At 45.5% G+C, this 64,589-nt stretch overlaps 1 protein-coding gene across 4 annotated transcripts; it reads right to left on the minus strand.

Annotated features, from left to right (window-relative positions):
- Nucleotides 1-6,843: 6,843 nt before the first annotated feature.
- Bcl2l1 (BCL2 like 1) lies at nt 6,844-57,574 on the minus strand. 4 transcript variants are annotated; one of them, XM_074074515.1, is made up of 3 exons: nt 57,358-57,574; nt 55,277-55,970; nt 6,844-8,474 (listed from the first exon to the last, which is right to left on the minus strand). In XM_074074515.1, exons 2-3 carry the CDS (start codon nt 55,838-55,840, stop codon nt 8,337-8,339), a joined length of 702 nt encoding a protein of 233 aa, XP_073930616.1. In that variant the 5' UTR covers nt 55,841-55,970; nt 57,358-57,574; the 3' UTR covers nt 6,844-8,336. The 4 variants fall into 4 exon arrangements, with proteins under 4 accessions (XP_073930616.1, XP_073930617.1, XP_020027555.1 ...); XM_074074516.1 differs by lacking the exon at nt 57,358-57,574 and adding an exon at nt 57,093-57,173; XM_020171966.2 differs by lacking the exon at nt 57,358-57,574 and adding an exon at nt 56,242-57,084 and having other exon boundaries at nt 55,466-55,970.
- Nucleotides 57,575-64,589: the final 7,015 nt, after the last annotated feature.

Genomic DNA, 64,589 nt, shown 5'->3' on the forward strand with positions numbered 1-64,589 from the left:
CCAAAAATAATGAAAGCAAGAAAGGATAGGGGTGCGGCTTAAGCGGTAGAGCACATGCCTAGCAAGTGTAAGGACCTGAGTTCAAACCTCAGTACCACACACAAAAAAAAGTTGAGAACTACCAAACTGCTTCTCCCTGAAGTTGAGCTCCCCAGTTGGTATGTTACAAAGTTATCACAGGTGTGGCAGACATGATGGTGACCCTTGTCACACCCGAGGAGGTCACAGGTCTCTTTCAAGGGCACAGCACCGGTGTCTTTGACACAGTTCTGTTTCACTCAAGCATGGGGCAGTAATTACACCTTCTTGGTGTAATACCACCAAGAAGTCAGAGCAGCCCTCAGCCAAAGGGAGGTGGTGCACAAATACCTTGGTATCTTTGGCCCTCAATGCAGAAGACTGAGCCTTCCGTGGGTCTTTCCAAAGACACCCTGAGGTGAGCCCCGTTGCCTGAAGTAGAGACTTACTTATCACTGCATTCTATATCATGTGTTAGCCAGCTTTCTATCACTGTAACAAAATACCCGAGATAATTATCTTGATGAGAAAAGGTTTATTTTGGCTCATAGCTTTGAAGGTACAGTCTATGATTGACTGGCCCCATTGCTTCGGGCCTACGACAAAGCAAGACCACGTGGCAGAATATAACTGTTCACATCATCGGTCAGGAAGCAAAAAAAGAAGAGGAAGGGGCTGGAGTCCCACAGTCCCTTTCAAGGGCATGTCCCCAAAGACCTAAGAACCTCCCATTAAACCCCACCTTCTAAAGGTCCAACCATTTCTCCACAGCACCAGCATAGGGACAAGCCGTTAACACATGGGCCTTTGGGGAACATTCACCCTCCAAGCCACAGCAATCTGATATGTTCTTCCCTGCCTCACTTCACCACTTAAACCTTTTGCAAGGGCCAGGGACATAGCTCAGTGGTTGAGTGTTTGCCTAGCATGCCTGAGGCCCTGGGTTCAATTCTCAGTACTGCAAAAATAAATAAATAAATCACTGGCTCCTGAATCTTTACTTGGGGCTTTGTTTTTTGGGGGAGAACCATATTAAGGAAGAACTAGGTGGTGGTTTGACAGCTCAGCTTGAGTCATTCCTCCTGCGCTGTCTTCACTCTACAAGTTGAGTAACACCTCCACAGTCCATTTTGGTTATTTTGGAGATGGGGGTTTCTCAAACCTTTTCCCCTGGCTGGCCTTGAACCTCACTCCTGATCTCAGCTTCCCAAGTAGCCAGGATTACAGGTGTGAGCACTGGCATCCAGCTTATTTTCTACTTTATTTTCAAGAAATTTTTCTTACACTTTGTCCGTATTCTTGGTACCTTAGTGTACTAAGAATGACTTCTTCAAATTTTAAGATTATCTTCTTGAAACTTGTAATAGGGCCTTTTAAATTCCTTAAGAAATCAAAAAGCCCTTTATAGTAAAATTATTCAAGCTAATCACTCATGTGTGAACCTACTGATACGAGATGGCTTAAATAATTTAGGAGAGAATAAATAGATACTCTATATGCCTAGAATGCTAACAATAGTGCATGGATAGTTATTAAAAAATCAAAGAGGACACAGACGTATATGGGTCAAATATGCTCATTTCTGTTTTCTGTGCATTAATAAGAAGTTCCTGTTATTTTTGCCTCATGAAAAAAAGGCTTGTGATGGGTGGAGATAGAAAAGTAAAGGGCTGGGTGTTATGTAATACACTTGAGCATGATTCAAATTGCTGGCTTTTCTGCATGACTTGTTACTTTTTAAAAATTGCACAACTAGGGCAAGGACGTGGCTTGGTGGCTCAAGTGGTTCAGCACTTGCCTACATGCAGGAGGCCTGGAGTTTGGTTTCCAGAACCAAAAAAGAAAGAAAAAAAGGAAGGAAGGAAGGAAGGAAGGAATTGCAATGTGTGCAATCGCAATCACAGGTCTTGCTCTGCGTCTTGGCAGTAGAGGTGTGCTATGGGTGCGATGTCCCAGGCTGCTGGAGCTGTGGATAGGAAGGGGAGCATTTGGAGGAGCACTGTCTTGCAATTGTTTCCACTGAAACTAAGCAATGGCTGGGGGAGGGGCTCAGGTGGTAGAACACCTGCCTAGCAAGTGCAAAACCCTGAGTTCAAACTCCATTACTGCCAAAGAGAGAAGGAGAGGGAAAAGGAGAGGGAGAGAGAGAGGGAGACCATGCAAGGAGTAGAGGAGGGAGAGGTGGCCCTGGCACGAAGGTCCCAGTCACAGTTATTACTAGGCATTTAGCTAATTAAGCACCCAGTTCAGAAAATACCCTGAACTCTGGTCTCCCGGGATTTAAGGACTGGGAAAGCCAATGTCTTTGAGGAGGGGGCTAGGTCACTTGCTCCTTGTAGATATTGCCTGTCCACTTGTCCATTTCTCAAGTGACATTGAAAATTAGTCTTTGAAACTTTTTTTTTTTTTCCGATGACAGGGATGGAATCCAGGGCCTCCTTCATGCTACGCAAGTGCTCTACCACTGAGCCACACCCCTGCCCCTGAAATAGGTGTTAAAACCTGGAGATGCCCCCTAATTATCCACGTGACCTCTAACAAATCATCTCACCTTTCTGAAGCTCAGAGTCCACCTCACCTGAAAGTGAAATGATACCTGTCGCCTGTCTGAACTTTTTTTCTCACCTGTAAAATAAGGCAGGCAATAGACTGATGTCTACTAGGATGAGAGGTGTTCCTGAGTCAACCCCTCCATGAGCCAAACAAGCCAAACACGTCCAGGCATTAGTAGGAATTCCTCCTATCTCTAACTTTTTCTCTTTTTGGAAGTCCGTTTGCAAAGTTCTGTGGGAAAAGAGGGAGGAGTAAAAATCTCAAACTGAGGACGTGCCAAAGTCCACAGAGAGGTATGAAACCACGGGTTTGTGAATGTGGTCACTTCCTGAAGGCAAGTCTATGTGGTCACACTAGAGGTCCTGCAGTGCAAACGTCTGAGACATATTACAGCCTCACAGTTAAGGACTGGGGGTGCGACTCAGTGGTAGGGTGATTGTCTAGCATGTCTGAGGCCCTGGGTTCCATCTCCAGCATCCATAAATAAATAAAACAATTATCTGAGTCTTTTAATATGTTGTTAGATTTGATTGCTAGTAGTATATTTGAACTTTCACGTGCACAATTAAATAATATTGGCCTAAGATTTCCTTCCCTTCTTTCCTCTTTCTTCTTTTGTGCTCTACAACTTGGCCTTGCTAGATTTTAATAACTGTTATAATTCCCTCCAAAAAGAAAAGAAAGCTTTACATCTTTTCTGTGTTCTGAACTCATTATTTTAAAATACTTTAATGAAAAAGCAAATATGGGTTTGAAATTCACTTGATTGAAGAAATATCATTATATTTGTTAATTAAAGAAGGGAAAGAGCTATTTGCATATTTAAATCTATTTAAATGATAAGCTTTGGGATGGCTGAAGTTCTTCTTTATCCCTTACTTGAAGTTACAATGACTCCTGATGCTGACTACAAAGAGCTGGAAGAGACCATTATTAAGAAGCCTCCATCAGGAATTGTGCACACCATTTTAATTGTAAAACCTCATAGAAGAAGTTGCATTTATAGAACCAAAATCAGGTTTCTTTCTTTCTTTTTGATGCTGGGAGTTGAAACCAGGGTCCAGCACATGCTGTGATCCACATTGAGCTATACTCCCAGCCCAAAATCAAGTTGGTTTTTTTTGTTTTTGTTTTTTAAATTTAAATTGTTGTTCTGGGGGTACATTTACAAAAATTCTTACAATATATCATAGTTTAATTCATCATTCTCCTTTATCTCCCCCCACCCAAGTTTTTTTTCTTTTTTTGGCAGTGTTGGTCATGTTGTTTTTTGGTTTTTGGGTTTTTTTTTGGCGGTACTGGGGTTTGAACTCAGGGTTTCACTCTTGTTAGGCAGGTGCTCTACCACTTGAGCCACTCCATCAGCACTTTTTCAGGCTGGGTATTTTCAGGATAGGGTCTTATGAAATATTTACCCAGGCTGGCTTCAAACCGCGATTCTCCTGTCTCAAAATCAACTTTCTTAAGAAACAATTTTACAAATATTTTATTGATTTTTTTTTTTTTTGGCAGCACTGGAGTTTGAACTCAGGGCCTCATGCTTGATAAGCAGGTGCTCTACTACTTGAGTCACTCTGCCAGCTCTTCTTTGATGATGGCTTTTTTCCTGATAGGGTCTCGGGAACTATTTGCCAGGGCCTGCCTTAGAACAGTGATCTTCCTGATTTCCACCTCCTGAGTAGCTACAATTACAGGTGTGAGCCACAGGCGTCTGGCATCTTATGAAATGTTTTATTCATTTCTTTCACCATCATATGTAATATGTAGAAATGGAATGAGTTTTTCCCCAAGGCCCACATAGACAGTCCCAAACCCCTTCCAGCTTTTTCTGTGTGCAATTTCAATAATTTATGTATGTGTGATGTGTGTGATGATAGGTATAAGGTTGGGCTCAGCTAGAGGTCTGGTTAAAAATTTTGTGGAAAACTGGGCACCGGTGGCTCACGCCTGTAATCCTAGCTACTCAGGAGGCAGAGATCAGGAGGTTCACAGTTCAAAGCCAGCCCAGGCAAATAGTACTTGAGAAAAAAAACCCATCAAAACAAAAAAGGGCTGGTTGAGTGTTTCAAGGTGTGGGCCATGAGTTCAAACCCCAGTACCGCAAAAAAAAAAATTTGCTGTGGAATACTACAGAGCTAGAAAAAAAGAATGGAGCTGTTACAAGGGGATAGTGGCTGAAGCTGCCCAATGAGTACATAGAAATTTATGTATTACGGAAACTTCTACAAGGTTCATTATATATACGTGGAAATAGCACAGCAAAGTGTGTTAACTATTCGTGTTAAATCAGGCATCCTGCCATATACTTGTAATCCCACCAGGAGGCTGATGGAGGATGGAAGATTGAAGCCAGCCTGGGTTGTTTCAACAACAAAACCATTTGTGTTATAAAAAAAAAAAAAAAAGTAGATGGAGGATCAAATCTATTTTGTGTTTACCTTGTTTGTGAAAAGATGTTTCTGAAAGAGGGGACTTGAACGGGCTATGGTAGAGGGCAGGAGACAGGTGGGTGGCAAAGCTGGAGGCTTTGCTCTTGAACCGAGAACGGTGACTGATCGCAGGAGAGCGGGAGAAAGCTTTGAACCCGGTACCCAAGGGCTGGAAGTGTAGATGTCTTTCTGGTGAGCGAGTCTGGAGGACACTGGGCGGGAGACAGAGGTCGTGGGCACTGAGGTACAGCGCTTTGGTTTGCGGCTTTCAGGTCGCACCATGTGGCCACCAGGGGGCAGTCAGGCCCGCGCCTGAAAGCGGGTGGGGCGATCTGCGCGGCAGCCACGTGTCACTCGGAGCAACGCCTGCGCGGGCGGGGTGGGCCGGGCCCCCCACCTCCACTGGGTCGCGGTATTCAATCCCGACCACTCTCCGGAGAGGTGCCACCATCATGCCCCGCCACTTTTTTTTTTTTTTTTTTTGGTTCTGAGGTTTGAACACAGGCCTTCACTTTGAGCCACTCCACTAGCCCTTTTTTGTGATTTTTTTGTTTTTTCTGAGATAGGGTCCGAACCGCGATCCTCCTGATCTCTGCCTACTGGGTAGCTAGGCATACAGGCGTGAGCCACCGTCGCCTGGGTTATCATGCCCATTTTGTAGAGGAGAAGGCTGGGGCACGGGTGGAGTGAGTTGTCTAACGTCACAGGACTCATGGTGACCCTGCACACCTTGCCTGCCCACCCTCAGATCCAGCTTTCTCACTGGTCTTGGCGGCTCCACTCTCCTGCCCTCCAGAACGTTCCCTCTGAAGGGCCATCTCTCCCTCACTGCCCTCATGTCACACCTCTCTGGCATTTAAGTCCAGGCTTCCTTGGTGCCAGACACGCCAGCTTTCCTTCAGCCTGGAGCTGGGGAATCCAGCATCGCATGGGTGTCACTGTTGCTCTTTATTAGTGCCTGGTATTGAACCCAGGCCCTTGGCCATGCTGACACATCAACATTTATTTTTGGTGGCATTGGGACTTAACTCTGGGTCTTGTGCTTGCTAGCTTGCTAGGCAGACACTACCACTTGAGCCAGACTCTTGAGCCCTGAATTCCCTTCCTTCACTCATGAATCCTTCAGGCCCTCCTTCCTGTGTTGCTTCATTCAGGGAGCCCTCCCTGCTTCCTGCCTTCCAGACAAGCTCAGAACCCAAGTTAAATGGTGGAGTACTCCCTATGAGCATCTTGGGCTGCATGGCTTCAGATACATGCTTCATCTCGTATTTAGTTCCTGTACTTATGATGCTTCACCATTCCAAAACTCTTTGTTTTTTCTCTAGAGCTATCTCTAATTCATTTGATTTCTGACGACTGAGTTACCTCAAGAACCACTGCTTCTTACTTCCTCCCTGAAGTCCTTCATGTCTTGCCAGAAAACTGCAACAGGTCCTCATGGAAGGCCTATTAGCAGCTAGGGCTGTGTCTGTCTCTCCCTCCCCTCAATAGAATGGATGCTCCAAAAATGCAATGGCTTTGTTTGCTGCAGGACCCTCAGTGCCTAGGGCTCTGCACAGGCAGCAGAGCCCAGTAAACATTTGCAAAGGGCTATTTGACCATCTCTAGACAGTCTAGAATGTCATTCTAGCCTGTCAGTTCTAGTCTAGATGTCACCGCTGAGGGCCAGCCGGTATCCAGTACACAGTAGGTGTTCAACTCAAACTCCTGCCCATGTGCAGATGAAGAAATTAGGGGGAAGGGGGAGACAGGATTTGGTGAGGCCCCCAGATGCCATCCCCTGCCCCTCCCCCACCCACAAGCAGCTTCTCCCTTCCCATCATGGAGCACACAGAACCCAGGCTTGCTGTTCACTGAGTCAACACAGTTTATTACCGAACTGCACTTTCACCTTCACACAGACTATTTCAAAGAGCTGGAACAAGTGTGTGGGGGGGAAGGGGCAGGGGAGGGACAGGTGCCCCTCAGGAGCCAGGACCCCCCCTGGCCAGCCCGGGCCAGAGTAGGGGAGGGAGCATTAGGCCATCAGTCTCCGGGCACCAGCTCTCCACGTGCACGCGCACAGCAAGCCAGCAGCTCCTCACACATAAATACAGACACGCTTAACAAAAATAGTATATCATCTTCACAAGGAATAAAAACTAGTCTTGAATATGTACAGCAGAGAGCCCGGGGCGGCCAGAGCTGGGCTAGAACCCCCAGGGATGAGACAGGCCAAGGGTAGAGCAAAGGAGAGAGGGAGGCCTGAAGGTCTCCTGGCCAGGCCACTCTGACCTTGGCAGCCTGGCTGTCCAGGCTGATCAGGGGTACAGCACAAGTCTGCCTGGCTGGAGAGGACAGGCCCCTCCACCATGTGCACCAGGCTCTCCTACCTGCCCTTCCTGCCTGAGGTAGGGAAGACCCCAGGGTTCCCACAGCTGCTCCCTATAGCTCCCCTTCACTTCTGGGCTGGATCCTCTGCTCCTGGGCCCCATGAGTCCAAGGCAAAGATGCCACAGGCTCATTTCCTTGCAGAAAGTGAGGCAGCTGAGGCCATAAACAGCTCTGGGGCACCTGTCTTGGGCCCTGTTGGTCCTTCAGTCATGGTCATAGGAGCCAGGGGAGAGGCGGGGAAGGGACTAGGGTGGTGCTAAACTGTAAGGGCCACCCTAGTTTTAGCATTGGGTGCTTCCTGCAGCTATGGCCCCCTCCCTCCTGGGGCTGGCCTCTAGCCAGAGGCCTCTGGAGAACATTCAGACTAGGAGTGAGGACTGTAGCCAGGCTAGAGGTGGGGAAGAAGTCCTGGTCCTTGCTTCTCTATCCCAAGCACCTGAATGCCTAATTAGTCAAAAGTGGCCTTTAAATGGCTCTTGGGGGTTGAAATGGAAGGAGGTGGGGCCCAGGTCCAGAAGGGGATGGGAAATGATCAATTCTGAGGCCACAAACATCAAAACAAAGGCAATCTAGTCTCTTTCTGGGGAAAAGGTTCCACAAACTTCAGCCCCCTGGCAGGAAAACATTCTCAGGAGGTTCGGGGGTAATACCAATTCTACCAATCAGGCAGGGTCCTCCTGCCCCACCCCCCCATCCCTGCCAACCTCTATGGGCCAGATTTGGGGGAAACTTTGTTAATTTTGAGGCCAAGAGAACTGAGGTGTGGGGAATGTGGCTCTCACAGAAGCATGGTAGATTCTAGGAAACTAATTGCAGGGGACCAGGTCAAAGCCCAACCCTGTGATGGGGTGGGGGGTGGGCATGGGTTGCATGTAGTGATTCTCCTGGTAGCAATGGTGGCTGGATGGAGAGATGTGGGGGCAGAGTAGGAGGTGGGAGGGTGAGTGGGTGGTCAGTGTCTGGTCATTTCCGACTGAAGAGCGAGCCCAGCAGAACCACGCCAGCCACAGTCATGCCTGTCAGGAACCAGCGGTTGAAGCGCTCCTGGCCCTTCCGGCTCTCGGCTGCTGCATTGTTTCCATAGAGTTCCACAAAAGTGTCCTGCAGGGAGAAACAAGGGAAGACACCATGTAAATCCTCTTGACAATTACAGGTCTGGGTAGGAGAAAAGGAGCATATGATGACAGTCCTGGTGTTTTGGAAAACTATAGTCATCAGTGCCCACTCTGGGCTAGAAAAAAGGTTAAGGGTTGCCCTTCTTGACTGTCAATTGAGAACAATCAACTCAGCTTACTACTAAATACACAGGACCTGGATCAGACAGCCAGGAGTGGGACTCACTCTAGAACCCAATAAGGGAAAAGACAGGAACTGACAGAAGCCCAGGTGGCTGGGTGGACTTCAGGAGAAGAGGGATGGGGGAGATGAGGGAGCAGGGGAGAGCATGAAACAGACCATGTGCAGCCTCCTGCCAGCCTTTCCACTGCTATGCTAGAGGGAGGGAGGAGTGGTTCAGGGTAGTGGGTCTTGGAACTTTTAGGCAGAGGCTGGTTTTCCCTCTAGTGGGGTCTCTGGCCAGGGCAGCCTGCCTGGTGAATGGGAAGAGCAGGGCAGAGCTGAAGTAATAAGAATGAAGATTTGGGACACAGGATTGAGAAGACCCATTGCTGCTCCCCACCCCAGAGTTGTCTGGGCCGAGGAAGAGGTGAGCAACAGCCCGCAGCCTTGAAGCTCAGTCAGGAGGGAAGCATATGACATGGGAAAGGAGGGGCTGTGGGCTCAATTACTCAGCCCAGGGCAGCCAGCCTGTGGGACCAGAAGCAGGAGGCTAGGAGCACCCTTCTGTGAGTAAGCTTCCAGTCTACTTCATCCTCTAATCCTCCCAGCAGGGCCGCAATGGGCTCTTTCTCCATGTACAGATCAGAAAGCTGAAGCTCTCAGGGCCAAGGAAATGGATCAAAGTCACCTCATCTGGGCACCAAGCTTGGTCAGCAGAGGAACCAGAACCCAAACCTGGTGTCTGGCCACTAGAAATAAGTGCTCAGTGTGTCTGTAAAGTGAATGGATCACTGGCTGGCTCCAGAGCCCATGCTCTTGCCTCTGTAGGGTCTATGTCTCCAACTGGCTGAATGGCAGCAGCACACTCAGACAGGGTCTGCCCTCTCCAGGTCCCACCCATTGGTGTGCTCACTTAGGATACCTGCCTGGTCCACTTCCAGTCTGATGACCCTCTCAGGCCACGCACCACCCAGAGATTTCTAAAATTAGACATCAGCTCATGGCACACCTGTGCTTACAGTCCTCCATCAGCTCTCCCTGCACTTAGAAAGCAGTGTCATTTATTTTTGTATTCTTGCTACCTAGCAGAGTGACATGTACCCTGAACTGAGACTGGATCAAAAGAATCTTCAACATTTATTAAGTCATTAGGGATATAGCATTGAGCCATGAACCATGGCACTTTCTGTAGAGTTCACTATCTAGTTGGGGAAAAGGAGCTGTAACAGGCAAGCAGATAGGGAAAGCCCCTCCATGCACACACATCTAATCCAGTCTCTCCAAGCTCTCAACCTTCTCAAGGCTTCCCTCACATCTGGAATAAAGTCCCCACTCCTTCCCATAGCCAGCAGACTATCGAGCCTAGTTCTCTCTGCCCACACTTTCAGTCACGAGGCCTCTGGTGATCCTCCTGACACAATATCTAAAACTGTACTCATCTCTCTGCCTACCCCCTAACCTTGTCTTATTTTTCTTCTTAGCACTTTTCTCCCCCCCACCCTCACCCCTTTTTTTAAGACTGGGTCTTATTATATTGATCAGGCTGGCCTTGAATTCTCTATATAGCCCAGGCTGCCCTAGAACTTGTGATTCTCCTGCCTCAGTCTCCTGAGTGCTGGGATTATAGACATATATCATTCTGCCTGGCTCTTCATACCCAGACTGTGTACTTTGTTTTGTTGGGATTTGTCTCCTTTACTAGGTGTGTCTGGATGATAGCAAAAATTCTGTCTTATTCCTACATACCCAATATCCAGAGAACTAGGTCTGGCACAGGCTTGGTGCTCAATGGGCTTGTGTTGCCTAACAACATTTCAGTCAACACACAGATACAACAGTGCTCCCATAACATTGAAATGGAGCGGAAAACTTCCTATCCCCTAGCCTAGTGAAACTGTAGCTCTTGTAATGTTCCAGTGCGATGCACTCTCACGAGTTTGTGATGATGATGGTGTAAACAAACCTACTGGGCTGCCAGCTGTATGGAAGTGAAGCACAGGCCATCCTCTTCCTGTAAGTGGCCTGAGGAAACCTGTGAAAATGGCTCACTACTCTCTTGACTGAAAACCCCACAAAATCATGCAAATCATGAGGTTCAAATCTTCATGTTCACTTTTAAGAATTTCCATGAAACTTCCCAAGCCATCAAAGGTACATATATTTGGTGTACATTATGAAAAGTCGTTAAGTATCTGAAAGATGTCACTTTAAAGAAGCAATGTAGGGCTGGGCCCGATGATTCACACCTGTAATCCTAGCTCCTTGGGAGGCTGAGATCAAAAGGATCAAAGTTCGAGGCCAGCCTGGCAAATAGTTAGCAAGACCCCCATCTCCAAAATAATCAGAGCAAAATGGACTAGAGACATGGCTCAAGAGGTAGATGGCCTGCTTTCTAAGTGCAAAGCCCTGAGTTTAAACCCCAGTCCTAATAAAAAACAAAAAAAACAAAAAACAGTGGAGTTGATAGATGTGCCCAGGCCAAACAGTGGGACTCGACACAGGGTCGATGGCCCAAAAAGACAGCTAAATTTTTGCTGCACAAGCTTGAACATGCAGAGTAATGCTGAACTTAAGAGTTTAGATGAAGATTCTCTGATCACCAAACATATCCAGGGGAACAGAGTACCCAGGATGCTCTGCTGTACTTACAGAGTTCAGTTATACGGAGATGATCCTCTCTGAAAAGGAACAAATTGCTCCTACCAGAAGAGAAGGTTGCACAGAGGAAAAAGATATCCCAGAAGAAACAAAAATTTATGGCACGGGAATAAATTCAGCATAAAATAAATGCAAATATAAGCAAATAAAACCCCAAAGCACACACAATTGCATACAGTACGTAACAATTAATGATAATGAACATCTATGTTACTGGTTTATATATTTGCATACCATACTTTTTAATCGTTATTTTAGCGTGTACTTCTTCTCACGTAAAAAATACTCACCATACACTGGCTGTGTTGGACTGGTAGCAGCCTCAGATGCCAAGTGTTTACTGCCTCTTTGGATTGCATCAGTTTCTCTTGTGCTACCCTGTTTGTCAAGTACACTCTGTGATGTTCATGAAACAACAAAATGGCTGAATGACACATCTCTGTTTGTGTCCTAGTTGTTAAGCAACACATGATGGTACACACAGCTCAAATGTATTGCAAGTCCACTAAGCAACAGTGCAGGCACTGTTACTGCACGTCCCCTCCGTCAGAGTCCTCAGAGATAGAGGTGTGTGCCCCCACTTCACAGATAAGATGTCTGAGGCTTACTGTAGCTAACAGACAGCAGTGACAGGACTGGACAGCAGACCTGCAGAGTTTCACAGTGAGTGCAGGTGCTGGGGCTGTGGTTCAGCATGGAACCACATGTACTGGGTTCCACCCTGAGCAGATCACAGAGAACACTACTTCAGCAGTGCTGAAAGGGTTTTACAGAAAATGAATGTGGAAGCAGGGGTGAAGTGGAGCCATGGTTCTGGGTAGAGGAGGCCAATGGCTGGCTGTGCCTCCCTGTCTCCCTTTCTTCCTGGCTGGTCTCTGTCAGTCTTGGCAGATTAAAAAAACTTTTTGTGTGTGATGAGTATTTTCAAGATAGTGTCTTGCAATTGGGACTGGCCTCAAACTGTGATCCTCCTGATCTCTGCCTCCTGGCTAAATGATTTTTTTTTTTTTTTTGCAGGGGTGGTACTACTAAAGATTCAACTCAGGGCCTCTGGCTTGCTTGAGCCACTCTGCCAGCCCCAAAGTGTTTTCTTTTTTGGCTGTACTAAATCTTGAACTTGGGGCCTCATACTTGCCAGGCAGGCATTCTGCCACTTGAGTCACTGTACCAACTAAAAAAACTCTTAAGAGAGGTTTAATTTTTCTACTCTCAAGTGAAGTAAGTCGAGGTGGCGTTACAGAAAGACTTACTATGTGTGATAGGGGATAGCTCTGGACTGTGGGGAGCACAGGAGAAGTCAAGCCATGGCCAGAGGCCCTGATTATCCCAAAGGGTCAAACGTCCCACAAGGAAGCAGGGACACGGGTTGTAGCCAAAGTGGGACAGGCTGGGCTCCCACAGGAAACTTTCAGCTCTGGGGCTGAGCTGGAGTAAACAGGCCCTGTCTCGGCAAGGGCACAAAGCATTCACTGTCCCGGAGCATCACTCCAGGGTGGAGGGAGTGTTCTCATTTTGGTGCCACAGAGAACAAGGTACTGACCAGCTCTATACCCCACATGTGGTGTGTTCCTGCCAGGACAATCTCTACTTCAGAGCTCCTTCTCCTGGGAGGGGAGAAGGGATTGGACTGGATTCTGGGACTGCTTTTGCAGAGAGGGAGATTAGGGCATGCTGTTCCAGGGTGGGGGCTGGAGAGGCAGTGGTGTGGGTATATTTAGCCCCTGGTTCACACGACACACTTGGAAACAAACACAGCCATTTTCTCAGCGGGCGGCTGCTCTGGATAAATAAACAGGATTGCAGAGCAGCCCTAGTCTGGAAAAGCAGAGATAAACCCTTGCTGCTCTCCGGGTGGCTTCTACTGATTTCAGCTAGACCCATCATAATGGGCAGGGGACAAGGTGAGGGTAGGGTTCAAGGAGGTCTCTGAAGTCACGGAGGCTCTGAGGAGACCCAGGGTGGATGGCCTATCTGTATCCTCAACTTGGGTTACAGTAAAGTGGGAGTTTTTGGAGCTGACTACTGCCCTGGGGTTTTAGGAACACTGGGGACAAGCGATAGCTAATGACCACTAGAAGAGCGATGACTCCTAGCTAGGCAAATTCCACAAGTCAGCAACCCACTTGCCCATTCTGAAGTTTCCCACAGCAGGTTTGTGGCAGAGCCTACATTAAGACCCTGGGTCTCCTGACCAGGTCCCCAGGAGAGGTCCAGGCTGGAACCACTTTTATGGTCCTTCCTCCAACACTTCAGAACCTCCAATAGTCCTGGCCACACACATGGAAGGGCCCCACACACACAGTCTAGACTGCTTGTGCCTTTGCCCACAGTGTCCTCTAACTGTTCACTCTTCCCACATCTCTCTTCCTCAGTCACTAACAAGACTCCACTATAGAATGTTCTCTTCTCCACTTGCCTCTCCTCTAACTCTGGGATGAATGTCTCCTCTGTACTCCCCAAAGCCCTAGACTTTCATTCATAACACAAATATTTATTGAGTACCCACGAAGCTCCCAATCCAGCATTGGAGATACAGCAGTGAATAGGCTTCCAATGGAGTCTCTTAGTTCTGGTTCACTCTCATGGCGGTGAGAGAGGCTCAGTGCAGTGAAGTAAAACGTCGTAGACATTACAGTCATCTGTGGCTCTCCACAGGGCCACAGCACATAAGATATGCTGTGCTATTCCAATTTCATGGGAGGGCAATTAGTACAAAAAGTCTAAAAAGCCTCCTGAGGGGATACTGATAAGAAAAAAAAAAAAAAAGGTCGAGAAACACTGTTCTAGCAGGAAGCAGAGAAAAGATCACAAGAAAAAACAAGATAATTTGGGATGATGGAATTCTGAAGAAAGTCAGTAGAGGTAATAGAATATCTGGGGGCCTGGTAGAGGTGGAACAGTCAAGAAAGTCTCTGATGACTAAGAGAGCTGTGAGCTGAGACCTGAATGACAAAGTGGCAGAGGACATTCAAGGATGACAATATCAAGCCAGGTGCCGGTGGCTCACGCCCATAAACCTAGCTACTCAGGAGGCAGACATTGGGAGGACTGCAGTTCGAAACCAGCTGGGTGAGCAGTTTGCGAGACCCTATCTCAAAAAATCCTCCACAAAAATAGGGCTGGTGGAGTGGCTCAAGATGAAGGCCCTAAGTTCAAACCCCAGTACTGCCCAAAAAAGAAAAAAAAAAAAAAAGGCTGAAAATATCTTAGGTAAAAAAGAACATGCTCCAAGGGCTTGGGGGTGTAGCTCAGTGGTAGAGTACCTGCCTAGCATGTGTGAGGCCCTTGGTTCCATTCCCAACACTGCCCCCCCCGACACAAACAAACAAATAAACAAAAAACACCCCAAAACAACAAAACCAGCCTCTGCTAAACCTGGTCCATCTTCCAATTTTCATCCTTTTTCTCTCTCACCTCCACACCTTTATGCTTCTTCCTTGCAGTGTGACTTTGAGCAAGTTACTTTACCTCTCTAGTCTATAGTATCCTCACTTGATAAACAATAAGAATAAAATAACTGTTAAATAACTGTTATGATCTTTTTTTAATATTTAAATATTTACCTGTGTCAGGCACTAATCTAATTCACTTTATGACATGTACAGTCATACTAACTTGACATTACTGTGTGTCCTGTCTTCCCCACTAGAATGTGTGTCTTTGTTACCTGTACCTGTAGAACTTGAACATAGCAGGTATTATTCTAAAAAAATCTGTTGTGGACACACACATGAATACTTTGATGGAATCCTCATAGCATTTCTTAACAGTCCATTTTACAAATGTGGAAGTGGAGGTCCCAGTTTACTTAAGATCCCTACCTAGGCAGTGATGTGCTGGGATTTGTCTGAGTTCTAGCTGTTACTCATTCTGATGTCCTATCTTGCAATCTCAGTCCCTACTACCTGTTCCCACAGCAATCCTGACCTCTCCAGTGGTGGCTGTCAATGCCTGAGTACCGACCTGAGAGACCCTCTGCTCTTTCTGAAGGTCAGCTCATCAAGTGCCCCATGTGCCTCAGTGGGTAGCACCACAGCTGATGGTGGTACCATCATACTCAGCTGATGGCTCTGAGGCCACATCTGTGGGCTCAAGGTCACATAGCAAGCTGGTGGCCTGGCTGGGATGTCCACACCAATAGTCTGGCTCAGTGCCCTTCCTAAATTTCAAAGAACAGAACTTTTCCAGCTCCCATCCTGAGCCAAGTGCCAGCACTTTGGTGATTAAAGAAGGTTCTCATTTTGTGAGCTCAGGTAAATGGAGGCTAAGGGCAACCAAGAGACCTGGCCAAACAGGTTAAGTGGGGAAGCCAGTTTTAAGTCCCAGTATGTTTGGCAGCAATCCCCATATTCTGGACCAACACCATGGCCCTCAGCCCTTCTAGGAGGGTAAAGTGGCTAGAGGCTAGGCTAGGAGCTGAATGAATGAGCTCTGCCCAGGTTGAGAGGTGTCACAGGGAAAGGATATGACGAAAACCAGGAGGGAAAGTGAAACCTTCTGTTCCTGGCTTCAGTGGGGAACAAGTTCTTGTGCCAGACAGCTCTTCCTTCCTCTTGGTTGACTGGGGCCCACCAGGTCTGGGCCCACTGCTTCCTTCCTGCTTGGTTATTTCAGGAAAGAGGTAGGTGGAGGAGAGGAAGGGGCTCCTTGTAGCCAGGGAAAGTGCTAGTGACATCAGGTCTGTACCTTACTCTGGCTTTGTCATGGCCTGAATGAGTCACTTGCAGAGTCACTTTCTGCTCCTGGCCTCAGTTTCTCTGAGGGCAAAGCTGATCAATGCCTATTGAGTAGACAAACAAGGCTTTGTTTGGAGAGCCATAGGAGATGGCAGGGACGGGGTGGAGCAACCAGAGGCTTTATCGCTCCCTTGGAAGGGAGTTGCAGGGAAGTGAGGTTTGTGGTTGGAATACACTTCCCTTGGCTTTCCTAGGGCAGATGTTGGCCTCCTTGATGTGAAAGGAACAAGCCTTTCTCCTCTGCCCTGGGGAACATAAGCCAGGAGTTCAGAGAAATAGCTCATTGGGCAGGGACAAGGAGATGAGTGGCCAGTCTGTGCTGGGGCCCACGCCTCAGTCCAGCTGGGCCTGCTGTGGGCACCATAGCAAGCCTTTTAACTTTGGAGCCTCAGTTTCTCCTGCCTTGACCTCATAGGGCAGTGGTGGTGAAATGGGGGGGGGGAAGAAGTGGCAAAAGCACTTGGTAAAGGAAGCAACCTGACCTTGGGGTTATTGGCTAAAGGGGGAAGGGGTTCTTGAGGGGCCGAGGCCATCATCTGGGATTCAGTGAATCTTTCAAGGCACTCTCAGAGTACACTTCATGTTCCTCTTCCTTCAACTCTGCCTGTCAGCTGCCAGCCTCCACCACCCACCCCCACGGCCCCATTAGTTCTAAGAAGCAGGCTGACAGATGTGCTCATTTCTCAGAAGGAGGAAGTGGTTGTGCTCGGAGGAGATAACACCTCCACCGGGGAACTGAGAGAGCTATCAGGCCCAGCAGTGAGAGAAAGGCCCTCATCTCCCTAGCTCAGAACTAGGCCGCCAGGCTTGGGCCCAGGAAGAGGACACACAGGCACTTACTGGGCAGAGATGCTCGATGGGGCTTGTGACTACCTGCCCTGAGAGTGCTGGCAACATGATGTAGCAGTCCCATAACATAAATCAACCCCATGACATCTTAGGAATGTGGAAGCCCCCACAACCTGGCAGAAGTGGAGAAACCAGCTCGGCCAGAGGACCAAGAGGTACAGGAGGCCCAGGCATGACCTATGGGATTCCACTACGAACTGTTCTTTAAGTTAGGGCAGAAGTCATATATATATATGTATATATATATATATATATATATCCCCATTCCAGCACTCAGCCTTTCTCTATCAATAAAGTTTCTTTCCTTGCCTGTAACTCTGGTGCTCCAGTCTTCTATTCTTGAGAGTGTTCTGGGAGCAAGAACCCTCTAGCATGTCTGTGGATTCCCCCATGACATCTCGCACCCGTGACAATGACAGCTGGTATTCACTAAGCAAGTGCTTCATGTGTGTGTGTGTGAAGGGGGGGAGGTGTGGTGGCCCAAACAATGTATATACACGTATACATTGTAAAGACGATAAAATTAATTAAGTCCTCATAACAACAAAACATGCTTCATGTGTGAGCACACATAGTGCTCACAACAACCTGATGAGTAAGTGCTGCACTCACTTTCCATGTTACAAACAAGGATACAGAAGCAGAGGTAAGGTTCCCCCAAGGTCACACTGTGCATCAGTGGTGGCATTAGAATTCCAACAGCCTGGCTCCACAGCCTATCCATTAGATACTGACCCTAATACTCCCATTTCACACATGGAGTTCAGAAAGGCAGAGTGCCAAAGGCAGCCTGCTAACACTGCAACTGTCTCCCTGCAGGTGGCCACATTGGTGGGAGTTCAGAGCCATCTCTAGAGCGTTCCATGCGGAGCTCCCTCCTCCTGATGGAGCATCCTACCTCTGGACAGCTCCACTGGGAAATGGGTCCCAGTTAGGGAACCTCTTTCTCTCTCCCTCTTGCTGGCATCAGCTCTGGTCCTCTCTCCTTTGCTGCTCTCCTGCAAGTCTGTCAAGAGCTGCCCAAGAAGGCAACACAGATGGGTAGAAGCAACTTTGTCAGCCTTGCCCAGGCCAGGTCCTGCTCCTCTCCACGTGTCAGTTTCTTCCCTTGTAAGATGGAGGTGCTATCTGGATGAGGACAGGTGCTCTACCACTTGAACCAGCGCAGGACAGGCTGACTTATGTCCCCACAAAGCTGGGTGCCAGAGCACAGTAGGAAGGTAATGAGTAAGTCTGGCGACTGGACTAAGATGTTTAGCATTGGATTTCACCTGCAAAATGGGACAAAAATGACCTAAATTCAAAAGAATACTTGAGGAGTCAACAGTAATCCATATAAAGCTCTTGGAACTGTGCAAGCACTTTAGGAAACTTAATAAATGTCAGCTACTACAACTGTTCTTACTAGGCCAGGTTCATTTGGAGTCTTACCCTTCCCTGCCAGGTTTCCTCAGCTTCACCTAGGACCACCTAGGCTGCTTCACCCCTCAAATGTCATGTTCTGTTCAGCGCCAGGACACTTGCCCATGCTGGTCCCTCTACCCAGTTATCTCTTATTTCTCTCTTAGGGCTCAATCCACAGGTCACTTTGTTAAGGAGACCAGCTGCTCACTTTGCCCCATTTGCTCATGTGCTCTTTCCCCCAGAGAAGGTGCTGAAGAAAAAAAAGGCATTCTTCATCCCATCCTCATTGCCTAACAAAACTACCAGGAGGCTAAGACACCAGGCAATTGGGAAAGGAAATCTGCTTTCCCACATACCAAGTCCTTCTGAAGCAGGATAGACAGATGAGGAGATAGGGAAATTAAAACTAATAAATACTAAAAGGGTCAGAGTCTCAGACTCTGACATTACAACCAGGAAGAAGAAACCAAAAAATTAAAAAGATAACAACAACAACAAAAAAAAATCGAACAAACAAAAAATCCAAGAGTAGTTATCTCCCTCCCACCACCTTTTAGATGTTAAGTTATAAGAATAGGGAGACATAAAGGGGCTGTCTGCATCTGCCTTCCCCCTTGAGATGTTAAGAAGCTGCAAGGCTCCTTGACTGGGTAGAGACACAAATATGGAAGGGATGTCTTGCAAAAGAAAGTCCTAAAACTCACCTATTGTCCCTGTGTTTGGGCGGGCCTAGATCACATGTCCATGTTTTAAAATAATAAACAGCTCCCATCTTGGGCACCCAGATCCATTGTCTAATGACTAGGGGTTGATAGATAACATCACCACACGCATTCTCCTACCTCAAAGTAAAAGAACCACCATTTTGAGTCTTCTGTCCCATTTCCTGGTGGAGAGTAGTTGGTGTTTCTCTATCCCCCGCCCCACTTTCCCTACTATATCCTGATATAATAAAATAAATCCTTGCTAAAACTTCCACCTTGTGAGACTCCTTGAAATGCTTTCACTTGTGGATCTCAAGTACTTGTGACTACACAAAACTAGGAAGCAAAGGGAACCCCCTCATCCCTCATCTAGTGACACTTCCAGCCCAGGCTCAGGAAGGGAGACAGGAAGCTTATGAGAAAGCTCTGGAAAAGATATCTTCTATACTGTGCTGAGGCAATGGGCATGAGGGACTTGGGTAACAACCTTCAAAGACTAGGGTCAATCCTCTCCCTAAGATTCTGTTTTTTTCTGGAGTTTTTGTCTCCAAGTGTGCCATGGTTCAAAGCAGCTTCTTCCTCCCCTTTCCGCCAAAGCCAGGCAGACTCATTCTTCTGGGGCTGCTCAGTGCTGGCTACTGGGGAGGAAGAGCATGGGCCTACAGTCTGTGGGTGTGGGTTTCATTTCTCAGCTCCATCACTAGTTTGCCTGGAACAGGCAACAGTTTAGAGGAACATCTCTAAAATGAAGATCAACTCACAGGGCTCCCATCAAGGATACAGCTAGAGGAGGAGTAAGATGAAAGTTAACACACATGGGAACAAATGTGTGATACCTGAGTTTTCTCTCAGCAGTACTCAGAAAATTCAGTAATCACTGTGTAAGTAATCAGACTACAAAAGGGTCTGATCTTCCTCTACCTCAAAGCCCACTGCACTTTGTCTTTAAGACTGCAGGAATGGGGAGGGGGGAGGACAGAGGGCACATGTTCTCAGAGTGGTTAGGCACATGTCCTTAGAGTGGTCAGGTCTTTGTGAAGTGAGGAACTGTGATCTCTTCATCCCAGCACTGCCTCCAACTAGTTCAGACAAGTCCTGGGTATTTTCAGCTACCTTTATCTGATCGGAAATGTTTGGAATTCCACAGCAGAAGCCAAGCTCTGGAGGATTTGGGGATGGGTGCAAATCCCTGCAATACCCTTCCCTCCTGCTCTCCTCCTCCTACAAGGTATGAATGCTCATCGGTCCCATCCCCAAGTCACCAAAAACTCACACAGACCTAAGTCCGAGACTGGGGCTTGCATTACCCACATTCCAGTTCCTTTAGTCTTCCTTTCTTTCCCTCCTTGTTTTGGTCTTATCCACACTACAATTTTCTATTATACTCACTCAATTGATTTAATTGAGTATGTTGAAAGCTGGGTTGCTGGTACCTCATGCCTGTAATACTAGCTACTTGAGAGGCTGAGATCAGGAGGATCAAGGTTTAAGGCTAGCCCAGGCAAATGGGAGAGCCAATCTTCAAAACAACCAGGGCAAAATAGACTAGAGTTTTGATTAAAGTAGTAGAGTGCCTGCTTTGTAAGTGCAAAACCCTGAGTTCAAATACCCTTAGTCTCACCAAAAAAAGAAAAATAGAACATACTGAAAAATCTCTGATGCCAGTGATGGTGCTAAGAGGGTAGGGCCACCTCAGGTGAGCTGTTCACAGACACTGAATGTCAGAGTACAGACTGGTGTACTGCACTACACCACCACTATCACAAGGCCCAGCTCACAAAACTTCAGTGTTGTGTCATGCATGTGTCTAGTTTAATCCTCTCCCTGAAATTATGGGACACAAGACCCAAAGAAGGTAAAGGGACACCCCTAAAAGCCTCACAAAGACCAAGCTTGGCCTCAGGTTCCTGAATCCTGGAGCTGGAATGGCTTCCAAACCCAGTTCTAGGGGGACCATGCTGCTGGACCTGCAGCAAGACCCTTTACCCCTGAACCTAGTGTTCTGGACATACAATGAGAACAGCTGTACCTACTTCACAGGCATAGTAGCAGAATTAAATGGTGCATGGTGAATGATCAATAAATGTTATCTGTTATTTTTTCATAGCGAAAGAGCTCCATTTGGGCTTCATGAGAAGTGCCTCTGTTATTTGTAGCCATAAACAAAAACAACAGCTAATATTTGCATAGCTAATATTTACTGCTTGATTTCTCAAAATCTTCCAAGTAGGTGTTGTCTCCATGTTACCAATGAGGAAACTAAGACTCATAGAAGTGATGAGACTCTGCCTGAGGGTGGGAAGAATGACTGGGGAGGGTGTGTCTGCAAAGCATATTAAATTTGCCAGTGCAATGGGGTAAATGAAGAGGAACTTTACTAAATCCTTCTTCCCATCACCTTTCTCCCACCCAGTATTTACTGAGGATCTGCTGCTCTTAGGACCTGGAAGTCAGAGATGACTTTGAGGACAGGGACACTGCATGTTCTTTGTTCCTGAGTGACCAAGAGATAGGAAAAGGAAGGGTAGGCTGACAGCTGCTCTGTGCTTAGACACTTCCTGCCCCAGCCCAGCTCTGGAAGGCCAGCACTTGCAGAGAGAGAGAGAGCTCCTCCCTCTATCTGGTCAGTATCTTTGAAACAAGTGATGTCAAGTAGCTTTAGTGGCACTGTTCTCTTGAGTTTTCTAAGGTGGAACATGACTTTTTGTGAAGCAGGCTGACCTGTGGAGCTTCAGGAAGGCACGGACACACTGCCCTGCTTAGCTCTGGACCCTCATTCATTCACTAAATCTTTATGAAGTGCTATGTGCTAGGCGCTGTGTGATAAAGCAATCACTGTAGCAGATGAAAATTCTAACCTATATGGGCTTCTGCCCATATAGGCAATAATCAAATGTGTCAGATGGTCATAAATGTTAAAAGAATTATTGTGAGAAAGGGGTAGAGAGAAACATGGAAGAGGGCAAGATTAGAACCCGTGATCAGGGAAAACTTCTTGAGGAAGTACCATTTGATTAGAGACCTGCAATGAAGTGAGGGAATAGGCATTGCAAGAATCTGAGCAAAGACCCTGAGGCAGGAACATGTTTTAGGTGCTACAGAGACAGGATGAGGCATTCAGGTAAAAGAATGAACTGGATGTAGACTGTGGGAGTTACCTGCTTCTCTGGCCCTGTTTAAATCTACAAAAAGCAAAGGAAGAAGAACTTGAGGGATTTCTTTCAGTTGATAAATATGGGGACCTAGAACAAGAAAGAGGCAAAACCATTTCTGCTGCTCTCATCCCCACTCACCCTTTGCTGACCAGGCCCCAAAGGGTGGGTGGCAAGAAGAGAAAGGCAGGTGCTGGATACAGACAGTGGGACAAAGGAGGGTAGGTGTCTGCCTAGGCTATGGCTGCCCCACTTTCAGCACACACACCTGCCACCAGGCATGTGCAGGGCCACAGAGTAGACAGGCATGGGTGGGGATGGGAAGTGCCTTGCTCTGAACTAGGAGAGAAGGGGCATCAGAGCTGTGTAGGGCCTTTGTGACAGAAGGCACACAGTGACTGGTCAACTGAATGAATGAATGAATGAATGGAGTGAATGAGGCAAACCAGGAAGCCAGATGTGCACAAGAACTTTCCAAGTCCTTCTAAATTAACAAGTGAGTCTGGTTGAAGGGATTCCTCTCCTATTATTCCTGCTGTATCCATGACGTACTAGGCTGAGCCTCAAGTGCCCGATCTATGTGAACAGGAGACCAGGGGGTCTGATACCACTAAAGCAGAATTTTAGTGCTGGAAGGAGGCATGGACACTTTATCTGGTCCACTTCATTTACAACTTTAGCCCTCATTGTTTTGGTCTTATCCACACTACAATTTTCTATTATACTCACTCAATTGATTTAATTGAGTATGTTGAAAGCTGGGTTGCTGGTACCTCATGCCTGTAATACTAGCTACTTGAGAGGCTGAGATCAGGAGGATCAAGGTTTAAGGCTAGCCCAGGCAAATGGGAGAGCCAATCTTCAAAACAACCAGGGCAAAATAGACTAGAGTTTTGATTAAAGTAGTAGAGTGCCTGCTTTGTAAGTGCAAAACCCTGAGTTCAAATACCCTTAGTCTCACCAAAAAAAGAAAAATAGAACATACTGAAAAATCTCTCATTTTAACCTTCAGTCCTCTCAAAATCTTTTTCCTTTTTAGTAAATGGTAGCTGAAACCCAAAGCCTGGAGTCACCCTTAAATCCTCTATCTCTCCTTTGTCGGTATGAACCAGTGGATCTATGTCCAAATGTATTCAGAAGCCATCACTGCTCACCACCTCCACTGCTGTCACTGGGTCCAAGTCAACATCATTTCTTGCCAGTATTCTTATAGCAGCCTCCTTACTGGGCTCCAGCTTCTTACCTAGTCCACAGTCCCTTCACCACACAGTAGCCAGGATCAGCAAAGAAAGTTCCTGTCTGCTCAGAACTCCCACTATCTACCCACCTCACCCAGAGGAGGAGTCAAAGCATCACAACATGGCTCGCACAAACCATTTGTACCACTTTCTCGCCTGCTCACTGTTCTAGGCGGGGTCATCTTATGTGCTCTTCATCAAACATACCAAGCATATCCTTCTCACTTTGGTTACCTCTGTCTGGACTGTCCTTTCCAGACTGTTTTATAGTTTGCTTCCTAAGGCTATGCAGAACTCTCATATGCCCTACCTCAGAGGCCTTTAAGGCAAATGCCAGGGTCAGGCACTGGTCACTTATAATCTTAGCTACTTGGGAGCTAAGATTGGGAGGCTGAGATCGGATGGTGGTTGGAGGCCAGCCCAAGCAAATAGTTTGTGAGACCCCCATCTCCAAAATAACCAGAGCAAAATGAACTGGAGGCGTTGCTCCAGCAAGCAATAGAATGCTTGCTTTGTGAGTACAAAGTCCTGAGTTCAAACCCCAGTCCCACCAAAAAAAAAAAAAAAAAAAGACAAACACCAGGGCTAGGGGTCAGTGGTACAGCACTTTCCTAGCATGTGGGAGGTCCTGTGTTCAATCTCCAGTGAAAGAAAGAAAGAAAAGAAAACAAAAAGGTAAATGCCAAAGGCTGCTTAGCCCTCCACCCATCACCCTCTACCTTCTTGGCATGTGAACCCCAGGAAGACAGGTGTCCCCAGTCGCTGGAATGGCACTTAGCATACAGTAGAAACTTAGGATTAGGTAAGTGAATAAATTAAATGAAAAGGCAACTTATTACTACTATAAATAGAAAACGAGTATCATTTGCAACAGAAATCAACATAGAATAAATACATTACACTGACTATTAAAATAAAAGCTGTCCATTTGTAAATCACCTATAAGTTATCTTGAAGAGCACAACTGATCTTGATCAATACCTTTCCAGAGGAGACAGGTGAGGTCCGGGGAAGGAGAAAGCTCAGGCTGTGCTGGACTTTCATTGGCTCACTGACCTGAGCTTTTGTCTTTCATGGGCCTCATGTACCTCCTCTGGAAAGGTGTTGGACCAAGATCAGTTGTGCTCTTCAAGGTAACTTTTAGGTGATATATAAGTGGACAGCCTTGAGCACAAAGCCCTGAGTTCAAACTCAGTAGCACCAACAAAACAAACAAACAAACAAACCAACCAACAACAAAACAAACGTACAGCCTTGGAACCATAGCCCTGCCGCCTCCCCCCCCCCCCCCGACCCCCAGAGTGCAAAGAGACTGAGTCTTAGGGAAGCTGTGGCTGAGCTGGGCCCATAGCACCTGCCTGAGGACCAGAAAAGCCTTCCCTTGTGCCAGGCACAGAGCTGGCATTTCTGCTAAAGAGAACAAAGGCAAAAGAGGAGTGTGCCAGGCTGGAGGGGCCTCGAGGGGCTCTGCAAATTGTGGGAGACAGGCATGCACAAACCTGTAGGTGAGGTCCATGGAGACCAGCCAGCTGAGAGCTGAAATGAAAACAGGCTAAGTCCCAAAGGGGAGCAGCTTTAATCCCGTAAACACCAGACAGGCAAGGAGGTTCAGGTGCAGGTCTGGGGACCCAGCTGAGCCTAGAGGGAGGATGGGACCTCCCCAGTCTCCTCTATCAGTGATGATGGATCTAAGCTGAACAGAAGCACTGACAATCTAGCTACCAGTCTAGCCAGGGCAGAGGTACCCTCCCAGTTCCCAGATTCCAGACGGTCTCTTCCAACACCCTCCTGGTTCTAGCCAGTTCCACCCACAGTGGCCCTTGAAAATGTGATCCTTCTTTAGAGGAGACCATCCCTTTCCTGTCCCCATGGAGCTCAGCAAACATGACTACAGGTGCAGGGGGTGAAGTCAGAGCTGCTCTAACTGTCAGGCCAGTAGTGCTTGACCTAAATCTCCACGGTTGGTTGCATGAAAGAAAAATACCAGGGATTTCTGTTGGTGTTCACCAGATGCAGCTGGTTCAGGGAAGTCTGTGCCTTCTGAAGGCCTGCTGAGAGTAGGGCAGGACAGTGAGAAGCTGGCTGGGACCAGCCAGAGGGTTGGCCTCCAAAGTATTTTCTGGTTTTGGGAACCTCTCCAGACTTGAGACTATAATCCTTTTTTCTACCAAGGTCCTCCACTACAGCTTTTTTCTTCTTCTAGTATATTATTTCTTATCCAGAATGAGAGAGGGAGAGGGAGGAAGGAAGGGGAGAGAAGGAAAGAAAGGACAGAGAAGACAGAGGAGAGAGGAGGGAGGGAAAGAGAGAGAGAGAGAGAGAGAGAGAGAGAGAGAGAGAGAGAGAGAGAGAGAGAGAGAGAGAGAGACAAGAGAAGAGAAACGATTCATTTGGAAACAAGCTCCCCTAATTAAAACAGTTGGTCTTCTTGTAAACCACTGGCACTTGAAGTAAGGGTTTAGTTTCTGACAGGAAAAAAACCTGCAACTTGAAAGTTCTTCGTAGTGTTGTGAAAGAACCTGGGTCAGGAGATAGGGGTTTTCTACTGCTCCGTGTCGAGTACCTAGCTGTGGTTGTCTCGGTTAAGCACTGAGGGCCTCACTTTTGTAATCTGCAAGTGTGGAGGATGGTCCAATGATCTCTAAAACCCCATCTCCAGTTCCAAAGCCCTGTAATCCTTCCCTGGGCCTTTTGTTCTCCTTAAGGGAGCAGTGGAGTGTAAGGGAAAAGGAAGCTTTCTTGGTTCATTAGAGACAGTTTTAATACCTGCAGTGCCTCCCCCACCTCACTCTCTTTCCAGTGTTAGGAATCAAACCCAGGACCTTGTACATGCTAGGCAAGTGCTCTTGTACTGAGGTACATCCTCAGCCCCAGCACTGCCAATTATTAATTAACTGTGGCCCTAGGAAAGTCCCTTCTCCTCTAGGAGGCACCTCACTTTCTATATAAACTGAAGACCCAAAGTACATGGACACAAGGACTGCAGGAAGCCTCTGGCACTGTTATGCCTCCGTCATGTTGTTCACCTGATATGACAGCATAGCCCTGGCCTCCCAAAGGGCCTATTCCTTACGCTGTGGTCTTTCCCATGTACTCTGGCACTTCCAGTCTCATGATCAAAGCTGTTGAGAGCTACACCTATAATTTACATTTCTCTTCCACTGAGTAGTGAGCACACGACAGGTACCCACAGAGGCAGTTGCATGCCTCAGAAATGGGTCTTTGCTGCAGTAGTACTAGTACAGGCCAAATGTGACAATCACCCACACCAATCCTCAGGCAGCCCATTCTTTGGCTACCCTGGTACAAGTACCAAGTCCCTCTTAATCAGGGATTAAGAGGTGCCTCTGCCGCCAAGAGCAAGGGGCAGAAAGAGCCAAGGGAAGCCCACAGACACCACTGTGAGTGATGAGGGTTTCTGAGTCCAACACATTGAATAGGAACTGTCCTTATTAATACTTGACTTTAGGACTACTATTTAACTGGTTTGACTTTCAGCTTTCTAGTCTAGACAAGGAGGACAATAACACATTTTCCAGGTTGAGGTGGATGGAGCTCAGTGGTATGTATGCTCACCTAGCACGGGCAAGGACCAGGGTTCAATCCCAGCACCATAAACAACTACTAAAAAATAAACTTGCTTCCCAAGTAGGATTGTAGTGCAGATTAAAAATACTACACAGTATACCTACAGTATCATGAACATGGCAGGCAGGCATTAGCCATTATATACTAATTGTCATTAATTACTAATTGTCATTAGTGTATTAATCATAGATGGTCATCCCTAGAGACCCCTGATGGCCAAGAGAGGCTCCCCATAGCAACCAGAGCTCTGGATGGAAAAAAAAATCCTCGACAGAACGCTAATTAGACTTGGAAACTTTCTGTAAGAAGAAGGCAGACAATTCAGTACAAACCACAGTTCTGACATATGTGGGTTCCTCCCAGGAACTCCCTGGCTGTGTGTTTTTGTGGTCAGTTACCTTCTCTTGAGCCTGACATCTGTATGGAGCTCTAAGACCACATGCTTGTTATTCTTCCTGAGAGGAGTCTAGGGTGCTTTTTAAGAGCACAGGTATTAAGAGGATTAATCTGGGTTTAATCCTAGCTCTCTGCCCCTTATTAGCAGGACCAGTGACCATGGCACACTATTTAACCCTTCTGAGCTTTAGTTTCTTAGTCTAAAAGTCTTCCTTGTTGGGTGGCTGTATGCCTGTGGTTGGCATACAGTAGCAATTTCACTTGATAATAATTTAACTTGAAAGCGTTATTTTGTGTACAGGGCCTGGTACTAGAAAACACTCAATAAATTGTACCAAACCTCACCAGGAAGGGGTAGAGAGAAAAAGATGCTCCTGTAAACTGGTGCCACTGTTACAGGCTGGCAATGCTTGATAAAATCATCTTTTGACTTAGCAATTCCATTTACAGTGATCTATATCCTCCATAGTCATACTGTATTCACACACAGGCCAAATGACAAACACACAGGGCTGTCGTTGAGTATCACTTATATAACTAGCACCTACCAATAGGAACCGGTTAAATAAAGTTATAGGACAGTACTCTGCATGGAATATTATGCAGCTATTAAAAAAATAACAGAGCTGGGGATGTAGCTCAGTGGTAAAGCACTTGTCTAGCATGCAAAAGCCCTTGGGTTCAATCTCTAGCACTGATAAAATAAAAAGAATGAGAATGCTCTTTACAGACTCATACAGAATGATCTCAAGAGATACTTTCAAGTGAGAAAATGAAGTTACAGCACACAACCATTTGTGTAAAAAGAGGGGGAATGGGCTGGTGGAATGGCTCAAGTGGTAAGAGCACCTGCCTAGCGAGTATGAGGCCCTGAGTTCAAACCCCAGTGCCTCCAAAAAAATAAAAAAAAGAAAGAAAGAAAATATATATATGTTTGAGAGTCTTAAGTTCCCAGGAAGGGAAATGGGTGGCTGGAGATAGGGTAAGAGGAAGATATTTGTTCTTTTTGAATTTTTTTTGGCAGCACTGGAGTTTGAACTCAGGGCCTCACACTTGCTAGGCAGGTACTCTATTTTTTGAATTTTGAATCACATGAATATAAAATTCCCACTACTGTTCCAAGAAAATAAAAAGTTAAAATGTGTGTGTGTGTAGTAGTGGTGGTGGGAAATCCTCCCATAAGAAGTAGTTGGGACTCTCCCAAAGTCTCTTTGGCCAGTTATTATACTATGAGAGAAAAATGACAACACAGCATCAGCACTACCTTGTAGCAACTGCACTAGGGTTGCTAACCATCTCTGACTTTGTCCGTTAAGCTGGAGAGGACCAGGATCAAAAGCATATGGAGACAGAACTGGCTGTGGAAGAAATACAAGTGGCCAATAAAACATATTGGCCGGGTACCGGTGGCTTATGCCTATAATCCTACCTTGGGAGGCTGAGATCAGGAGGATCTCAGTTCAAGGTCAGTCCAGGCAAATAATTCCTAAGACTCTGTCTCTCCAAAAGTTCAAGCAGTAGCACCTGCCTTATACATGCGAAGTCCTGAGTTCAAACCCTAGTCCCACAAAAAAAAAAAAAGGTAGACAGATGAGGGGTACTGTAGTATACACCTGTAATCACAGTACTTAGTACTTAGAAGACTGAGTTTCCAGAGTTTGAGACCAGCTGGGCTCAACTTAGCAAGACTCCCCTTTTCAAAAAGAAAAAGTAGACAGGATGATAAAATGAAACCATCACTCAGCTTCTACAATCAGTTCTCTGCCAATCTGATTTCAATTCAGTATGTATCTCTCTAAAAAAGCAAGAAAGCTTAAAGACAAAACTTCCACTAACCACAATACTAAAAATTTTTTAAAAACAACAAAAATCTTGGAAGGGTTTTAAATGTGATCAAAACTCTTTCTCAAAGAGGGCACCTTTGTTCAACATAAAATATCAATGTAGTGTATAAAACAGGCTCTAGGTATAACTCAAGTCATAAAGTAATTCAGATTTGTAGTTATCAAAGATTTAATGTGAAAGCAAAACTTAAAACTTTTCAAAGAAAATATATACAAATGTCTTTAGGGATCATAAGTGAAGGAAGGATTTATTCAACAAGACATAAAAGTTGTAAATCATAGAAGAAAAGACACCTATATTAAAAGTAATTCTAAGTATCAAAAGATATCAAGAAAATGAAAAAGACAAACCACAAACAGAGATATTTGTAACATGTACAGACAAAATATTATTTTACAATGTATAAAGAATTCCTACAAGTCCATAAGAAGAAGCCAACCCAAAAGAAAATGGCTCAAAGACCTGAATAGGTATTTTACAAAGAGGAAACATGAATGGCCAACAGATGTAAGAAGATTCTCAGCTCCACTGGTAATGAGAAATGCAAATTTAAACCACAAGGTACCATCTCATACCTACTAGATCCATAAAAATTTAAAAGTCTGACCATATCAAGTACTAACAGAGATGTAAAGCAATGGAAACTCATTTACGGCCAGTGGCAATGTAAATTCATATAAGCCCTAGGAAAACACCTCGGCATTACCTAAAGAAACTCTTGAACATGTGCAAGTGCAGGAGACACACAGGGATCACAACAGCATTGTCTGAAATAGAAAAACTAGGCAAGGACCCAAATAACCACTGACAGTAGAATGGACACAAAAACCAATGAGCTACATCTATTACATGTAACACAGATGGAACTCATAGCATTGAATGAAAAAAGCAACCTGCAGAGGAACACACACAATATGGTATTAAAATGAAGTTTAAAGGCATGAAAAGGACTTATATGTAAGGAGTTCAGGAAATACCATCCCAAAATATGCTTCAGGGTATGCTCATTACTTACTTCAAACAGGTTTCTGGGAGAACAGCAAATAAATGCAGGGAGAAGCTTTCTCTGAACTTCCCTTATTTGCCTAAAGACAGACTTTCTAAAAGGAACACAATGGTCCTGAGCCCCCTCCCTGGGAATCTCATCAACCAGGAAAGATTAACTCGGAGGAGATGGAGGCCAATATCATGCCTAGACACATTTTGTTATCAGCTACTATTCTTGTGAGGGCCCATGTATTTTCTCAGAAATCATTTAGTCTCCCCTCCGTTACCTACATCCTCCCCTGCTCCTCTGATGATGGGGTTTTAGATCTCACTGGGTATTTGGGTATTCACTGTTCTTTCATGTCATGCCCCTGCCCATAAAATAAACTTCTAAAATTTGTGTATCTTTTCTCCTGTTAATCTGTCTATTGTCAGTTTATTTCATAGACTCAGTTATCAAATCCTCAGAGGGTAAAGGGACAGAAAACTTTTCCTCCCCTATGCAGCAAAACTTTTTTTTAAAAAGTAAGGTAAGGGAATGATAAACACAACTAAGGAGAATGAGTAGGGGGTGGCTGTGATTGGGGAAGAACACTAAGAGGGCTCTATGATATTCATGTGTACTTGTTTTTTTATTTTTCACCTGGTGGGACTGGGGTTTCAACTTAGGGCTTTGATCTTACAAAGCAGATGTGCTACCACTTGGGCCAAACCTCTAGTCCATATTTGCTCTGGCTATTTTGGAAATGGGTTCTTGTGATCTATTTGCCCAGTCTGGCCTTGAACCTCAATCCTCCTGATCTCAGCCTCCCAAGTAGCTAGGATTAAAGGTGTGAGCCACCAGTGCCCAGCACATATTTGATTTCCTATACTGGGTGAAGAGTTTACAGGTATTTTCTTGCTCTTGAAACTATCTGTATGCATTAGATACTATTCTCTGTTGAGTTTATGATAAAATTTCTTCAAAAAAAAAAAAAAAAAGAAAGTAAGAAAGAAAACTACACACTGAACCAGTGCAATACTCCAGTTCAGTACTGCAGCCAGTAACTGAGTACATATGTGGTATCTGAAGGGTTAAGCCTGTTTCTCTCTGCCTGTGGGTGGAAGAATAGGCAGCAGCTGGGACACAGAGGGAGCTCCTGGCTCCAGCTTGGATCAAGCTCCCTGCCTAGGAACTGGCACCTGTGGGGGAGGAGGTCTGGACAGGTGGCACTTGAAGCCTTTGGTGACCTGATACACAGGAGGAGCTGAGCAATATTAGACAGAGAGTGGACCTCCTGTCAAAGCCTCTCCTGCTGGTAAGGAAGTTTGTGGGTGGCAGCCTGGGCCGGTGAGAAGGGGAAGGGGGTCTAGGTGGCAGACTGGGAGATAGAAAAGGAAGTGGGTGGGTTGGGCTCAGATACCTCAGGAGGCTGGTGGGATTAGCACCTGCTGAGAGTGAGATTAGGTTTCTTGGGAAGGACTCATCTATCTAATACTCCATGAAAGCTGTCTTCCTGTGGCTTTTCTCTGCTGGACAGATGGTGTCTGAGCTGCCTCTTGGAGGGTGGGCTCCTTGAGGGGATGATGGAGGTAGGGTGGGACTCCCGGCCTTCCGACAATAATAATAGTGGCCTGTACTAACTCTAACTCAGGGCTCACTATCTGTCCAGGCACTACCCTAAACAGAGCTGGTAGACTGGTTCACAGAGCTGGTAGACTGGTTCAAGTGATGGAGCACCTGCTTGCAAGCGTGAAGCCCCAAATTCAAACCCAGTCCCATGAAAAAAAAAAACACACACAAAAAAACCATCACACAATTTACCCCCACTTAGTTTTCACAGCACCAAACTGCCTAGGCCCAGACAGAAGGTTCACAATTGAGGGAGCTGAGGGCTGGTAAAGTTAAACACTTGCACAAGTCAAACAGCAAGCAAACTAGGGCTTGAGCACAAGCAGTCCAACTCAACAGTTTTAGTAGGAAACCATTACTGCCTATGGCACCTTCCCCCTCTTATTAAGTGGCAGCAAGCTCCTTTCAGTTGCTTTCTTTTCCTCTTCCCCTCATCCAATCATCAACATATCCAGTGTATCAAGCTCTAACCACTGCTCACTTCTTCTGCCACACCTCCACCTTAGCATAAGACACCATCATCACCTTCCTCACTTCTCACTGGTCTCACAAGGCTGTGCTCTTGCCTGTTTATTTTGTTCAGAGAGATCTTTCTAAATCTTAAATTGGATCCTGACATTTCTTGGCTCAAAAAAATTCCATGTTGCCAAGCACCGGTGGCTCACACCTACAATCTTAGCTACTTGGGAGGCAGAGATCAGGAGGATCACAGTTTGAGGAGACCCCGGGTGAATAGTTCTAGGGACCCTATCTCAAAAAATATCCAATAGAAAAAAGGGCTGATGGAGTGGCTCAAGGGGCAGAGAGCCTGCCTAGCAGGCATGAGGCCCTGAATTCAAACCTAATACCACCAAAAAACAAAACGAAACAAAACAAAACAAAACAAAAAACTTCCATGTTTTCCCACTGCTCTCAATGAAAACAAGATCCCATATAGTCCTATAGGACCTGGGCCCTGGCTACCTCTTAGACCTGATTCTTGCTTACTCTACACAGCAGCTGCACTAGCCTCCCTGCTGTTCTCTAATGTTTGAGTCTTTTTTGTACCTGCTGCTCATTCTACTTGTACCTGCATAGATCATGCCCTCACTGCAATCAGATCAATGTCCCCTTAGTAGAAGCCTTTCAACTACCTTAGCCAAAACAGAAACCTTTCCTTGTCTCTATCCTCTTTTGCCCTGTTTTATTTTTTCCTGGGGTGCTAGATATTATCTGACATATTAATTTACTTAAAATTCTTCTCCCCCACTAGACTCTCCACTTGGTAACAACAGGGACTTTGGTTTGTTCATACTGTATGTCCAGCTCTGTGCCTGACATATGGCAGGAACTCAACACTATCTGTTAATGAACAAATGAATGAATGACCAACATTCCCAGGAAATGACTGAGACTCAGAGAGGAGGAAGGCTGCTGGAGTGCCCTTAGCCTTCTAGCCCTGATGACCTTTGGTAGCCCCAAGTCAGTGGTCAATGTCTTTCCCTATTATGAAATGTCCTGGTGCATAGTATCATCACTGTGTCATATGCTTGTGCTTGCGTGCGCATGCACGCACACACGTGGACAGGAGAGTTAGAACAGGGCTGGTTCTGAGAGAGAGAATGAGCCTGGGAAGTTGGAGCCCAAGGCAGTTGGAGTCCAGATCAGTGGGCTCTGGGGCACTTATTTCTAGGAGCTTGCCATTGTCACTGCTGCATTGGATAGCCAGGTACTGTGGCACACACCTGTAATTCCAGCACTCAGGAAGAGGCAGAAGCATCAGAAGTTCAAGGCCAGCCTGGGCTACATAGCAAGACCCTGTCTCCAAAAAAAAAGTCAATGGAAGGTTTTGAACCAAGGAATGACAGGACTGACCTACACTTTAAAAGGATCACTGGTTGCCATATGGGTAAAGATTAGAGAGGGGGACCAGGGCAGAGCAGAGAGACCAGAGAGGTGGTATCCTTCTCTGGATGAAAAATGATGGCAGATGCCAGAGAGGGAATCAGTGATAAGTAACAGCTGCCCTCTCACATCCTGCTTCCCAGCCTTTGCCCTGGCTACTTCTCTTGCTAAATATGAAGCACATGATAGGGACATTATTAAATTGTTCCCATTTATCAGTATAGCACCTCATCAGTCCTCTTAACACTGCTGTCCTGATCTTACAGAGAAGAAAATAGACTGAGAAACAAAGTCACCTGTTGAAGATTCCACAGCCAACTCCAAAGCCTGCCCTCCTCCCACCTGAGTAGGCTGCTTCTAGGTGGCATCCATGTCCTATCCAGGCCGCAAAGTCCAGTTCCAAGCCAATCTTTCCCACCAAGCCTTCCCCAACCTTATCCAATGGTCTAGCCTTCTATTAATAATCTATCAACAGGCTACCATCCTGAGCACTCTCTGGGTACTAAGTGCATTGCTATGTTGCCCAGGCTGGTCTCAAACTCATGGGCTCAAGTGATCCTCCCACCTGAGCCTCCCCAGTAGCTGGAACTACAGGCTCACACCATTAAGCCTGACTGTGAATGCTTTACATGTAGTATCTCGTGTGATATTCTAGTGACTCAAAGAGTCACTAGAGGTGACATCCATTTTGCACAGGAAAATAATACAGCCGAAAGAGGTAAAGTCACAGGCAAGCAAGTTGCATGCTGTCCCAGGATCATGACACTGAGCCATCATTTTATTACTATCTTTGGATCTTTCTTTTTAAAAAATATAGTTCATTTACTTTCTTCTTTTTGATCAGTGAATCAAGGGGGAGTTCCAATAGATGACACTGTGGGGGCTGCTCCATTCTGAAAAATAAGCAATTTTTTTCCCCTCCTCTGGATCAGACTCTGAAAGCCTAAAAGTCAAAGTCCACAAATAACAATTTGTTTGCCTACCCTACAGTGATGAGCCTGAGCCTGGAAATTAGGCAAAGGAGGTGAGAGGGTCAGAAGTTCTTATCAAGATGACAGGGCTAAATGAAGGTAGATGAGAAGGTTAGGGGACATTCCATGAATCCTCCAGCTCCTCAAGGACACTGATCCCTTTACTTGAGATGTCTTGAAGACAGCTTTTCCCATGAAAATGCATCGTTTAGCTCCTTACAAGCAGTGAGTATTGTTGGTTCTAGCCACGACCCTGCAGACAGGTAGAATACCAGTATCCTAGTCTCATTCTGAAGAGACTTGTAGAACAGGAAGGAAGGGGCAATCACTTTCAGTTCCCATAATGTCTAGAACCGGCAGCTGATTCAGCTGGATGATGTCATCTTCCCAAACCTCCTGACCAGCAGCTGAGATGGTAAAAGCAGGAAACTAAGGGATACTCAGCTGGCTAAGTCTCAACATGCCTCTGGCAAAGGCCTGCAGTAAACCGAGGTCTGGAGGTATCCTCTTGCAGATTAATTTTCTCAATCAGGAAGGTAGTCGGTGTCCCTCAAAACCCTCATTCCAAAACGCTTCCTGATGACCCTTTTTGCTAAGCAGCTTTCTGCACATCCCAAACCACACAGTTTCATTTACTTTAAGGGTGGAGCAGTGGAAAGAAGCCTGGCTTTGGAGCCAGGTCGAACTAGGTCTGAATTCAGGTTTTACTGTGTACAAGGTGTAGGACCTTAGAATGCAACTTCATCTCTCTGAAGTTCAATTTCCTCATTAGAAAACAAAGTAGGACTATCAGACCACTTACCACTCAAGGTAGATAGGAGAATTAAATAGGAAAATCTGTGCAGGATACCTGGCATGGGATAGGTGCTCAGTAAATGGTAGTCACTATTACTCCCTATGGATCTCTGTAGGGAAGATTTGAAAGATCATACGCACCTACAATGCAAAGGCAAACAAAGGCACACACTGGGCCTACTAAGTGTCAGAGTGGGTCCAAGTCCTGAACAAGTCAAGTTCAAACCTGCTTTACTCTTCTTTCTGCAAATTCTTTGTTTCATAGACTCCCAGACTGGCTCCTTCTCTTCAATCTACTCTCAGCTTACATGCCAACTCCTCAGAGACTTCCCTAACCACTATGTATATAGTTGCTTCTTCAGATACTCCATTACTCGGTTTTGTTTTCTTTACAACACTTAATCCACTACCCAAAATCATCTTATGTACTTGTTTCTTGGGCTAGCTGTCTCCACATGAAAATAAGAGCGCTGTAAGAACAACATCCTTCAATGCTTATTTATCCAACTCCCCTCCCTTGCTTCCTAGCACTTACCACAGGGCCTGGCACATAGTTGGTTCTCTACAAACATCTGCTGAATCACCAAATGAATGAATACACCTGGGATGGTCAAAGCCAACTGCCCCATGCTTACTCCTCTGTTCACTATTAGCTCAAGGCTTTGGTTCTCATCGCAGATGCTGGCACTGCCACCTGGGAATCAGTGGCCTAACAGGTGGCCAGTATGAGCATCCATGACTGGCAATGACTGATCTAGATACCAGGGCTGCTGAGGAGGGCCTCAGAATCCCTACTTGGCACTCAAGGCTCCTACAAATTGGGCTCCAGCTGACTTATGACTTTATTACATAGTAAAAGAGACCCTTCTATACATACTCCAAATTGGACTGCCACTGCGTATGAGTGTTATCTTGAGAGTGAGTGTCCACCTGCACAACTTAGCTCATATGGACCTCCCTGCTGAGAGCACTACTCCCCTTTTCCCTTCCTTGTGGGAAGACCCAGTGTAAATCTTGCCTCATTTGGCACTTACCATTTAGCACTTACAGTGGGCTTTCACTAGCTCTCATTTCATATGCATTACATCTTTTCTCTCTAACCAACTGGAAGTATCTGAAGAGCTGGTCTGGGTCTTCAATAGTGATATCCAAATTAATAAACCTTTTGAGGAAAGGCTTCTTTAAACAAAGGTGGCTGGGTCAGAAATGACTGGGGATGGATCTAGGTGCCTCCCTGTTGGAATGGCCCTTCTGGTAATCAGGAAGGAGGGGAGATCATGTTGCATCGATCCAGAAGCCCAGCTGGTGAGGTAGGAAGGGAGCCAGCAAATCCTGGACAACGTTTAGGTCATGTGTGTAATTAGATTGTCTATAAACCATCACTTTCAAGAATCTGGACAAAGGTTGGAGGTATAGCTCAAGTGGTAAAGCACTTGACAAGTACAAAGCCCTGAGTTCAAGTCGCAGTACCACCACCCCCACCAAAAAAACATCTGGGCAAGCTGAACATAGTGGGATGCCTATAGTTCTAGCTACTAGGGAGGCTGAGGTGGGAGATAACTTGAGCCCAGGAATCTGAGACCAGCCTGGGCAACATAGCAAGACTCCATTTCTACAAACAAACAAACAAACAAACAAATAAATCTGGGTGATATCTAGTTATAATAAGGAATGGTAGGAAAACTTGGCTCAGTTCAAATTTGACTCAGTGTAAATGTCCTGGCTCTGGTCTTACTCCCTCTACCTGACTCCCCATGCTATTGTATGAATTTTCCTAAGTTGCTTCCAACTCAATAAAACAGTGATGTTCAAATAAAAAATAATAGTTCTGTTTTCTATTTAAGGCTACAGTGGTGTACATAAAAACATATTCCAGAGAAACAATTAAGGATAAGTGGCAAAAATAATACAAGTAAATTATCTGGTGCAATGCTTGGCCCTTAATGAGCATTCTAAAGGTGGACTGAAAGAACATCATTAATTATCAATGGCTTCTCTTCTCTGGGCCTCAGTTTCTCATGCCTTAGCTTTGTGCATTTGTTTAATCATCCATTCCAAACTATTCACTGAGTGCTGACAACCTATAAAAAACAGTTGTAGGCACAAAAGATAAAACGATGAGCAAACCAAAGTTCCTACAATCATGGGGCTTGCTGGGGTTGTAGTTCTGTGATAGAACATGTTTATTAGCATGTGCAAGACCCTGGATTATCCCCAGCCCCCCCCCCAAAAAAAAAAATTACAGCACTTACAGTGTAGTAGAAGACACAGAAGAAAAACAAACAAAAAAAGATAATTTCAAGCTAGGCGCTGTAATCCTAGCCACTTGGGTGGCTGAGAATGGGAGGATCGAGGCCAGCTGGGGCAAAAAGTTCGAGAGACCTCCATCTCAACACAAAAAAACAGAGCATGTTGGTGTGGGCTACCTTGGGAAGTGTAAGATAGGAGGATCACGGTCTAGGCCAGCCTGGACAGAAAGAAGATCCTATCTCAAAAAGGGCTAGGGAATGGCTCAAGAGGTAGAGCACATGCCTAGCAAGCACACAGCCCTGAGTTCAAACCCCAGGACTGCTTAAAAAAAAAAAGAAACTTTCAGATAGAGATTATTGCTATGACAAAAATACAAGAAGGTAAAACACTATGGAATGATTTAGAAGTAACTCAGCTACTTTAAACTGAAGGTCAAGTATAGCCTCACAGAAGAAATAACCCATGTCAGTTGAGCCAACTGTAGTGGCAAGAAAGGAAACCTCAGAGGCAGAACATTTCAGGTAGATGGAACTGTAACTGTAAAGGCCCTTGAGAAGGGATAAGTATGCCAGGATCCAGGAACAGAAAGGAGCCATAGTGGCTTAAGTAGAGTGAAGGAGGGGAACAATGGGGAGGCAGCCAGTAACAGATCATATAGTACTCAGAGGTCTTATTCAAAGGGCAGTGAAAGGCCACTGGAGGGAGGTAAGCAAGAATGTGACATGATCTGAACTTGGTTGTTTTAAGACCCTTCTGGCTGCAATGCTGGGGCAGAAGTGGTTTTCTAAGGCCCTTTCCTGACTCTGATCTTATATCTTTTTGAACTGGTTGCCTAGGCAAGAAAGATGGGAATGAACTCCAGAGGGACAGGAGATAGGAGTGATTCCTGCCCTGGGCAGAAGTAGGTAATCTGGTATCTTGTTCTGCAGATGGAGGGAGTAGCCCATTCTGGGAGGGGTGAGAATTTCAGCTTGGAAAATATCCCTAAACCACCTGTATTGTTTCTGCCTCCTGTGTAGAAGTTTCTACCAATGACACAATACTCTGACATAATACTCTGGAATGCATCCTCCCTCCACCACACACACACATACACACACACAATCTTCCGTTTACAGAGGCATAGTTGTACTTTGCATTCCTCCCAGGATTTAGCTCAAAGCTAGTCTACAGGAAATAGTCGATAAGAGCTACTGATTGATTAATGAAGAGAGGGAGTATTTTCAGCCATTACACAAATATTAATGAGAACTATGAGTACTATCTTGGTCTCTGGGGATGCAAGGTGATTAAGATGGGTTTCTGGTTTTCACTAGGTCCCTCCTTATCCAGAGGTAGGACAAAAGGGCTTTGGAGCTGGACTGCCTGGGTTCAAATTATGACTTTACCACTTAGTAGGTATAAATCTCTGAATAACTTCCCTAACTTTTCTATGCCCCAATTTCCTCCTCTCTAATATGGGAACAACACTATCTCAGTGAGTTAGTAGTACTTATGAAACTTGCGTGTTAAGTATGCATTGTCTGTAATTAAAATCACTGTAACTAACATCTGTGCCAAGCACAGCATGTGTGTTCTCATTTCATCCTTACAAAAACCCTATGAGGCATGTATTATTCTGAGGCTCAGATATGGGTCCAATGTCCAACAGCAGGTATGTGGGGGAGCCCAGATTCAAATCCAGCACTGTCTGATTCCAGAGCCCATGCTTCCTATAATAAAATGAATCAATCCCCTTTTTATAAAGCACCAACACATTGCTTTACATACAGCAGGGTCCCATAAAGGAAGCTATGGTTATTATACCCTTGTCTCTGGAGTCTTTCCAGAGGAAGGTACTGTGAAGCCCAGAGAAGGGGCCTCTTTTTTACCCTGAAGAGCTCTGAGAAGGGCTTAAAGGGACTAACCTAGGTACCAACTGCAAGCTTTTCTCTGGAGTCTCTGGACCTTCTACTACTAACTCAGACCCAGAAATTGCCCCCAGGTGCTCAGCCACCTGCATGGACAGGCAGGCAGTTTAACCTAGGTTAACTTCTTGTCTGGCCCTATATACTTCTCAGTTTCACCACTCAGCTGCCAGCCTGGAGCCTCATACCTGCACCTGCTGCTTGACCCAGTCCCAGGAGACTTGGGCTCCCATCCTAGACCCTGCCCCAAAGGCCATTTCTGAGCGGCTCCCTGGGGACTTCCCTATCATGGTTACCCCTAGGGTTCCACTTGAATGTGGGTACTGTAAGCAAAGGGAAATTTTTTTTCGCTGAAGAGCAGAGGGAGCGTGGGTAGGACAAGGGGCAGTTGTTCTTGTTCTGAATCAAAAGTGGGTGTGGGATAAGGCCTGCTATGTACTGGGTTTTATATTCACATAGCATTGATCTTGGCCAGGTCAGAACTCCCACTAAGCAGTCCAGTTTAGGTGGGAAAGGACATCCTGGGATTAGGAGTAAATACCCATTTCTACTTCCCATTTGAGTCACACCCAAGAGTCTGAGTTTGGGAGTTCAAACCCCAATACTAACAAAAAAGAAAAAAAACAAGGAGTCTGAGCTTGGATTGGCAGAGTGCCTCAAGTGGTAGAGTGCCTACCTAGCAAGCCATGAGGCCCTAAATTTAAACCCTAGTACCGCCAAAAAAAAAAAGTTCAAGCGTACCTGGTAATTTGGTAATTTGATAGTAGAAGGTAACCAATGGCTGAATCACAGACAGAGGAAAGGGAAAGTCTTAAAATTTGTTGAGTTTTTACTCTGCACTAGGCAGTGTACATATACCATTCATCATTAGGAATGTTTGCTAACTTAGTCACTAAACACTCAACCACCAAGTGGTAGACCCAGTGGTAGCTGATAAGGGTGAATACAAAACACTTTCTTCATCCTCAAATAAGCTCAAAGCACCTTCCTTATTTTTTTTCCCCCAACAACCCATCTATAAAGAATTATTTCCATTTTACAGATGTCCAGGCTTAGAGAAGCAACTTGTCCAAATTCATGAAGTCCAGATAAATGATAAGATATTGCTTATTGGCCTAATGGTTGAATGACACAGCTACGGTTGTGACCTTAGTCAAGGAGCAACAACAAACAAGACCAAACATTTATAGTTCTCAAAGTGCTTTTTCATCTATCACCTCCTTGGGCTTCCCTGCTAGCTGACCAGGGAATCAAGGCAAGTGTTATCTTTCTTCAACACATGAGGCAACAGGCAGTTGGAGCAAGAGGCTTATTATGGCCATGTAGCAAACAAGGAGTGAGGCTGTCCTAGAAAAACTACTGAGTTCCCAGATATCTTGTTTAATTATTCAAATATGTGCCAAGCACCTACTGTGTTCTAAGCATGCTTCTATGCATTTTAAATATTAAACACATTGTCTTGCAATCAGTCAACAAACAGGGAGGTCCCTGTCTTCCTAGAGATCCTTGGCAAAGATCAGAGAAATATGTTCCATTGCCAAATGCCTAGTCAACAACATTTTCCAAACTGTGTACAAGTTATGACATGAGACCTAGTGGAGGAGCTAGGGGACAACATTGTGAACTTTAGGAATCTTAAAATCTCCAACCTCTAGGGCCAAAGAATATCCATATATTCCACAAGCCTGAAAATTTGTTCTTGGAGAGTAGCTCCAGTGACAATCCCAGTAACTTGAACACCTGTGATAGCAATCTAATAACAGTAATAATAGTAGCTGTCATGCTGAGTAATTACTATATGCCAGGCTCCATGCTAAGTGTTTCATGCATCTTATCAGTTATTTTCATGCTTACTAGAGTGTTTCAAGAAAAGCACTACATGTTATTACCCTCCCTTTTACAGATGAGGAAACTAAGGCTGGGAGAGATTAAGTAATTTGCCAAAGATAACTACTGAGCAAGTGAGATTCAGCATTCGTTTGTTCAATTTTGTACCTAACTCTTCACAGTGATGGAATTTCTCCCAAGGAGGTAAGGCAGGCTGCTGCCTCCAGAGTCTCCCAAACAGGGACTTTGGAACCTGGATGATAGGTCTTATCATGCCACTGAGATGAAGAGGTATGTTTAAGGTATCCCCAGGGAAACAGGAGTCTCTCCCTCTACTGACCCTCAAGGAAAGACATTTGTTACCTCTACTAGCCATCAACCAACCCCCTAGGGAGAAATAGAAGGAGGTGGGAGCAGAGGAGAATTTTCTCCCTGGGATCGGCAGGGAGGCACATCAAGGAAGAAGGGAAGAAGCCTATACATGTAGATGGGTGCACATACTTCACATGGAACCTCCCTGGGGAAATGCCAGGGTACCTTTTAGATCCAAGAAGCCTCAAAGAGGAGATACTTGCCTAGCCCTGAACTGCAAGCTAAGCTAAGTATTTCTAAGCACTGTAACTAGGTCATCAGGTTCCTAGAGAAGCCAGCTGTGACTGGGGGAGGGGGTGGGAATATTTGTGGCCTACGAAGATACCCCTACTTCCCTTTAGGCCCCACCTTCTCCGAAATCTGCACCTGCTTCTAAACTGACCCCTCCCCCAGAGCTGGGCCCAGCTGTGGACAGGCCCCCCAGAGCCCCACCCCTGCCTTTCTTGGGCCAGAAGCATGGGGTGCTCTTCAGCAGGAGATAACCTTATTGTTACCTGAGCCTTCACAAAGAGAGCTGAGAAGCCAGGTAGCCTGCCTTTCCAGAAGGGTAGCTTTGCTCCAATAGGGTAGTAAGAAAAAGCAGGGTCTCTCTAGGCCTGCCCAGGGCACCTTGCTGGCATTGTTGTAGCAGGTGGCAGAAGACAGGTGATGTTTACCCTACAGAGGCCAGAGTTGCCAAAAGGCTTCAATCAATTCTTTGAATCTGCACCTGGCTCTGAGCCCCAAAATAACAACTAGGGCAGCCTACCTGATCTGTATGTTGCAGGTGCCTCTGGCTTTTACCTCCTTTCAGCTCTGCCTGCTGAGCCCCAGGTGGCAAGGGATTCTTTCTCCCAGGGGTTGCTGGAGACCTGACTGCATCCATTGGTACTCTGGGCTTCTCCCTTTTGGACCCATGTCTACCATCAGCCATCCCCATCCCCTTGACCAGAGATCTTTGTCATCGATCATAGGCTGCCTTTTGCCTGACCAACTTTATTATCAGCCCAGATACTCTTCAGCTGTAGCCAGGCTGAGTTGCCACCACATCCCAAATGCTTCATGCATACCCACTCTCTAGATCAGTCTGGCTGGTTCTTATCCATCTAGCCTGCCTATAATCCCAGTTACTCAGGAAGCTGAGGCAGAAGGATCAAGGCCAGTCTGGGCTACACTGACCCTGTCTCAGAATAAAAAGGCTGGGAATGTAGCTTAGTGGTAGCTCTTCCCTAGCATATGCAAGGCTCTAGGTTCAATCCCCAGCATTGCAAAAAAAAAAAAAAAAAAGGAAAAAAAATCCTTCGTGGTCCACATCTTTGTAACAGGTAACAGTGCCTAACACTGATGGTGGTCTATACAGTCATTCACTCAACAAATGTTTGCTGAGTGTCTCCTATATACCAAACACTCCACTAGGTGCTGGGAATGAAGGAATAAAAACAAGACAAAGCCCCTGTACTCTGAGAGCTTATGTTTTCCAGAAAAAGACACACAGTAAACACATAAACATGGGTGGCCTCTGGGGAGGTGATACTTAAGACCAAAATAATAAAGACAGCCCTAAATGAATCTATAGGCAATGGAGAAATGTCAAGCCTAGGAAGAGATTCATTACTATTATCTTCATTGTACAGATGAGGAAAGGAGGCCTCAGTGTGAATTGTACAAAGCTACACTGCTGAAAAAGCTATGACTATTCAAGACCCCAGGGACCTCTCCCCTTCCTGACCTTTTCCACTGTTGGTACAGAAGAGTCTAGACTGGCAATGCAGTTGACTAGGGGAAAGGCGTAAGAGGGTAGTGATGCAGGCTGAGGGTGGAGAAGGCCTTGTTGTAATCAAATGGGTAGCTGATGGTGGAAGTGGGCCCATCTGGCCTCTTCTACTTCTGGAGTCTACACCACAGATTTGGCACAAGCTATTCACCAAGTGTTTTGGGTCTACTCCTACTGCTTCAGATAAGTCTGCTTCCGTAGGGCATAGACATTTTTTTGTAGCCTAACCTACATATGATAGTAACAAACCTCACATTCACTCAGTAGACCTTGGTTGAGCCCTTGCCCAAGCCCAGGCCTCATGTCAGGTACTCAGGGTAAAATAAGTTGGTCCAGGCCTACAAAAGAGCAATGACACAGTAGTTTAAGGATAGGTTTTGGCATAACACACATGTGTAAGACTCACTTCTGTCTCTTACAAGATGTGTTACTGTGGAGTCTCTCTGAGCCCTGGATTCTCCTTCATACCAGAGCAGTTATGGGTACAAATAAGATGATTATGTCAAGGACACAAACACAGCACGTGGCACAGAACAAGCAAGCACTAACACGTACTATATAGTACCATTATTATTACAAAAAACACTTACGCATTTCACTTTCTCATTTATGCCTCGTTTATTCTGGCAGGTTGGCATTATTCTCTCAGGCACATAGACGAGAACTGGAAGCTAGTTTACGTAGTTTGATGCCACAGGCAAGGTCAAGCTGTTTCAAATGTGAGTCCAGAGTTTTGTCTATGTTTGCTGAAAGTGATTAATATGTACTGTTACAGCTTAGATCTGAAATGTCTCTGTGAAGCTCACACATTGAAGACTAGGTCCCCAAAACAGCAGGGCCTTAGTGATGTGATTGGATCATGAAGGCTCTGACCTTATCAATGGATTAATCCATTGATGGATTTGTAATTTAATGGATTATTGGGGGATGGTGGAAACTGTAGGAGGTAGGGCCTAGGGAGGAGGTAGGTCATTGGGGGGCATGCCTATGAAGGTAGTATTTTGTCCCCAGCCCCTTGTTTCATGCCTTTGCTTCCTGGCTATTATAAGGTAAGCAATTTTGCTCTACCACAGGCTCGTCACCATGATGTTCGGCCTCACTACAGGTCCAGAAACAAATGAACCAAGTAACCATAGACTGTAATCTTTGAAACTGTGAACCAAAATAAATCCTTCTTCCTTTTAAACTGTTTTTCTCACCAGTGCCAGTGGCTCATGCCTGTAATCCTAGCTACTCAGGAGGCCGAGGTTAGGAGGATCGTGGTTTGAAGCCAGCCCGGGCAAATAGTTTTGAGAGACCCTATCTCGAAAAACCCTTCACAAAAATAGGGCTGGTGGAATGGCTCAAGATAAAGGCCCTGAGTTCAACTGCAAAAACAAAACAACAACAACAAAAAAACCCAAAACTGTTTTTCTCAAGAATTTTGTCATAGATACAGGAAGCTGACTGACACACATACCAACTATAATGAGCCAAGGGGACACGTGGGTGACGCCCACAGACAGAATTAGATGGCACAGGGACACAAGCCAGGCCCAATGGCTAGTGAAGCCCTATTTGAAGCATTGAGATAATGGTCCCACTCATCATCACAGCCTCAATGTCCCCAGCACTTAGTGCATTTAAGGCATTTATCAGTATTTGCTGATTTATTTATTTATATTTTTTCAGGCTATTTTTCTTTTTCTTTTTTTTTTAAATTCATTTATTCATATGTGCATATATTGTTTGGGCCATTTCTCCCCGCTGCCCCCCCCTCCAGTATTTGCAGATTTAAACAACAAAAAGAAACTCCAAGGACAGCTTCTAGCAATGAATCCAGCCTTAGGGGAGGCAGGCAGCATTGATAATGCTAGGTTAAAAGTCAGAACATGGGTTCGAAGTCTGATGTTGCCATTTGCTATGGGAAAAGCCTCAGTGTCATGATTTCCTCCCTGGAAATGAGGCTGAACATCATAGCCTCAATGTCCCCAGCACCTACCTCACCTAGAAATGATGCATACAAAGAAATGTAGTAAATTATCAAACATTATCATGCTCATAAAAGGAACTGCCATAATGCTACAGACTACTAAGGTGGTAGAGTGTTTTGAAGTTTGAATCTCAGTTATTCCTGTGAGGCCCTGGGCATATCACTTTTCTTTGAGCTCCTATTTTCTCAGCCATAAAATGAAGATACCACATACCATGGAAGATTTTTAAGGATTAGAGATAAAAAGCACAGGCTTTAGAGCAAGACAGACCTGGTTTCAAATCCTGACTTTGCCTCCTACTAACTATGAGCCCTCCCAAATCTCAGTGTCCTATAATGATAAGTTTGTTGGGACAGTAACACATAGGTGATGTTAGAAAAGGCTTGTCCTGTAGTGAGCACTACTTAAATGTCAACAATCATCTAGACACTGGTGAACTGGCAGAGAGAACACAGTACTGGCTTTAAAAGTAGGAACTTGGAAGTTGCCCTTCTAAGGGGTGCCACTTACTATGCTACCTTGCATAGCTGCTTTACCTTTCTATACCTTAGTTTCCTTATCTACGAAAAGGGGATAAAAATAGTACCTATTTTAGAGTGTTACTGTGAGAATGGAATCAATTAGTACACATAGCACAGTTTGAACAATGCCTGGCATAGAGGAAGTACTCAATAAATGTGGCATGCTATTAATAGCGATGTTAACAATAAGATTAATCACCAAGTGGGATAAGAGGGAGGGACTGTTTAATCCTGGGACATGGGCATCCCATGGAATAATTCCAGAGAAGTGCCTGGGCAGCTGTTTGTAGACAAGTTTTTCAGTCTGCAGGAAACTTATCTGTGGAACGAACATGAGGCTGGGGGCTCCACTGATCATGGGCCAGCCTCTGGGGAGGCTAGTCAGGCTCCTTGGAAGGAACACTGTGTTCCTGGCCCTGCCTGACTCTGACTTGGGGAACAAAGGCACGTGTGTGGCCAGGGAGGAGGGAGGGGAACATTTCCCTTTCAAGAGTGGAACAAAGGATCTGAGGCATAGTTGAATACATTCCAATCCCCTCCCAAGCCAGCTCCCATTCCTCAGATGATTGTCCAACAAGGTTTTCAATCTTCTAGCTTCCTCCTAAAAGGTGACTGGGGAGGGGGTGGCAGGCTGTTTCATTCACCCTCAGTCAGCAATCTTCAGAGGTAGGATTTGAAAGTGCCAAACCTGGGAGATCTCTCTTAGGAATCTGTCCTATGAAGGGATGGGTGGAAATCCCTGGGAGAAGTTAGTTAATAGATGACACAGGGCACTCCAAGTGACAGGTTCATGTTCCTCTAGGGGAAGTCCAAGACAAACTGTTCAAGTGAAGGAGCTAAGGAGAGAACCCAGGAGTTCTGACTGACCCCCACAGCATAGCATGGTGTGTGGGGAATGGCCTGGCAGAAAGGCCTTTTTCTCAATCTTAAAGAAAGGATCAGATGGGCACCCAGTAGCTCACACCTGTAATCCACCTACTCAGAAGGCAGAGATAAGGAGGACTGAGGTTTGAAGCCAGCCCCAGGGAAACTGCCCCGGGGAAATAGTTCATGAGACACTATCTCAGAAAAAAAAACATCACAAAAAAAGGGCTGGCAGAGTGGCTCAATTGGTAAGAGCACCTGCCTAGCAAGCATGAGGCCCTAAGTTCCAACCCCAATACCACCCCACCCAAAAAAAAAGGATCACAGGAAGGGAAAAGTTAGGTGAAGGGGGAAGAGGGTGGGGAGCAAAGAAAATAACTGACAAAAGGAAAGGGAGGGCCACGTCCAAAAAAAGTACTGTGGGGAACTGGGTGGGGTGGGGGGGGCGCCTCTAGGGACATTACTTTCCAGTTTCCACATTTTTGTCAGCAGGAATCTGGCTGCTGGGCTGGGACAGGAAGTAGTCCATGGAAGTCATTGCAATGGCATTTCCTGAAGAGTAACAGAAAAACCTCTAGTTCCGAGGGGAGCTGTGGAGTCGGCCCAAAAACCTCTGTAGCTCGGAGCTTGCTGTAAGCTATAGTAAGTCTCATCAGAGATAAAACCAAGGTCCCAAAAGTGGTCTCTCTCTACAAAAACATTATTAGCTGCCAGATGGCTATGGCTCATACCTGTAATCCTAGTAATTCAGGAGGTAGAGATCAGGAAGATCACCGTTCTAAGGCAGCAGGGGCAAATAGTTTGCAAGACCCTATCTAGAAAATACCCAATGCATACTGGTGAAGTGGCTCAAGTGATAGGGTGCCTGCCTAGCAAGTGTGAGGCCCTGAGTTCAAACCCCAGTACCATCAATAAATAAATAAATATGATATATATATATAAAATCAACTTGTAAGAAATGGGAGGGCAGATGAAAGTGACTGAAAGGGCCCCAGGATGATGATAGTGCTGCTGTTGTTGCTATAACTTGTCAGTTTTCTGAGCACCCGAGGACAAGAACTAGCTAACTGAAGCCTCAGAACAAGATACTGTTAAGTAACCTACGTCACATAGCAAATGAACAGTGAAGTCAATTCATCTCTGTTCCTGTCCTCCCTCTTATGAAATGGAGATGCCATTCTTCCTGCCAACTCCCTGGATCAAAAAGGGAAGGTGGATAAGTAAGCACTCTGTAAGCTGTAAAATGCTGTATCAGTGGAGAGTATTCTTGTGGGGCCAACGACAAATTACTCTATGCTGACACTTAGTTAAGATACTACATCTGTCCACAGGAAAGAGTGCTAAAACAACCAATGTGAAATAAGCCTTGATGATGGAATTTACAAAAGGCCAAAAAAGGCCAGTAAGAACCAGGATTCCTAGGCTGTCTACTTCAAGCCCTGCATCTTGCAGAAGGCGAAAGTAGGGTCTGGGGGTGAAGTGACTTGGCTATAGTTAGTGAGTCAGAAGCAGAGTCAGTGTGGAAGTTGGATTCTGATAGGCAATGCTTGGACTACCAAGGCAGGCACACTATGGAACTCCTACCATGACAGGAACACTGTTAGGATGTATCCTGAGGACATGCCAGGGGGTCACTATGAAGAAAAAGGAACAGGTTTCAGGTATAAGTTCTGTGGTAAAGATAATAAAAATTACGACATCAACATGGCACCAATCTCTATGCCTATCAGGCCACACTTTGATGGGTCTACATCACCACCCCCAAGGGTCAAGGTCAAAAGAGCTTGCCAAGATCACATAGCTAGCTATGATGAGCTGGGACTTTAATCCAGGCAAGTTGCAGGTTTTCAGACAAAAATAGTGCTAGAGTGGAGGAGGACCACTCATCAGAATACAACATTTGGAGAGAACTATTTCTGAAGAAGAGTAGGCTTATTATTTTTATTATTTTTTGGTGGTACTAGGGTTTGAACTCAAGAGCCTTATGCTTGCCAGGGAGGCACTCTTCCACTTTGAGCAGTGCCCCTCACCTAGTTTTAGGATTCTAGGATCATTAGTGGTTGAGAGATCCATGAACACACCATGCACAAGGTTGGTCTTACTCTCCAGCTTCCTCTCACCACTCTCCATGTGAAAGCCATTATGCTTCTTCATCTGGCAGATGCACCAGCCTCTTCACTAGGTTCCCTGTCACCCCTACAGAAATTCAGAGCATTATTTCCCCTGCTCCAAACCTATTGGTCTCTCTCTTATTCCAAAGCTAATCCTCATCCTGGCTTGTGCTCTGGCCCCCAGTTACCTCTCTCTCCTCCCCCACAACCATTTTCTGCCCTCACCTCCTACCATTTTGCTCCTTGCTGTATCTTTACACACACTGACCTACTTGCCCATCCCTGAAACTGCCAAGCACATTCCCTCCTGAGTCCACTCCCTCTGCTTGAAATACTCTCTTTATAGGAGCGCAACATCATCTACCACCTCAACTCCTACAGGTCTTGGCTTAAATAACACCTTTAGGGAGGTACATACCACTCCAAAATATGAGACTAGAATATGCACCCCCAAAATAAACTTCTTTGGCATATTTTGAGCTGGTTATTCTGAGAAACTTAGGCATAGGAGTAGCTCTGAAAATCTGTCACTTTGTAAAAAGAAACTTACATCTACAAGCCATGTGCCGTTGGCTCAGGAGGATCGAAGTTCAAAACCAGCCTGGCAAATAGTTCCTATCTCAAAAAAAAAAAAAAACCACAAAAAAGGGCTGGTGGAGTGGCTCAAGGTATAGGCCGAGTTCAAACCCCAGTACTGCAAAAAAAAAAAAAAAGAAAACCTTACATCTATGAAGGAAATCGAAATCTATAGCAGTAAAAATATCTGTATCGGTTATCAGGGTGTTCCTGACAACTTTCATTACCTGAGACACTTTACCTGCTTAACAAAATAACCTTTACTCACTGTACAATTCCCTCCTATCCTCCCTCTCTTAACAGGGGGCCACCCTACCAAACCTAAGCTCTATTTCTTTCTATAGCTCAGGATCCTATATAAGCCTCAATCATCTAGCTTTTCTTTGAATCTTTTTTTTTTTTTTTTTGTGGAGCTTTCATGCATATGTGGGTAATTAAAATGGTTTTCTTTCTTCTGTTGATTTGTTTTATGTCAATTTAGTTCACAGTGCAGCCAAAGAACCTAAGTGAGAGGGAAGCCATTTTTCATTTCCCTACACCTTCATCGATTACTCTTTTTTTAAATGTACTTTTTATCACTCTTTAAAGTGCAGCCCTACCCAGCCTTGCTGGGCATGTCCTATGCTCCAACCTGCCTTATTTTGTTCAGGACACTTACCATCACCTGACGTGTATACGTAGTCATGCATCATTTAACAACAGGATACAAGAAAAGCGTTGTTAGGAAATTTTGTTATTGTGTGAACGTCAAAGTGTACTTACATAAACTTAAGACAGCTTCAACCTCACAAGCTCATATAATTTTATGGGACCAATGTGGTATATGCATTTGTCTTTGACAGAAACGTCACTATGCAATTATGTATTTTTTTTTTGTCTCTCTCCCCACTAGACTACCATCTCCATGAGGCAGAAAGTTTTGTTTACTGATATCCTCTCACTACCTAGGACATCCTGGCATACACTAGGAGCTCAATAAACATTGAATCAAGGAATGATTAGGTAAAGGTCCACTCCCATCATTGTTATTCTGGTTTGATAAGATCTGTTTCTTCAGAAATTCAGTATCTTTTCCACAAAGCACCTGGTATATCCAAGACCTGTGCTCAGAGCAAAGGAAACCAGTATGGGCAAAGTATAGACTCCACACCCAGGAAGTTCCTAACCCTACAAGAGTACAGCTATTAGAAATGTCTCTTCTGTACCAACTTAAAATACTGCATTAGCTTCTTCCTTTTATGTAAGGTTTGCTGGGGACCATATCCATAAAAATGACTGAATCCCTATTCCATCTTCTCTTCCCCATGCTAAATAGAAAGATCCAGTAGGCCTGTCTAACTCTGGTGTGCCAAGTGGGAATGGGGAAGATGGACTGTGGGCTGCAGGGGCAGAAGAGAAGAGGATCCAGGTCAGACTGACACCTTCAAAAAGAGAAAGGTAATCCTAAGGAGCACCCTGTGGACTTAGGTTGGAGATTGGGGATAGGAACAGAGGTCCTGCTAAATTAAGGTAGCAGAGGATCCTGTTTCTGTAGAAGAGCAGCTCACTGGGAATTACCCCTAAATCCATGCATGCTAAAGCCAGTGAAAACCACAATTGCTAAAAGAAAGCCCCAAGAAGGCAGGCTGAGGGCATGGGGAAAACCAGAAGGTTGGGCATAGAGGAGGATGCTCAAACACACTGGCCTCAGGACAGGTGTCTACTATGGGAAAGGTAAGCTAACAACTGCTGCTTTCTGCAGTCCAAACAAATCTGGTGACCGCCCACAAGAAAGTCAAGAAAAGTCTCGATTCCAATGGGGTCCCCTGAAAAAAATACCTGGGTAATTTTCAACCAGTAATGGTAATTTTCATGCTGCTACTGGGGAAATTACTCCTAAGGCGTCTGGAAAACCCTGTGATGGCAATAAGACTTTTAAAAGCAATCTAAATTGTACTCCAAAGAGAAGTGGGTGGTTCCAAGGTCCCTTGACACGTCTACCTCATTTGGAGACCTGAATTAGATTACTAAAAATTTCCATGTTTGGGGTTTCCCCAAGAAAACCACGGTATTGCCATATATGCAAAGGGAGCTGAGGTGCTTCGACTAAGCACATCGTGTGCTGAAGAAGCCAGAACAGGTAAGAAAAGACAGGTAAGAAGAGACCTGCAGAAACTGGGAAATCACAGAGCTATGCAATCTGGAAAAGCCAAGATGGGTTTTCTCCCACCACACACTGTTCACTACTCTCAGCAATGGTGTTTCCATCAGGCAAAAGGGTTTCTCCAGGGAGACCAGCTATCCCAAAGTGGCCTGGGCCACCTGGGTCCTCATTCACGTTCCCATTGGAAAACCCCAGGAATATTTTCAGCCAGGGGAAGGTCATATATTCAATATTCTAGTGAATAGTTCAGAAACTAGCTTTGTTTCTTAAGGACTACCTCCAAGGAATAAAGTTCAGTTCCCTGAAGGAATAAACCCATTCATTAAATGAAGTACTTCCAGCCTACAATTAAGGTAGGGGAAGGGCTTTTATTCTAGATCCTTTACTAGAGTCAAGCTATGACAGCTAGGTATCATTATTCCATTTTACAGGTGGGAGAGACAGACAAGAAGAGACAAACAGGTTCAGCATTTTTCCAGGTGACTCAGGTAGGCAGTACTATGACTAGAGGCTGGAATTCCAGTCCTTGGAATATCACCCTGCAATTAAGCAGAGATACCTGGGGTAAGCCACCTCCCTGCATGCCCACCATTATCATCTATTGGCAAGGCCTGAGAAGGTTTTAACAATGAAAACACCAACAAGCAGCCCACTCTGGGCAAAATCACTGGTCTGAAATTTACCAGTGCCAGAATCTGAGGAACTTGTACCTTTGGGAACCTACTACTGATGATAAAGGCACTGTCTTTCCTACCATTACTGGAACAAGGCCAAGATCACAGCCCAGAGTGAACACCTTCACAAGCATGTTTTGCTCAGAGGCCCAATAGTATCTCTGGCTTTCTATACCAGTCTGTCTGGGTTACTCTACTACTTTCAGAACAACCTGATATGGACCAAAAGTGTTTAGGCTTCAGAATTAGGGCAAACTTGGTATAAATTCTCAGACATTTAACTGACTTAGAGAAACCCAGCCACTGGGAGCTTCATGTGTCAACTGAGAATAAATCCACCTACTTTGGAAGGTTACTGTGTGGAATATATGAAAAAGCACGCACTTCCATGATGGGAGATATCATGTCTGGCTTATGACTGGCACCTAGCACGCTGCCTGCCTTTCAGGAGACGTTTAATAAAGTGGTTGCACAGTAAAGGCCCTAACACAACGTCTAACGCATAAGAGGAACATAAGAGGAACTCAATAAAGCTGTTCCTTGCCCTTTGCTGTAGAAATGCTAAATTTAGAGCAGCATGGGTAGAATGGCCGGAACTCCTCCACTCAAGGATCGTCCAGCTTCAGCCTCCGGGAAGGTTAGTGGTATCACTGCATTAGCTTAGTGCACAGCTCAGAAAAGGAGGGTACCCGAGAAGGAAGTGGGCGGGTATCTTCTACCCAGGTTCAAAGAATCCTGAGTCAAATGTTCTTTACCCCCTGGCCTTGGGGAAGAATGCATGCCCAGAAATGGTTCTGCCATAACTGGCTTTTCTGCACACATCCCCTCTGTCCACCAAGCGGAAGCAACATGTTACAAGGTATGTTGCCCAATGGGCTCTGGTGATTCTAAATAAAGAGATGGAAGATGGAATTTCAGTCCAGGGAGATTTAGTAAACTCGCCCAGAGCTGCTGTGTTTAAGCCTTCTTTCATTGGCAACTCTCTGGTCAGGATAGTCTCTTCTCAGGCTAACTGGAGAACAAGCATCTATTCTATCTGTGTTTTGCTTATAGCTGACAACAGCCAACCTGGTATTAGGACCACTGGCCAAAGACAATAGTTGGGCAAAGTAGGCAAAGGGCCTAAGTCCCTCATTGGAGATGCCTCAGAGAGTGTCTGAAGCGCTAGAATTCTGTCCCTCCAGTAATCAGCTGAACAAATATCTGCCCCAAATGAGAATCAAAGCAGGAGGAAATAGAAGAGGCAGTGTCACAAACCCAGAGGAACTATTTAATCATTTATCCTCCAAGGGAGTTCATTTACAGAATGGCTTTCCAGTGTGGACATAGAGCCCACCACCTTTATCTCTCCCAACTCCACCCCAGTCATCTGACTTCTATTGACTTAACCTTCTTGTCTTTTACAAGAGCTGGCAAGAGGGATGAAGTTACAAAGAAATGGGAAATGAAAGAGGGGGTGGGGTTCCATGGTAAACCCAGGAGGTCTCTTGCTCAGTGGTAAAGTGCCTACCACGCCCTAGGCTGGGCCTAGGGACAACTGCATTCTTAACATTCCTAAGTCCATGGTGCATGGCTCCTTCCACCTCAGCTCCTTCAATGGATGACTTATTTTCCACAGCCTGTCAGTTTTCTGTGTATTCTAAGGGGACAAAATGCCTCTCATGAGCCCTACACCTCCCATAGGCAGGGAGATAAGCAAGGACATAGAACACAGATCACTAAAAACGGGTAAAAATTGCTTACAGGGCCACCTCTATCTCATCCTGACTCAGTGATGGACATGAGCAACATTCACCCCATCCCCCAAAGGCACTCTCTGTTGTCAGTCTGCTCACATTATATCCAAGAATTTCAATACTCTTTAAGGCAAGGAGAGCTTGCCATATTTTTTAGTGCAGAAACTAAGGTTCAAGAAGGTAAACTTGCCTGCCCAAGGTCACACAACTGGCTAGGTGACAGGGCCAGGACTTACACCCACATCTAGTCTGTCATCACATCTTAATGTCCTACAGAGTGCGACAGACCTAGTTCTTGCTTTGCCAGCGAACAGTACCTGGTGATAAGGCCCCTGGGCCCTGGCCGGAAAGTAACAGACAAAGCAGCTGGTGCTCCCCAACCGACCCCAGGCACTGAGGTGCAAAGTCCCAGGGCTTAATGTATGACACAGCAAGAGCTCCACTAACAAGCCAATCATGCAGAAAGTTGCACACTTTGGGGAAAATGAACTTAGGAGCACAGCATAAACACAACTGGCACAGCCTATACTGGCCTAAAATCAGACAATCCTCAGCCATCCAAGCCAGTGAGAACTCCTGCCTGGAGAAATGGTCTGAGGGGAGTACCAACCATGCAAATTCTGAAATGAAGGGGACTTGATTTGGGGGAGGGAAGCCAGGATAGGACTGATACTACTGTGAGAGAGGATGGAGGGGCTGTGGGTCACTGGGCAGCCGTCAGCTTCTTTAACCATTATGCTCATCACCTTCTTCGTGGTGAACCATTGTGTCACAGTGAGGGCAACACTGGGCAAACTTCCCACTCTCAGAGGTTTTGAGCCAAATGAACACACAGGCTATGTTTTTCTTTGCTGAGAAACTGGAATGCAAGTATGAAAGAGTGGGGTCACCAAGGTGACCAGAATGAAAGATGCAGGTCTCTCAAGAATTGGGTCATTGGTATTTCCAAAAAGTTAACCTCCTGTGGTGAAAGAGGACAGACAGGCAGATCTTGTAACAATCAATATCTCCAACAATCACCCAACACAACGAAAAAAAGAGGATAAGGGCAGATGAGGATCTCCAAAGAAAAGGGAGACACAAGGGGCGTGGTTCTTACCCAGCCGCCGTTCTCCTGGATCCAAGGTTCTAGGTGGTCATTCAGGTAAGTAGCCATCCAACTTGCGATCCGACTCACCAATACCTGCATCTCCTTGTCTACGCTTTCCACGCACAGTGCCCCGCCGAAGGAGAAAAAGGCCACAATGCGACCCCAGTTTACCCCATCCCGGAAGAGTTCGTTCACTACCTGTTCAAAGCTCTGATATGCTGTCCCCGGGGTTATGTGGAGCTGGGATGTCAGGTCACTGAATGCCCGCCGGTACCGCAGTTCAAACTCGTCACCTGCCTCCCTCAGCGCTTGCTTCACTGCTGTCATGGGGATCACCTCCCGGGCATCCAAACTGCTGCTGTGGCCAGTGGCTCCATTCACTGCGGGGCTGTCCACCAGGTGCCAGGATGGGTTGCCATTGATGGCACTGGGGGTCTCCACCTCTGATTCAATCCCTTCTGGGGCCTCAGTCCTATTCTCTTCCACATCACTAAACTGACTCCAGCTGTATCCTTTCTGGGAAAGCTTGTAGGAGAGAAAGTCAACCACCAGCTCCCGGTTGCTCTGAGACATTTTTATAATAGAGATGGGCTCAACCAGTCCATTGTCCAAAACACCTGCTTACTCACAGAGTCTGGTCTCTGCTTAGTAATTCTCTTCTATGATCCAAAGCCAAGATAGGGTTCTGGAGAGAGAAAAAGACCTTCAGGGAAAAAAAAAAAAAATTAAAATGCATGCCATTTACCCTACAACATCCCATGCCTCCTCCAGGTACCAGAACTGATTTCTTTGTGGTTCTTATGAAGGTCTGAGTCCAGGTTCTCAGGGACTTCAATGAAGTCAAATTGAAAGGACCAGTGGGCTCTAAATTACCCCATTGCCTTTTTTTAAAACCCTAGCCACCCCCGCTTCTCCGAAATTCCTTCCTCGGAAAGTCACCCCCATGGGGCAGTTCTCCCTCCCGCACCACCTACATTCAAATCCGTCTGAGGCGACAGCAGGCAGGTGCAGCCCCCGGAAGATCTTTTGTATCATATAGGTCGGGAGAAGGAGGTGGCAGTCGGGTTGCCGGTAACTCAACCGGCCTCGCGGCGACTGGCAACAAAACCAGCTCCGGCCGGAGGGATCATGCGACCCGGTAGGCTGAGAGCCCAGAAGGCGACACAGGAATTGCTAAGCTTGGGAACCTGCCCCCTCGCTCGCTTCCTCCATCGCCCGGATCGAGGCGGCCTCTCTGTTCCGCAGCCTCCAGCCACCCGGGAGCCCAGCCCCCTCGCTCCTGCACGCCCCTTGGCTCTCCGCCTCCTACTGGGAGCCGGGAGAACTCTCCCGGAGGTACGCGCTCAGGGCAGCTCCCCCACCCCTTTCCTTCCTTTCTTTCTGTTTAAGTACCAGTCCCGGGTGAGGCTTCCGAAACCCAGAAGGGGCTTCTCAATGGAGCTCAAGGTTTCAAGGAGGGACGCAGGGAGGGGGGAACTGCCCCGGATCTGCTAGCTGACTTCGGAAAGGCCACCCCCGGGTCTTTCCCGGCGGCTGAAGGCTGGAGACCCCCCACAAACGCCGCGGGTTTTCTTTGAATTCCCCCAAGCCCCTGAACGTGGCGATGGGGGATTGCCAGGTCCTCCATTCCCCACCCGGACACAATGGCTGCCGGCACCCTGCACAAAGACGTGGAGAGGAGGAGGTGCTGGGCCTCCCCACGGGTCAGGAAGAGGGGTTGAGGCCTGCTCGAGGCCCCCACAGCTGAGACCACGTTTTCCTAGGGGGCAGGCCCGAGGCGGCTTCCCGGAGCCCCCGCGAGGGCTCGAGGGATGGGGGACTGCACCTCTCCAGAGCCCGGGGTGGGTACGCTGCGGCCTCGCGGCTTCTCGCGCAGGCTAGGCCGGGTACCCGGCCGAGCCACCGCCCCGTTGCTAGGCAACCGCCCTCCCTCTGGGGCGCCCCCTAGACCTTTCTGGGAGGAGGGGTCTCGCCCCCGGCGGTCCGCCCCAGCGTAGCCAATCAGCGAGTCCAGTCGCCACGGAAGCGGGACGGCGAAGGATCCCATTGGGCGCAGCGCCTGTCGCGCACAGGGGAGGCAGCACTCTCACCTGCGAGCCCAGTGAGCCTTGGGGTGGGGGGGGCCACATCCCCCTTCATCGGCTTAGTAGCTTCCAGACGCGAGGGCTCTTCGCGGCCGAGTTCTGCGCCGCAGACCTGGCCCGGCCTACCTGGCTGACTGCACGCGCCGTATCTCTCGAACAAGCCGGCCTCAGTTTCCCCTGAAGAGACCGGGGAACTTGCAAGCTCAGTCACTTCCGGTGCCGCGGCAGCGCGCGCGAGCCCGAGACGCAAAGGGAGTGCGCGCGTGGAGCGACTGGCGTCAAGACCTGGGAGAGACTGCCCCCTTGCGGGCGAACTGGGGAATCCCGAGATGCCAAGAATCAACGTTCTCCACATTTCCGTTCATTCATTCATTCATTCATTCCTTCGGCCTGGTTCTTCCGTCCACCGGCTTGTGTACAGCAAAAGCGTCCTGTTGTGGTTAAGCGCTTTTTTCACGGGAGTCCAACACTGCCATTTGGGCAGTTTCTCAACTGCTCTTAGCCGTTAAAGTGGGTAATAGCACCACTTCTCATTGAGCAGAGGGCAAATACTAAGTTACTTCTTCGAGGCTGGAGGTCTGGTTCAAGTGGTAGATGCTACCTAGCAAGCGCAGGGTCCTGCGTTCAAATCCCCAGTATCACCAAAAAAAAAAAAGTTATTAAGGGAGGAGGAAGGAGAGGAATGGGAACGTAATGGGAGGGTGAACTTGTTCAAAGCACACTGAGCACATGTATAGAATTATCACAATGAAACCCCCTCATATTACTGACATATGACAATTCAAAAATACAATAAAACTATTTTTGTAAGGAATTATAATTTGTAAAGTACATACAGCAGTGATTGGCCTGTAGTATATGAGCATAAATTCATTCAACAAATGTTTGTTGTTTGGATTTCTGAAGATAGAGTTAGGAGAAAGACAAGATATGGTTCCTGTTTTCATGAAGATTTATATTCTGGTGGTGGAGAGAGAGAGACAGTAATAGCTAAGAAAATACGCAAGGCACTCTCAAATAGTAACTAGTGCCATGAGGAAAATAAATCAGGGTATTGTGATGAAGATAGTGAAAGGAGAGAGGCTGCTTTAGACTAGGTGGCCAGAAATGTAAGCCCTACTCTCCTATTGCAGTGAGGTAGAAAAGGATTCACTAATTTTTAAGTAGGGCAGCCAGGGCTGGCCTATTTGAAGAGATGATACTGAGCCCAAGGTTGAAAATGCCAGTCTGTAGGAAGATTGACAACTTCAACCTAGAGAGGGGGAAGAGCATGTACAAAAGTCTTGAGTTAGAATGATACTGTTGTGGTCCAGAAACTGAAAGAGAAGCAAAGTGGCCAGAAGGTAATGAGGGACAGCAAGTATGCTTGAGAGGAAGTTAGAAAGTTGACCATGAAAGTGAGTTGGACCTGATTCTAAAAAGTAAAAGGTGTTTTGTTTTATGTTGATTTAGTTAATTAAAATTAAGTACAGGCTGGGGGGGTGTAGCTCAGTGGTTGAAGACCTGTGCAGCACACACAAAGCCCTGGATCCCATCCCTAGCACCGTAACACACCACGCATGCATGCACACACAGATAAACACAGAGTACACAGGAACCTGAATATTTAAAAATATTCAAAAGAGAATAGAATAATTAAGTCCCCTTCCCCTGCTTTCCAGTCCCCAGTTCCCCTCACAGAGATCATCACTCTTAACTCCTTTCCTATGTAAACTTTCAAAGATGGTTACTGAATTCAAAAGGATATTTCTATGTGTAAATGTTTTATATAGTGGATAGCATGCTGTAAACACTTTTACACTGTGGTTTTTGCACCAACTCTGCATTTTGAAGAGGCCTCAACTTGTGTGTGTACACGTGTGTGTGTGTGTGTGTGTGTACACGTGTGTGTGTGTGTGTGTGTTGCTCTGAGTTGGACCCAGGGGCTCATGCATGAAAGGCGTGTGCTCTGCCTCTGAGCTATAACCCCAGCACCTCAATTTTATAAGGTCATGCCATAATTTAATTGCCTGTTCTCCTAGTGGAGAACATTTAGGTAGTTTCCATTTGTTCCTGTTACAAATAATGCTATAATTTGTCCATTCATTATTCTGTACATTCAGGAATTTATCTAAAGATAAAAATTTCGAGAAGTAGAATTACCATTAAATGAGTATATGAATCTGTTTTTATTTTAATGAATATGAGCAAAGTTCTGCAAATAGCAATCATACTGCTTTATCCTCCCAACAATAAATTATGAGTGCCTCACATCCTCATAACTGAGCTATACAGTATCTTATCAAAATTAACTGAGCTATACGGTATCTTATCAAAAATTTTTTTTCTTGCTGGGCGCCGGTGACTCACGACTGTAATCCTAGCTACTCAGGAGGCAGAGATCAGGAGGATCATGGTTTAAAGCCAGCCCAGACAAATAGTTCGAGAGCCCATATCTCGAAAAAAAACCCATCACCTTGGAGTGTTGGAACTCAAGTTCCCTCAGTTCAACCCCCAGTACCTCAAAAAAAAATTATTTTTTTGTAATGCTGGGGAATTGAATTCAGGGCCTCACGAATGCCAGGTTGTACTCACTGAGTACAACCTCAGCCCTATCAAACTTTTTATTCTTCTCAATCTGATGTGAAAGTTGAGGCTCTTTTATTTTCCATTTCTTTTTACTGTGAGTGAAGTTAAGCAATTTAGCATATTTTTTAGTCTCTGGATCTTGTTTTGGTGAGTTCTGTTTATATCCTTTGCCCCTTTTTCAGTTGATCTTTCTGTTGGATTTTTTTTTTCTCATTATTTTTCTACATATTATTTGTAAATATTTTTCCAATTTATTGTTTATTACCATGGAAAAATTTGATTTTGAATGTCTATTAATTCATAAGTCTTTTCCTCTGTGGCTTCTGGGTTCTATGTCAGACTTACATAGACTTCCTCCAGTTCAATACTATACAAGTCTTGGTTTTTTTTGTTTGTTTGTTTCACATCACTGGGGTTTGAACTCAGGGCTTCATATTTGCTAGGCAAGCACTCTAACCACCTGAACCACTCCATTAGTCCCAGTTCAATATTACAAAAAACCTTTTTGTTTTCTTATAGTTTTTACAGGGTTTCATATTTTGCACCTAAACTTGCTATAAATTTACTTTGGTCTAAAAGTATGAGGCAGCCGGGCACTGGTGGCTCACGCCTGTAATCCTAGCTACTCAGGAGGCAGAGATCAGGAGGATCATGGTTTGAAGCCAGCCCAGGCAAATAGTTTGAGAGACCCTATCTCAAAAAAGCCCTTCACAAAAATAGGGCTGATGGAGTGGCTTAAGGTGAAGGCCCTGAGTTTAAGCCCCAGTACCACAAAATAAATAAATAAACTGTGAGGCAGAATATAAAAAGTTTTTCTAAATAACTATCCAATTATGTCCAAATTGTCATCTCTTCCCTACTGACTTGAAATGGTTCAGTAATCAGAAACTGCATTTCCAAGTATATTGGGTCAGTTTCAACTTTCTATTTTATTCCATAGGCTGGGAGTGTCGCTCAGTGGTAGAGTGCTTGGCTAGCATACATGAGATTCCGGGTTTGATCCCCAGCACTGAAAAAAAGAGACCATTTTCTCCTCCATGGGATGGTTTTTAACAGGACAGGACAAGATCTGATTAAATTTTTTTTTTTTGAGGTACTGGAGCTTGAACTCAGGACCTACATCTTGAGCCACTCCACCAGCCCCTTTTTGTGATGGGTTTTTTTTGAGATAGGGTCTCAAGAACTACATGCCCAGGTGGCTTGGAACCTCGATCCTCCAGATCTCTGCCTTCTGGGTAGCTAGGATTACAGGTGTGAGCCTGGGCTTTTTTTTGAGACAGCATCTTGATGTGTAGCCTAGGTTAGCTTTGAATTCCCAAATCTCCTGGGATTATAGACATGCAGTAGGCCTGATTTACATTTTAAAAACCTGTGGTTTCACAATTATTTCAATGTGAAAATTAATATTACCAGCTAGGCACTGATGGCTCACACCTGTAATCCTACTTAGTTGGGAGGCTAAGATTGAGAGGCTCACCATTGGAACTATTTGTTTAGGCAAATAGTTTGGGAGACCCCCATCTCCAAAGTAACCAGAGCAAAATGAACCTGAGGTGTGGCTCAAGTGATGGAGTGTCTGCTTTAGCAAGTGTGAATCCCTGAGTTCAAACCCTAGTTCCACCAAAAAAAGAAAAAGAGCAGTAGGTATTACTGGAATCCTAGGCCAGAGAGAAGCCTGACCTTGGAGAGTCCCAATAGACCAGGTCGGGCACTCACCCCAAAAAATCAAACAGAAAGAAAAGTAATGATGGAGCAGAAAAGGAATTTATTCAGTTAGCTATAATGGGAAGGACGGGAGAGGGGAGGCGAGGGGGGCAGGCCCTCAGTCCTGTGTTGGGGGTGGAGGGAGCACAGCGAGAGTTTCAGGTGTATATAGGGAAAGCTGGGGTGGGGTGGGGGGAGAAGCATGCATAGTCAAGCAGTCTTGGTCAAACTGTGGGTTCTTTGATTATTATCTCAGGTCTGGTTCTGGGAGGTCCTGCTGGCTCTCAGGGAGTAGTTATTACTTGAAGGGGACAATTTGGTTCCCATCATGAGATGATTGCCTCTGCTTAGTGGGCAGCCTTGGTTCTCATCATGGAGTAATTGCTCCTGCTTTGGGAGGGTGCATCCTATCAAGGGGCGATCTACCTGCAAGGCTCACTTTCGAAAATATTTTAGTCACTGTTACCTTTGTGTCTTCAGCCTTGCACAGAGACAAGAGAGGTTAGGTAAATTTAGAACCATTCAGCCTTGTCTGACCAGTTTTTAGAGAGACACTCCTAAAGTGATATTTACATGTGTACATGCAGGAATCTGACCCAAAGTTTAAGATAGCAAAGGAGACAAAAGCAATACGAAGGCAGAGTGCCAAGCTTCTGTCCTGCTTCTAGTTACCCATTAGCTATTTTCAGGCCCAAGTAAAAAAAAAGCACAAGTCTGTGCTTTTAGCAAAAGCATCTTCTAAGCCAGGTGCCGGTGGCTCACACCTGTAATCCTAGCTACTCAGGAGGCAGAAATAAGGAGGATCGTGGTTAGAAGCCAGCCCACGCAAATAGTTCGCAAGACCCTACCTTGAAAAACCCTTCACAAAAATAGGGCTGGTGGAGTAGGTCAAGGTGAAGACCCTGTTCAAGCTCCACTACTGAAAAAAAAAAAAAAAAAAAGCAGCCTCTAATCCATCCAGGAGCACCATGGAAGTCTAAGTGTACTTTGGGAGCCCAGTAGAGGGCAAATATACTGTGTTAAGAGACATGGGCTTATGATATTGTGAACATATATTGGTCTTCATCTCCATAAAACTCCTAAAAGTCCTTTGGAATCTTGAAAATGGTAAGTGTCTTTCTGTAAGCTAAGAAGCTGACTGATAGCTGGCAGCCCCTAGCTTCAGAATGGGGACTGTCACGGGAGAGACCAAGGCAGGATTAGAGGAATTTTCAGTCCCATATCCCATCCAAGGAGGAGAAGGATAAATTGATTACCATTAAAACAAAACAAAAACAACAAATAAGCCTGGTGCTGGTGCCTCATACCTGTAACCTTAGCTACTCAGGAGGCAGAGATCAGGAGGATCACAGTTCGAATCCAGCCTAGTCAAATTGTTTGCAAGACCCTATTTCGAAAAAACCCTTCACACAAAAGGACTGATGGAGTGGCTCACGGTGTAGGACATGAGTTCAAACCCCAGTACCACAAAATAAATAAATAAATAAATAAAATAAAAAAGAAAGAGGAGGAGAGCTGGTGGAGTGGCTTAAGCAGTTTAGAATGCCTGCCTAGCAAGCATGAGACCCTGAGTTCAAACCCCAGTGCTGCCTCACACTTGCCAGGCAGGTGCTGTACCACTTGAGTCACTCCACCAGATCCCCTTCCATTCTTTTTTATATGCCTTAAAATAATTCTTGCACATGTACATAATGCAGGTCTAAAAATGTTTATAGCAGCACTACTTGTAATAGCAAAAGTTTGACAACTACCCAACTGTCTATTTTAATAAAATGACTAAACAAATGGTATGGTTTATACATTGGAATATGATAAGATGAGAAAATAAGTGGATTTAGCTACACACAACATGAAAGAATCTCAGAAAAATATTGAATACTGCAAAAGAATAATGCAGTATGATTCTATTTGTATGTAGTTTGAGAATGGTCAACATTAATCAATATACTGTTTAGAGTTTGTGGTTTTAAAAAAAAATAGAGTTTGTGGTAGCTGGCCTCCTCCAAGATGGTACCCAAATAACCCTGCCTGTTGGTATTCACACCCTTATGTGCTCCCTTCCCATAGTTTACCAGAGTTGTCCTGTGTGATCAATAATAAATGACAGAGGTGATGGTATATCACTTTCAAAACAAGGTAAAAAAAAATTGTGGCTTCTATTTTTGTTCTGTCTCTGTCTCTCACTCTTGGGAAACCAAAACTCTTGCCATTTTGGGAGCAGCTCTATGGAGAGGAGAGGTCCATGGGCGGTGAGGACATGAAGCTTCCTGACAACAGTCATCTGAGGGTCTTTCCAACACGGCTGATTGACTACAATGGTCATCTGAGACTTGAGCTAGAGCCGTTCCAGTAAGCTGGATTCCTGACCCTCAGAAATTGAATGAGATACTAAATGCTATAATTTTAAGCTGTCCTACAATAATAAATGATTGATTCAGAGCTATATACCTATGTGGTAAAGTAATAATAAACACAAAATTCCAGGAGGGAGCAAACTTGCTCAAAGTACACTGTGCACATGTGTGGAATTATCACAATGAAACTCATATTATTAATATATGCTAATTAAAAAATAAAATAAAAAAACACACACAAAATTCAAGATAGCATTGTATATTTACAGATAAGGGAATCAGATGAACCCAGGAAGCAGGATGGAATTGGAAGGTTGAGCAAGAATAGAAATGTTCTTATTAAATTGAATTGCACATCGAATTGAATTATACATATGTACAGAGACATTTGCTGCCTCATTATTATTTATACCTTTTGTACATTTTATATATATATTTGTATCTGTAGCTAATAAAATCAATTTTTAAAAGACTAGAAGGAAATATACTAAAATGCTAACAGCTGAGATGTTGCCACTAAACAATAGTTTAATAGACTATACCTATTTTTATTTCTTTCTTATTTCCTGTATTTTCAAAATATTACATATAAGAAAGTTTTTTTTTTCTTTT

The sequence above is a fragment of the Castor canadensis genome, chromosome 5 (assembly GCF_047511655.1).
Source record: "Castor canadensis chromosome 5, mCasCan1.hap1v2, whole genome shotgun sequence".
In the NCBI taxonomy this organism is placed as follows: domain Eukaryota; kingdom Metazoa; phylum Chordata; class Mammalia; order Rodentia; family Castoridae; genus Castor; species Castor canadensis.

What these genes read in the sequence shown, in the direction of transcription:
- Bcl2l1 (XM_074074515.1), bottom strand. Translation starts at nt 55,840, where the DNA reads ATGTCTCAGAGCAACCGGGAGCTGGTGGTTGACTTTCTCTCCTACAAG. An exon ending in TCCAGGAGAACGGCGGCTGG is followed by an intron (nt 8,475 to 55,276) that starts GTAAGAACCACG and finishes TTCTCCCTGCAG; the next exon opens with GACACTTTTGTGGAACTCTA.